Below are 62,030 nucleotides of genomic sequence, written 5' to 3'. Positions count from 1 at the left end.
CCTACGAGGGCTAAGCCTGTGAGTTCTTTTACAGAACACAGACTGCTGGACACTCAAACTGCTGGCAAGGCTAGGGCCCCAGCTTTGGTGGGTCAAGAGCCTCTGACCAAACCTCACTGGTCTCTCTGGCCTCCTGAGAACTGCGGAGGCTCTGTCCTTACTTCTTTCCGAAGAAGGGGCAAACTGTTTCACAGCTTGTGGGATCCTATTTGCAAATCTGGACTGCCTACTGGTCACACCACTCCCTTTTCCTTCAATGTAGCACCCAGAAAGGAGCTGCAGTCACGTGCCCTGCAGGAAACAACTCCCCACCTCCAGCCCCAAGAACATCCCATTACCTACTGCCAAAGGCTCTTCTCCCTGCCTGTGGGCCCAGAGGAGTGGCCACTTTACCTTTCTTGCTATCTTGGCTCAGCCTCCTTTCACTAGGACCAAACAGTAGCCACCTTCTGCTCAGATGCCTGGCTTTTGCTTCCAGGAAGTGGTCTTGGCCTAGAGGTTAATAATTGTTGCTTAAGAGTGTGTGCTTGCCTCAGCTGGGAGCATCTTCAGGTCAGGAGTGTGTGTGTAAGACAACTTCATTCTCCAGAATCTTCTGCTGGAGAACAAAGCTATTGTAGCTCCTGAGGCCAAGCCAAAGTCACATTAGAGAGAAGCCAAGAGAAGGGAGGGGGGACGGGCAGGTCCAGGTCTTGGTGGGAAGGAGCTTCAAAGCAGATCTAAGAATGAAATGAATCCCAAGCTCCTCCCTTTTCCCCCTTTCTCATTTTGTGCAGGGCATTTTGTGTATCCTTGGGCCCTCTCTGAGCCCCTGCCCACACGAAGTTGGGGTGTGGTGTATTAACAAAAGTCTTTCTGTGGCCCAAGGCTAGAGACCATCATAGAAAAGCCCACATATGCTGCAGAGAGAGGCCGCTCTCTGGCCAGATGGCATGAGGCAAAGCCAGCATCCAGGCCCTGGGCCTGGCTGCGGGCAGATTTCAACCACCCAGCCAGAGTCCGTGCTTGCCGCCTGCATCCCCTGCACACCACACGGTGCTTAAGTGGCTGAATCAAGATAAAGGATGGATTGAGGGCCTGGAGAGAGCCCTGCTGCCACTGACTGATCCTCAGCCCTGGAACTTTAGGTGGCCTGAGAGGCAGAGGCACTGCAGGATAGCACTCGGGAACCTCATCTTAGGCCTGGAGTACTCTGTACCATTCTGGCTGACTGACTCCCCAACTCTGGCCAAGCTCTGGAGCTGCCACTAGTCTGCTCTGGTTGCTCCTAGGGGTCTCCTGCTTCCTCCATCTCTACCCATCCCTCTCCTCCCTGCCAACTCTGAGGAGGGGTGAGAAGCTCGGCCTTACTGACCCCTGGTTCCCAGACCTCCCACAAGATTGATGACAACACAGCTTTGCTCAGACAGGATCAGATGTTTATGAAACAAGTGAATATTCACAAACTGTGGGAGAAACACACCTTCCCAGTAATAAGAAAATCTCTGTATAAAGTGCATTTGCCTGCGACCATCTCTTCCCCATGCTGGCCCTTGGATCAGGATTTGGGTCAATGCTCTATGGCAGCCCCGAGGACACCTGGGCCAGAAGAGGGGAGGCATGAAGCAATCGTGGAGCTCTGGGCCACGGGATGCACTGTCCTCTTGCCCTGCCCCATCCCAGAGTAGACCCCTCTATTCCACTTGGAATGGGCCAGCTTGCCAGGGATGGTGAAGTAGGGGGAGGTGGTCCTGCCAACTTGTACCTCAGGGAAGAGGGCCATCATCTAATAGGCAGGAAAAGGGAATCATCCTTGTATTTGAAGGTGCTGCTAAACAAATACTGACTCTGGCCCCAAGCCTTCTGGCATTCGCAATTCCTCAAAATAGCCCTTCCAGACTCATTCTACTCCCCTTCTGGCAACAGCCCCCAATTCTCTTTCCTCCTGGCTGGAGCTAAGGGAACAGAGAAGACCCCAACCATCCCACTGCTCTGAGTATATACCATCACCTGTGTCCTGCTTCCCCCACAATATTGTGGGACATTTTTAGTGAGGGTGACATACATACAACAGTTGGACTCTAAAGGCAGCTCTCTGGCTGAGAAAACCTGAGGACATCTCAGGAAGAAGCCTGTCAATGTGCTGGACAGCTGTAGGAGACAGAGGCCTGACCCCAGGGTTCTGGTCTGAGGACAGAGGAGGACAATGAAGGACAGGGCAGGGGCCAAGGGAGTTAATAGCTATGAGGCTGGGAAAGGTCACAGGGGAGGTAGAGAGGAAAAGGCCCAGAGGCCAGCTTAGTGTTACATGTGAGGACAAAAATTCAAAGAGGAATTAGCCTCTCAGTTACGCACACATCTGCGTACACACACACACACACACACACACACACACACACACTCTTTGTGGCTCAAGTGCAGGCCACAGGGTGGAAGGAAGACTTGCTCTAGCTGACCATACAGTCCTTTTCATTATGTCTTTCTCAACACAGGCGTTCAACAGTGGGAGGACTGAGGTGGGAGGCCAGGCCACTCCTGGAATGCAAGGCCTTGGCTTCTCTGGGTCAAACCTCCCACCTGCTGCTTCTGGAAGGGTTGGCGGGCTGGGTGAGATCTCTACTTAGACATTTCCCTACTGTCCCTGGCAGTTCCCACCCAAGTCTGTCTGCCAGGGTCCTGGTATCCAGCTATTGGGAGAGCTGACACAGCAGCTTGGATGCTGACCAGTCCCAGGCAGGCCCCAGAAGCCTACAGACCACAGGACAGAATGGCTTTCCTGGCTGAGTGTCAGCTGACCTCAATGGCAGCACTATGGTGTGGCCAGGGGAGCCAGGGGGCTTTCTACCACCAGGAACCTGGCTTCTTCCTAGTGGAGGCACTGAGTCTCCACAGTTTGCACTGAGGCTGGCTCTCAGCTTCTGAGGAAGGAACAGTAAAAGCTGGGATTCAGTTCCTAACTTTAGGTTTTCAGTCCCAGAAAGGTAGATGCACTTTTTAGGCTAGCGTCTACAGTACTGTGTATATGGCACACTAGTCAGGTATTGGGGTGTACCTCCCTATGATGGTAGTAAGTTTTCAGATCTGTTTATAGCCTCATGTTCAGTCCCAGATGCCTGAGGAGGGGTCTGGAGGACCCAGTGGCAGGAGATTTTAAAATCAGAAAGAAGCCAGACCTGGTGACTGTGTCTGGACAGCATGTGTCTCCTCCAGCCTGCCCAGCCTCCAGGGTCTAAAGCAGGACCTCAGCAGGGCTCCAGCCGCTAGAATCCCACGCTCTGGACAAGAGCCAGCAATGTTGCCCTCCTGCTCCTCAGTCTGATGCGATGAGAGAGGGAAGGAGGGGGGCTCAGGGTCAGAGTAGGGTGGAGCAGATGCCAGAAACCCAGCGAGGGTCCTACTACTCTTCGATTCAGACAAGGCAGCTAGTCACAGGGACAGGTTTGGCTGAAAGTCACTGCCATGACCTCTAGCCTGGTGTCTGGAGGCTGAGGTGAGCTGCTACATGTGTCCCTCCAGCCCAAACAGTGTTCAGAATCACAAGAGTGTAAACAGATGCATGCACACGCAAACAGGCACACCACTTCTTCCTCCGCACACGCGTACACACATGCACACATGTTCGCTCAGTCTCTGTCGATGACCAGCTTTCCTGCAGGCTGCACTCTGCTGCCATGGTGGCTGTTCGGGCTCCCAGGCTTTGCTCACGGAGCTACAGTGCTGCAGCTGAAAGAGAAAAACAAGTGCAAACAGAAGCATTCAGAAGGCTGCTTGGTTGCCGAGGGACACAAACTCCTCTGGCTGCTTCCCTGGGGACACTCAGGCTGAAAACTAGGAAGAGCCTCATGTGAACTGCACCAGCCACAGCACCTGGGGAGCCAGCGGGGGCCTGAACACAGTCCCTCTGAGGCAGTGACACAGGACAGGCTGTTCCCTGCACACCTTCTGAGCCTCCTGGCGCCAGGCCTCAGGGCAGGAGAGGAGGGAGAGGAGGCCATACATCAGACTCACCTGGGGCCCTGGGTGATACTCCCTGATAGGACAAGGGCAGTTTTCAAATCAAGACATAGTGGCCAGAGACACTCAGAAAACAAATGAAAGAAGCCAGCTGGGACGTGAAGATGAAGGCAATGACTGAGTTTAGAATCAGCAGGTGAGCAAATGTCCACATACAGAAAAAAGAACCCTGGCACTGTGTGAGAAGATGTGCGGGGGGCGGGGGGGGGAGCAGTCACGGAGACACAAGGAGAAGTCATTTTAAATATTTATAACATCCTGAATTTGGGGCAGAGGGAAGAAATGGCTCGTGTCTGATAACAAAGGACAGGGTAAGCCAGTCATAATGCTGGGTTGCCTGTTTAAAAAGGTCTAGTGTCTCTGAGAGTGTACAGACATGTGGAGTTTCATTTAAGGTTTGTGCAGTTTAAATTATGGTGAGGCAGATAATAATAAGGCTCAGTATACTTTGTGGGTCAGGCACTATACACTTGTGTTATGGCTGACTTGTGTCCCTCCCTCACCAAATTTGTATGTTGAAGGCCACATAACGTGACTGGATTTGGAGAAAGGGTTTTTAATGAGGTAATTAAGTTAAAATGAGGTGATTAGGGTAGGCCCCAATCCCATATGACTGGTAGCCTTATAAGAAGAGATTATGACACAGGCACACACAGAAGACCATGTGGGAATATAGGAAGAAGGCAGCCATCTATAAGCCAAGAAGGCCTCAGAGGAGACCAACCTGCCAGCACCTTGATCTCAGATGTTGAACTCCCAGAATTGTGAGAGCATAAATTCCTGTTGCTGAAATTCCCCCAGTCTGTGACACCTTGTTATGGCTGCCCTAGCAAACTAATACAGCTTGTGATTCTGTTAATCTTGAAGATAAGGCCTCTATTTTTACAGATGAGAAAACAGGAGGTAGAGAGGATAAGTTGCCCAGGATGACAGCATCAAAAGTGGCAAAGCCAAGTCAGGAAACCCAGGTCTGACACCAACACCCAGATTTTTACCATTAAGTAATCTATCATAGCATTGCTCATCAAGACTTACAGAATAGAAAAGGAAACTCAACGTGGTGGCACGAAGACCAAAACACATCTGAGCAACATAAATGGAGGGTAAATGCTCTGAAGAGTCAAAGACACTGGAGTTACAGATTCAGACAGTGTTCTGACACATGCATCCCTTTAAAGACAAATGTGAAATCTGAAGATTTTATCCAGATTATACTAAGTTATCTAGAAGCTAGGTAAAATAAGGAGCAAATGTAAGAGCGGGTACCGGAATAGGTCAGTACAGTCTCGTTCTTTAAAATACCTATTATTTTCAGTAATTGTTTCCTTTAGGCTTGTACCATAATAACTTAGCCATGTTTTTCCTATAAATAAATATTTTAGTTTCTTTTCTTTTCTTTCTTTTTTTTTTTTTTTTTTAAGATTTATTTGAGAGAGAGAGAGCACAAGCTGAGGGGTTGGGGCAGAGGGAGAGGGAGAAGTAGACTCCCCGCTAAGCAGGGAGTCTGATGTGGGGCTTGTTCCCAGGACCCTAAGATTACAACCTAAGCTGAAGGCAGATGCTAATCTACTGAGTCACCTGGGCGCCCCAATGTATTAGTTTTTAATACATTCTATACACACACACACACATACACACGTTATTTGAAACATGCTGTGATATATATTTTACCCACAGGTCTCTCTCTCTGGCCCCTTTTAAGCCAGAGCTGACTTTTCTTCTGAAACTGAAAATTTCAGTATTGGAGAGCATCCCATAACAGGTCCCCTTACCGAATACCTGTATTTATCATGTTTTCTTTTTTTAAGATTTATTTATTTATTCATAGAGATGCAGAGGGAGAGAGAGAGAGGCAGAGACACAGGCAGAGGGAGACGCAGGCTCCATGCAGAGAGCCCGACATGGGACTCGATCCCGGGACTCCAGGATCATGCCCTGGGCTGCAGGCGGCGCTAAACCGCTGCGCCACCGGGGCTGCCCTATCATGTTTTCTCCACCTTTAGGGATGAGGGAAGATAAAGAACACATAAAAATTCTTTAGAACACAGAGTATTACTCTGGGGTTCTTGAACTCTTTCGTGGTCCAAGGATAGGTTGAGGGGGCAATCCATGAGGACCTTGAAGTTCTGTGTACATTTTTCTGTATGTGTGAATAGCTACAACTTCCTGGGGAGGGCTCCACCCTTTATCAGACTCTCCAAAGCATGGGCAACCCCAACAAAGTTTGAGAACCAATACCTAGATATGGCTGGAAAAAATGTATTATGAAATGAATTTCACTTGTTGCAGAAAGGGTTTTTAATGAGGTAATTAAGTTAAAATGAGGTGATTAGGGTAGGCCCCAATCCCATATGACTGGTAGCCTTATAAGAAGAGGTTACTAGGTTACTAGGAATTTAAAATTTTACTTGTGGCATGCATTGTACATCTGACAGGACTGAGGTAGAATTCAAAGCAATGAAACCTTTATACCTGGGGAAAGAGAAAGCTGCCTCTTTTCTAGATTCTCTGATCAAATTCCTGGCAGCCTAATTGTATAAGCAAATTGTTTATTTGTAACCAGTGCTCTTCATAGCTTCTGGCAAACTTGCCTCTAAGTGCTTCTGATTGTTGCTTATAGAGCTAGGGCTTAGCAACAGAAAGTGAGTGGCTCAGAGGATACTGGGTATGCGTTAATGGACAAAGGATTTTCAGGTTCCCTCTCCATCTTAACCCTACAAGGGAAGAGACACACGCTTACTTCATTGGGCCATGGCACCCCACAGTGGCTGTCCAGGGGCTTAGGGGGCCTTTATGGAAGAGTGGACGAGTGCTCTGCCTTCACTCCTGAGATCATGGGAATAATGGATCCATGTACTTGCTAACAACATTGGCTTGCTTTGGGTTCAAAATGCCCTTTTCAAGGGACAAGCTTATTTCAGATACTTAGACTGTCTTTTGCTACAAAGATTCAAAATCCTTTTTTTCTCTCTCTTTTCCTTTTTTTTGTTTTTTGTTTTTTTTTTAGCTGCTCATCTTATGTTTTCTCAGAGGATGGCCTAAGACTTTCCAGGTCACCATATGTAAAGAAAACACTATTTTTCAATCAGGTGACTTTGTGAGCATCTTTAATCGAATTTCAAAGATGATTTTCTAAAATGCTTTGCCTGTCAACTTTCTTTAGTGATTCTTTTACACCCCACAGTGAAAATGACCCATCATACAATCTGTCAATGGCATTCACTGAATTCAAATTAGGCTATAATAAATCTCATGTACTTTAAAGTATGATAATCAAGAGGCTATGTTCTTTAACGTGTAACAGTTTCTTTTTCCATCTGGCACACACTGGTAATGAGTGGGTATCCCAGTCTACTACAAGAACCTAAGATGTACCCTGTTGCCTCCACCTCTAAAATCCCAGCAATGTATTTGTCAGCTCCTCAATTATTCTACATTACAATTAAACGTTTTCCAAAGGAAAACGACAACAAAAAGAACCAATGCCTAAACTTAGAGTAGTGTAAGCAGTCAGGTGGCTCTAGGGCTAACACTTCAGACCCATGTTGACTTGGGCATGATTGTGCTATGGGACAGGTTCAGGAAGGGAGCTGGCAGTGTGTGGGCCACAGATTTGCCCCAGTGACCCAAGTCCATCTATGGCAGGTTCAAAGACACAAACACAGAGAACCATGGTTTGGAAGAACCATCTTGTTCTTGTCCACAAAGTTAGTCAGAGGCCCGGTCAACTAGTATCTCAAGCTGCTTGATCAGCAGATGACTAGATAGTTCCTGTGCTCTTGTTCTCAAGCCAGAGCATAAGTCTTCAGATAAAAAGGGGCTGGGGAAATCAAATGATACCTCACAGAAGTGATGACAGCAGCACTAAAAGAAATAGGAGGAATGGCTTGCAGGAGGCACCAAGGAAAAAATCAACTCCTAAAACATGCACTGCAAAATCAGTCTCTCAGTTGTCTGACTCTTCCAACCTGTCGCTGAACACAAGAACCACAGAGGCAGCTGCTGGAGCACAGAGTGAGTTGACGATTACCTCCTTCAGCGCACCTAGTGTTAGGGTCACCCCTGGGGGTACCTGTGGATGCTAACAAGAAATCCCCATCTGTGAGTCCACCATTCCCCTGATCCTACCCAGGAGGGTGTGTGGATGAAGTATATGCGTGAGCTCGGTCAGCAGAGGATATCTCAATGGCTCAAAGTTGCTAGAAACTTCGTTTGGAGCCCATAACCAAGTCTTAGTGCCCAGGAGCTTGAAAGAGGTGGAGGGCTTGCTACCAGCTCCCAGGTTAGGAATGGGGAAGTACAGAGGTACGGCTGGGCCAGGCTGGGGTACAAAGCTGGACTCTCAGCTCCGTCTCATTCCTCGTGTCAATGGAACCCTTTCCCTTCCTGCACTACACAAATCCTGCAGCAACAGTAAGAGGATGTCAGTCAGCCAAATGCATCCAAATTCTCATTTCCAGGGTGAGAAGTACAGAGAGGCGACAACTCAGCAGGCAAAGGCTCCCAGGCAGAGTGCAGAAGGACCACAGCATGCTCACTGGTCTGAGCAGAAAGCCGGAACACCACACTGCATCCACTTCCACTATGAGGTGTTTGAGATTGCCCAGTGCCTATCACACACGTTTCATGCAAGGAGAGATATACAACTGAAGAAGTGCCAAAATGATGATGAGGAGATTCCAGGCATCTGGTTTTCTGCAGTGAAGCCCCAGGGCTAACCCAGCTCTGGTGAACTGTGGGCAGGGGAGGGGAGGAGAGGGGTGATACATGGCCAGAAGCCTTTTGTATTCAATGGGGCTTCTCAACAGATCCCTATGTACCAGCCCAGCGACAGGCAAGTGGATCACGTGAGCTGGTTCCCCATGGTAAAATGATTGGACCAATAAGAAAAATCTGTACACAATTGGAGGCTAATAGAATCCTGAGCAGTCAGCAGCTTTGGGGATTATGGGGAAGCCTCTGAAATGATAGCTATTTGGGGGCTGGCTTATTTTTCAGTTTAGTGAACATTGTACAATAAAACCAGATGCAGAATAGACATGGGTGTGGGTTTTAGGTGAGCATGAAACCTACTGGTATCAGGGCGTGTTTTACACTGTAAGTCACTGCCCTACAAACTGCCACAAGTCTGAGACATTGGAATAACAGAATCACAAAACTATAGAGCTCAGGGCGTAAGGGGGCCTCCAAAAGTACAGGATGGAGCCTTTGGGCTGGTAAAGAATGATTAGTCACACCTTACACATAAAAATCTCAGAAAGGCTAAGTATCCTGTTCCAAGGCACACATCTAAAACTGACCAAGGGAAGAGGGGAAAAGGGACAAGTCTGCTTCTCAGTAGAATACTGTGTCAACTTAGGCCACATGATCACAGCGCTGTGGTCCATTTAGCCCAGAGTGCTGCTTCTAACGTAACAACAACATAATCCAAGATGCCCAGAGAAGTGTATGCAAGATGATAACGTGACTTCATCTCTGTGGTGCATTTAGCTTGTTCAAAACCTTTGTGTATACGGTTTTACATTTTCTTCCCTAATGTGTATGCTCAATGGGCAGGGCAGGTGACAAGATGCTAATATCGCTATTTTACTGAAGGAGATGCTGAATGTTGTGAGGGCCAGGCACTACCACCAGACTACAGTGAAAGATAAGTATACTCTCTTCTCTCAGGGTTTCCAAATAATGCCTTCTTCCCCAGTCTGTCTGGCCTCCTGGCCTTCACCTCTGAGCAAGTAGCCATGATGAAGGGCATAGTAAACCCAGAGCCCTTAAGATCCCAAGAGGGCAAGACCAGAGACAGGCTGACTTCTTCACCCTTGTAAGGTTTTCACTTGGGGTCATGGCTATCACCTCTCAGCTGACTCCCCCACACCACCATTTCCTCTGCAGGGCCCCAGCCCAATGCTTCCAAAAATGCCAGTTTGTTTATTTCACTCTCCTGTTCCAAAATGCTCCTTGGCGTCCAGAGTACACCAAGGATTCACCTGCCTGACATTTAAGACTCTTCATGATCCAACTCAACAGCAGCCTTCTGTTCTTCTAAAATTATTATGATAACAATATCTGTAATAATAATACTGGATATTCATGAACTTATGAGCCAGGCATTGGGCTAATTGCCTTGCATATTACCTAGACACTGTTAATGGTCTACCAGTATCCAACACTTCCTAGCTACCAAGACCTATAATTTGTTCAGGGGCTCAATGGCCTGACACAATGAATCATGACTAGTCTAAGTCAGTGATTCTCAAAGTACAGTCCCAGAAAGGCAGAATCATCAGCTGCTGGGAACTTCTTAGAAATGCAAATTCTCGGGCCCCACCCCAGGACTGAATCAGAAGCTCTGGGGGTAGGGCCCAGCAAGCTGTGGTTTAACAAATCCTCTAGGGGATTCTATTGCTCACTGAAGTTGGAAAACCAATGGTCTCAACCAATCCTAAGCCAGGATTGGATCCTGGATCCCCACTTCCCATGGCTGGGGGTGGTTTTGTGATTTGGTGTGGGCTCATGAGACCAATGTGAAAAGCTGGGAGAGGGGTATTCTGGGAAAGCTTCTATTTTCTTGATAAAAAGGAAGAGATGCATCCCCTGACAATTTTTTTTTCAATTTTCTTAATATAAAATTGCAACCTCCTCTATGCCCCAACCTTTACTTTCTATCTTCTTACCAACTTAATTTTTTCTTCATACCACTCAGAGCCTCTTGACTCTATTTGTTTATTGTCTGTCTCCCCCAAAGATGCACTCAAGAGGGAAGGGCCTTTGTCAATCTTGTTCAGCACCTCCCAATATTCCAGTGAGCACAACAGTATCCAGCAAACTGTGGCCCAAAACTTGGCGTGTGTTTACTGACAAAGGAGTAATGATGGCTGAGGCTGTGGCAGCCACTTTGACACCATGAAGCAAGAGAGTCTCAGAAAAACTGGCTCTGACATTGCTGAGTCACCAGGCAATGCCCACCTCAGCGCCTCTTGGTAGGTAAGAAAAATAAATCCCTATTTGCTTGAGCCACAGAAGTCAGCTCTCCTACTTCTAACAGCCGCACATATTCCTACCTGACAGATGGATTTAATAATTTAGTCTTTGCAACAACCAAATTTAGGGGTGAGGAAATGAAGTCTTAGAGCCATTAAATAATTTGTACAAGACCATGTAAACCTGAAGCTATTTTTCTTGTCCAAGATGCCCTCCTTGTGGCCTAAATCCAACTCACCTTTCAGTCCCCAGTATAAACGTCTGTGTCACATTCCCTGATCACCCCAGCCCACCAACAGCTGGCTTATGATAAGCATGGGCAGCCTAAATCATCAGTGTAGGATTTACAAATTATTTCTTTTTCTAAGAAGACTGTTAAATGCTTGTGGATGGGCACCACAACACATCTTATATGCTTATGCTCCCCTCCCTCACACACCTGGTGACAACACTTTCATGATGAATTGGATGCCGTTAGCTTACTGAGCAACCTTGACCCAGACGTTTAACCTCTCTATTCTTTGATCTTCTCAACTGAAGAGTCAGATTATCAGCCTGGCAAGCTCCAGATTTGTAAGACAGAATGAACTTTGCTTAGTATCAAAGAACTAAGAGATAACTAAGAGCATAGTATCTAAGGCTGCCAGTGCTTCTAGAATAAGCTAGCCCAAATCTATCAGCAACATTTATGACAATGAGCCTAGTAGGGTAAAGGGCACAAGTATCAAACACTTGCTGTCTCACCCAGTACTGGGCACAGACACTCAAACCAGACGGCCCCGCCTGGCCCTGAAATGGAAGGATTGGGATAAAATCAACTGGCTCCACAGAGGAAAAGAAAATCACTCTCCAGTCTAATGACACAGACATGACACATAAAGAACACCTGAGATAATGACTTAAAGAGAAGAGTAATTTATATTTCCCTAAGAAAGCCATGAAAATCCCTTCCTGCTCTGTGGAAGGAACCACTTTTTATTTTGTTTCTTTAATGATATTCAAGGGACTTCCAAGAAAGCTGAGTGCTGACAGGGAAGTGCAGAGCCAAGGCCACAAGGAAGGTGAGAATGGAGGAGCAGCTTTAAGAGGCACGACGGGCAGCCAGATTCTACTGGTCCTCAGCGGGGGCTGGGGCTAGCGGCCAGCGCACATCCCTGCGCTTTCTTTTGAAGGACAGTGCTGCCCTCCGCTGGCCTGCCTATGGGACAAGGCCTGTCCGCAGTGGCAGAGGGTCCTGGAGCCTCCTCATACCTGGCCATGGGGTCATTTCTCCCACAGCTTCACCTCTGGGGCTCTGCTTTATTTTTATTGGATTTGACTCATTTTGACAAGTAGAAAGAGCCAAAAAAATTTTTTTTCCCTAGTTGGTAAAGAAAGAAAAAGGCTTGACTTTTAAATTTCCTTTTAAAATTCAAAAGGTATGGAGATCAGAATAGAAGAAATTTAGAGTTGAAATCCTAAAAAGAATCATGCGATACCCACCAGGTTTTTATCTAGTTTGTGGAGTTTTAACCTTTGGCTCCAAACCCACTCCCACCTCTCCCAACTTTCTCCCTAAAGATGAATCTAAGCTGCTGTCACTCACTCTCAGACATCCCTGCACGGCAGCTCTGGGGTGGGCAACTCTGCCACCCTGGCCCGTTTGCTGAGTTCTTCACCCGGTGGCTCCTCGGCTGCTTCCAACTTGCGTTTGGGGGATGCTGGGCCACTGGGTAGTGGTCTTGGGCCTGTAGGGAACAGGTCAAAGCATCACACAGACTGTGCAGAAAGCCAAGATGACCCAAAACTGGGCAGTGGCAGCTCTTTAAGGGGTCAGGGAGCCTGCATCAGCTCCTTAGGCTTGCCCCTCAGCTTTCCTTGCAGCAGTGACTTTGTCTGGAAATGTCTAAGGAGAGCACGCCCAGGCCTGCTAGCAGCCCCAAACTCTGGGGGCTCCAGGCCAGAGACTAATTTGGCGTGTCTGCTGCTCTTGCTCTGAAGGTCAGGCATTCCCTCTGTGATGCTGGATCAGCCTCCTGAAGCAGGAATAAGCAGCACCCTCATCTGTGGAGCCAGTCTGGCTGGGCAAGCTAGAAAAACTCCTGGGGTTCTTGCCGGTCTCATCTTACTGCTATTCATCCCATTGCTGAGGGGAGGAGGTCAAGAATTTGGCACCACCACCAGGCTGTGCTGCCTCCTTGCCCTTGCTCCTGTTCACACTGTCCCCTCCACATAGCAGGCAGAGTGAGCTTTTAAAAACACAGACCAGCTCCCACACCTCCCGCCGGTGCCTTCTCAGTGCACTGGGGACAAAATCCCACTCCCCACCGAGGGTGCGGAGCCTCAGAGGCTACTCCTGCCACAGCTCATCCCCATCTCATTCTAGCTCCTCCCTTGGGATATGCCAGCCACACTGGCTTCCCCTTCTCTGCTCCTTGCATGAGCTGCGCTCACTCATTCTATCTCTGGGTCTTTTCTTGCTATTCCCTTTGCCAGGAAGGCTCTTCGGCCAGTTCACAGAAAGCTGGGTTGTGCTTGTGACTTGGGTCACTGCCGAGAGGGGCATTCCCTGACTGCTCCAATCTAAAGTATGGGAAGGAATCCCTCTTCCCCAGCCCCTCTCAAATGAGGTCATTCACCTTTATTTTCCCCAAAAGCACTTGTTAACTGAAATAATCTTGCACAGTTCCTATCTGAGTCTCCCAAGTGGAACATAAGCTCTATGTAAGGGGCACAAACTCATTTTGGCCTTTGTCCTCAGCCCTCAATGACTCAAGTGGCAGTAGTTCTGCAGTATCCTCTGGATGGACACAGGCCATAGGAGGCCAGCTGCTACTCACCTGCACTGCTCATGCTCCCAGTCTGGCTTGAGCTGGGCTCTGCCACGGGGTTACTGAGGTCTTCCACGCAGGAAGGGACAGATGCCAGCAGACCTGGGAGAGAGGCAAGGGAGCAATCAGGATGTAATCTCACAGGACTGCAGAGGGCCATAGGGCAGTTAAAGACAAGCCAAAATGACAGGGGCCATAGGGTGCTGGGCCATGACACTGAAGCTTTATCTCTTCCCACTAGCCACAATTAAGAGAGGCGTAATCCAGCCTAGCGTGTAGTGCCGTGCCCTGGGAAATCAAGTCAACTTAACAGCTTAGAAGAGAACACTTGGCCTCTCTTTACAAATATCTGAAAATTCCCTCTGAGCCTACAGATGCTGTCCTTCCTGCTAGAGGATGGCGGTGGGAGTAGTGGCTCCTTACAGAGTCCCCGGTAACGGGAGAGCTGCTGGTAAATCTGCTTCATTCGCTCAATGTTGAGCCGGCTCGTCTCAGCATGGTTGACAATGGGCCGGGGGTAGTCCACACCAATGATGCACTTGGCTGCCTTCTGAATGGACTCTGGAGCATTCCAGGGCTCATAGATGTATCGAGAAGGGAATCCTTTCAATATAGGCAGGTATCGCCTGAAACACACACATCGGACAGCCAGTCAGCACACTGTGACTCTCCTTTAAAGGGCCAAGGGTACCTTATCTTAGAAGCAGGCTACAGCAGCCAGGAGCCAGAGAGCCTGGACTGCATCCTTACCTGATATAGTCTCCACTGGGGTCTGTGCGGCGGCCAAAGCCCACAGGGCAGTAGCAGTGGAAGAACTGCTGGAAGAAAGCACTGCAGGACAGCCACATCCAGCTGCCCGCATTCACGCTGAAATCCGCATCCAGGAGCAGCTCATCAAATACCTAGATGGGGAGGGGGTGGGACAGTCAGCCTTGATGGGGACCTACTGCCATGGTTCTCCCCAGGTTACCACAGGGCCCATGGAGAAGAGAGAGCCAAAGCCCTTCTGCTGAGGGCAAGCCAAGAAGGATTTGGAGGGGATCCCCTGGACCTAGGGACCCTATCCCATCCCCCAACCCAGAAGGCTGCCCTTGCTGGGCCTGATGAGGGTACAGGCCAGCTTCCCCTGTGTGAGCACTCACCCTGACCCCGCTCTCCCAGCTGACCCAGAGGTCCCCGCGGGTGAGGAAGCAGGCCACGGCATGCCGGGCCAGATGGTGGATCCAGCCCTCCTGCCTCAGCTGGGTCATGATGGCGTCAATCCAAGGGAAGCCTGTCTTGCCCTCGGCCCACTTGGCCAGGGCCTCAGGGTTGCGGTCCCAGGGGATCTGGATGCAGATGGGGTTCCCTTCCATGCGGTCAAACCTGGGGTTGTTGGTGGCTGCCGTGTAGAAGAACTCTCGCCACAGGAGTTGCCCAAACAGGGAGAGTGGGGGTGTGCTGTTCCGCTTCACCTGGGGGTGGGGGAACAGCACATGGATACATCACCTGCCCAGCTCTCAACACTGTATCACTCAGATCTTTCCCACAAAGGAATCTGGAGCTGCTACCAATGTGGTAGCTCCAAACCCCTAGATACATAGAAGGACTATGCCCTAGCAGTGGCCCAGTGTACCCGCAGACTGAAACCCCAGGCCAGCCTGGCTCATGATCCTTGTCCTCAAGGGTCCTTGCTTGGCTCCACTTTCTAGAGTCGATGGGAGTCTTCTCATCAGCACACATAGAAAATGCTCAGTCTCGATTCTGGTTAAATAAGTTTTATACAACAGCCTGGATCTGGGACTTTGAGGGAATTAAAAGATCAGACCAGACCTCCAGGCAATTAATGACTTTCCTAAAATCACAAGATTCCCACTGGCAAAGCCACCCTATGCCACAAAAGCCTGCTATTGGCAAGGACAGGGAAACATGAAACAACAGAGACATAAGGATGACCTGTGGAATGTGGATAGTTGGATGTGTCGCCCTCTTTCCTTCTGGGGGCGGGTGCACTACAGTAGGGTTATTTGCTCTAGTTCATACGGCACAGCCCTGCATTCAGCCCAAGTCATCTTCTGACTGGTAGGCAACAGCTGTTCCTGGACTCCCCCGTTACATGCTCTGGACCAGCCCTCAGAGGGCTGCTGAGCTCTTCCCCTTAGGACTGGTTCCACCCTTGCCCTCTTGAGTACTTGCCTCCATCCACTTGCTGCCAGTGGATCTGCCTCCTCAAGAGTCATACACCGAGTCAGCCTTTCTGCCCATCCTGCTCTGATAACCTGGATTTTCTTTAGAACAGCAGTTTGGGTTGTGCTGGGCTTTGCCGCCTCCTGGATGTGGACTTCCCCCCTTCTTTCTCTGGATTGTACACAAACTTAAGGACCACGCTCCACAACCCAGTCCCCGCCCCCAGGGTCGGAGGGAGGGGCCCCTTTTCAGGGTGTCTGACTAGCCCAGAGGCCTGGTCTGCTCAGCTGTGACTGGGGGTAAGGTGTGCCACCCCCGATCACCCCTCACCTTTTTATACAGGTCCCACAGACGGTAGTAGAAGAGGCGGCATGAGAGGCAACCAAAGCGCAGGTAGGGGCTAAGGCCTGTGGGGCTGGCCAGCAGGGAGTTGGCGTTCATTCGGGGTCTCTCATAGTTGGCAACCCAAGCCTGCAGTGGGAAAAGAAGGCAAAGAAAGGAAAGGCCTGGATGTTGCAGAGGAAAAACCCTGAGGCACTGGTGTAGGGCTTTCCTTCATGGCTCATTGTCACGTGCATTCTCCCGTGTGGTCTGAGCAATCCTCTGGGGCAGCATCTATCAGTACCTCTTTTTGAAAATGAACAATGAAGCTCAAAGGGTTATGTGGCTCTTCTGGGATTACTGAGGTGGTAAAAGACAGGGCTAGGGGGAGGACTTAGCTTCTGCCTCCAGATTCCATCTATATCTGATAAAGACTTTCTCTTCCTCAACTCCTTGCACCCTCTTTCTCTTTCTGATGTCTCTTTCACAAACTTTACACCCTCTGCAGACCTCCTCCTCCACACCTCCCCACCACCCCTCAGCAAGTGACTGTCCTTCCTTCCTGTAAGGAAATGGGAGCCCTTGGCTGAAAAATTCTCAACTCTTAGCTACCAAATCTACAAACTCACCTGTGTCTACACCTTCCCCTTACCTCCCCCTGCCCCTCCAGTGACCCTATCCAAAGCCAAGGCCTCCCCTGGCTCTGGAGCCCTCCCCTCTTCCTTCTCTTGCACCTTCCATCTTTGCCTCTCCAGTTTCCACTGCAAGAATATTGGGGACATCATCTCATTTCTCTGCAAACAAAAGGAAAAAAAAAAATAAAGGACCTCTGGTAAGCCTGTGGACCTTTACCCTCAGGTCCTCTTTCCTCTCTGCATAGCCCATGTCCCCACAGCCTGCACCTCTTGGCCCACCCCAGCATGGCTTCTGCCTACACTGCTTCACTGTTTTCACTGCTCCCCCCAAGCTGGCTCCCACCAGAGTCCCTGTGATCTCCATGCCACTGAGTCCCACAGGCATAGCCTGTTATATTTTTGGACCTCTCAGCACACCTCACCCTGCTCCCGTCTCCATACTCTCTGTTCCCTTGGCCTCTGGACTCCACACACTCCTGGCTGCCTCCCATGTGGCTGGCTGTGTCCCCTCCCAACCCCCTCAACGTTGGCATCTCAGGACTCTGTGCTGGGCCCCTACTCAACTGTGTTCCTGGGGAAGCACATTCAGTCCCAAGGCTCCCAACACTACCTCTCTGCAGATGATCAATCCGTGGCTCCAGCTCAGACTGCTCAGCTACCATTTAGCTAGACTCCCAGATTACTCTATCCAAGTCCCAGCCAGGATCTCCACCTGATTGCCATCCAGGCCCCTCAAAGTGTAACAGCTCTTTTCTTCAGACCACCCTTCCATCGGCATTCCTAGCTCAGAAAGTGCCCAGTCATCCACCTGGTTCCCCATGCCAAAGGCCTGGCCATCACCTTTGACTACCTTGTCACCAAGTTCTGTCAATTCTACTGTTCAAATAATCCTCAAATTTATTCTTTTCTTCCCATCCCTCTTACTACCAACCTGGTTCAGGCTAAGATGTAGACTAGACAACTGTGACCCACAGGTCAGATGTAGACTCCAAACTGACCTCCCTGCATCTTTTCTCATTCCCTTCTAATCCCATCTCTACACTGGGAGCAGAGTGATTGCTTAAGCACGCCATCCTGCAGAAAAACAAAGGTGCACTGGGCTTCCTGTTGCTCTTAGGATAAAGTCCCAATCTTAAACATGACTTACAAGTACCCCATTGTCTGGGTGAGCCTGTCTTTCTAGCTTCATCTCTAGCCACTCGGCTATAAGTGCTATACTCTCGTGGGACTTCGTACACACAGCTTCCTTGGCCTGGAGTGTTGTCCCCCTTTTTACTCACCTTCCTTTGGTTAACTTTGACTCTTCCTTCAAATCTCAACCTAACACTCACCTCCTCTGCAGTAAGCCCTCAAGCATTAAGTTAAGTGCTTCTGACAAACGCTAAGTATATTTGCCTGCCCATACCCTTACTTATCTCCCTCTGAAAGCCTTTGTATTCTTTTTTTAAAAGATTTTCTTTTTTTATGTATTTGACAGAGAGCGCTCCAGAGAGCACAAGCAGAGGAACTGTAGAGGAGAGGGAGAAGTAGGCCCCCTGCTGAGCAGGGAGCCTGACACAAGGCTCAATCCCAGGACCCCAGGACCCAAGGAGCATGACCCAAACTGAGGGCAGATGCCTAACCAACTGAGCCACCCAGGTGCCCCAAGCCTTTAAATACAGATATAGAAGTAAAAGGAATGTGTGGCTTAATGAATTACTCTAAGGCAAACATTTGTGCAACCATCACTGAAGTTCAAGAACTGAAACTTTGCCAGCCACCCCAGAAACCCATCCCAGTCATAGTTCCCTTCCAGCTCCACAAGTAAGCACTCACCCAGCTTTTATAATAATCACCTCTTTGCATTTAAAAATGCTGACATTTTTCTATTTTTGCAAAGCAAATTTGGAGGGGGGGCTTTATCTTTTCAGTCATTTCTTACATTTTTTAGTGGGGGAGGAACAGAGGGAGAGAAAGAATACAAGGCATGGAGCCAGACTTGGGGCTTGATCTCAAGACCCCAAGATCATGATCTGAGTTGAAATCAAGAGTCTGACATTTAACTGACTGAGCCACCCAGGCAACCCTATTCCTTACATTTTTAAGGTTGTTTTTTTTTTTTTCAACCACACGTGCATCCCAAGGCACTATATAGTTTAGCCCTGGCCATTTACAGGTCTTTGAGATGCTAATTTAAGTTTCCTTTTTTTTTTTTTTTTTTTTTTTTTTTTAAGATTTTATTTATGTATATCAGAGAGAGGAGAGGCAGAGACACACAGGCAGAGGGAGAAGCAAGCTCCATGCTGGGAGCCTGATGTGGGACTCAATCCTGGGACTCCAGGATCGCCCTGGGCCAAAGGCAGGTGCCAAACCGCTGAGCCACCCAAGGATCCCCTCCTTTTTTTTTTTTTTTTAAAAGATTTATTTATTTATGAGAAAAAGAAAGAAAGCAGGGGGAGGGGCGAGAGAGAGAGGGAGAGAATCCTGAAGCAGACTCCACGCTGAGCAGGGAGCCTGATGCGGGGCTCGATTTCAGGACTCAGATCATGACCTGAGCCAAAGGCAGACACTTAACTGACTGAGCCACTTAGGCGCCCCTCAGTTTCTTTTAGTCTACACATTTTCAGTCATTTCTTTCCTTTTCAGTTTTTCTATGGAAGAATCCAGGCCATTTGACTTGTACTGATTCTCACAGCCTGCATTTTGCTTATTGCAGACTCATGGTATACTTACTGACTGCAAATTAGCAGCTGGTACCAGAGACTGGATTGGACTCAGGTTTGATTTCTTTGGCAAGACTGTGGGGGGACATAATGCCTGCCTATCTCTCTTCATGGGGTTAGCAGTCAGTAATGTACAATGCGTCATCACTGAAGGCCACAAAATGGTGGCATTCTAATTCTATCATTCCGTTTTCATTTAAAAATAGGGATACTTTTATTTTTATTTAGTTTTTTAATTTTTTTAAAGATTTTTTATTTATTTATTCATAGAGATGCAGAGAGAGAGAGAGGCAGAGACACAGGCAGAGGGAGGAGCAGGCTCCATGCAGAGAGCCTGACGTGGGACTCGATCCAGGGTCTCCAGATCACGCCCTGGGCTGCAGGCGGCGCCAAACCGCCATGCCACCGGGGCTGCCCAGGGATACTTTTAAAAAGAGATGGTTGTCCTCATCTACTATTTTGGGTAACTCAGTGGCAAAGATCATACAAGCGTGTCTCCCCTTTTTGGTGACAGCATCTAATTTTCTTGTGGTGATCCAGCCTTTCCTAATCTCAGTCCCTGTGGGTGAAGAGGAGCTAAGTTCACTTTTGACTCAGGGAGTAGGCTTAAGATGCAAGTTGGGCCAGGGAGAGCGCCCTTTCTTCAAACATGGTGATTAAGTCAAGGACTGTCACGTGACCCAAAACAGGCCAATGAAAACACTCCTTGGGATTTTTGGAAATGAAAACTCCTGGAATTTTTGGAAATGAGGCATGCCACTTCCTCTGGTGTGCTAAGCAACTGAAAATGAGCTGCTGGTGACCACTCCGCCACTGTTCAAGGAAAGCCCACCTGAGAATGAACTAGTAGGGAGGAAAGCAGAGCTCAGAGACAGAGAATGTATTCCTGGTAGCATTGTTTGGACACCTGATTCCAGCTATGCCTAAAGGCTACGCCTTAGACTCTTAGTTACTTGAGTTCAAAAATTCCTTCTCAAAAGCCAGCTTGCAAATACAAGCTAATTAATAAAATTCTCTCTTCTTTGTTCTAGTAACCTTCTGAACCACTTTTTCCTGATCCTCAGTACAAACAAAATTCCTTGTTTCATGCCTATCTATAATCAACTACTCTTCTGGAAACAGACTCCATACTTGCTACATTGGGCAGTCTTTCTAGCGCTAAGCCATCTTGACGTGAGTAGATAGATGTTTATTCCAGAGTTAGAAAACTGAAGATTGAAATAAACCTCCTCAGAGCCGGCCCCTTTTCTTCTCCCAGTCATGCAGGACACAGCGTTCCCACTGATCACCATGGAGTCTGAAGGATCCTGACACAAGATCCCATGACAGACCAGACCCTCCAGGGGTATGTGGAAAAGGATCCCCTGACTTGGTGACCTAAGGGATAGCCCTGCACAGCATGATTTTAAGGTAATGCTAATCCACAGGCTATAAGTTAGCTCTTTACACTTGTCAGTCTTCTTCTACTCCTGCCATCCCATCTATCATCTCTACCACTCTGCCCCTTGGCCTGGCCTATGTTCCCAAACTGACCCCAAGAATTTTTGGGTAAAGCTCTTGATGCAGACAGGGACAGCTAGTCCTCCCCATAGCCCTTGGACATCAGTCTCATCCTTTTCAGGCAGTGAGTGGCTTCAAGTTAACACTCAGATACAGACATCAAGGCCTCTCTGAGGGAGGTCGGGCCTCTGGCCCATTTTCTCTGCAGCTGAGGCATCTTCAGGGCTGGGAAGCATTTTTCCTATGTAGGTCTGCTTGTTCCATAGTTATCACCTGGCTGCTGGGCCCAATGCCTATCCATCTGAGAATACAAAAAGTTCTGAACTGGTCTACAAACCAGCAACAGCGGGCAGAAAACCAGAGGGTGACTCAGTCCTAAGAACTTTCTCTGCTCTTCTAGCCCCAGAGTCATGGAAGCCATGTGACATTGTTAAGGAGTGCCTTTAGGGCCTCAGGGTTTTTCCTTCCCCTGTCTAATTCCTACTTCACTGGGAGATGGGTCATTTGTTCTCTGTGTCCAAACAAATGGAAATTGAAGCCTTGGAGAGGACCCAGCAAAAGGTGAGGAGGAGACACATAAACACAAAGAAATTAATCTTAGGGACTTCATCAACCAGATACCTTCTCAGTAAAGGGAACCTGCATAGATAGAGATGAAAGAAAAGCAATCGAATATAAGTTTTGAAATCACATAGAACAAAATCTCAGTCTACTACTTCCTAACCGTGTGACCTCAGGCAAGTTACTTATCCTCTCTAAACCTTAATTTCATAATCTGTCAAATGGAGAGCTTAACACCTACTTTGCAGGGATGTTGAAAAGACAATAGGAAATCATGCAAGTAGGTATTTCATCCAGAAATGCTTAGTCCAGTGAGCAGCATGTGGTAAGCATGCTCACTAAATAGCAGCAACTATTACCACTCTTATTGTCATCAGGAAGACTTTTCATCTTTTTTTTTAAATTTTTATTTATTTATGATAGTCACAGAGAGAGAGAGAGAGGCAGAGACACAGGCAGAGGGAGAAGCAGGCTCCATGCACCGGGAGCCTGATGTGGGATTCGATCCCGGGTCTCCAGGATTGCGCCCTGGGCCAAAGGCAGGCACCAAACCGCTGCGCCACCCAGGGATCCCAAGACTTTTCATTTTCAACCACTCTGAGCTAAGAGGCACTAAAGGACATGAAGGCTGACCCTCATATCCCCTGCTGCTTGCGCTTTGTGACCCAGAAACAGGGACCATACCTTCCGTTCCAAATGCTTATCCAGCCGGGCCAGAGCTTCCGTCTCTCCTCCTTGCCAAACAGCTGGGCCAAGTCCTTCAGTGGGGAACCCTATAAGAGGAGGAGGTCACAGGACCAGAGGTCAGGCCATTTCAGTGATAGCTCAGCAAGTCTTGACACATCGGTGTGTTCTCTGAGCTTCATGGGAACTAAACCATGTTTTTGGTGCTGCTGGGGCTGAGATCATCCAAACATTTCAGCATTTCCCAGGTTGTCCCAGTTCTCTTTCCACTGTGACTTTTTTCTCTCCTTTCCCTTGCCTTCCCTATCCCAGCCACTCTTCATTCCAGGCACATGAGAACAATCCTGCACTGCTCACCCTATCGGGTTGGCTGGCAGTAATAGCAGTTTTCAGGTGAGGAAGGCTAACTTTATTCAGGTCAAGAAATGGGGGCTGAGAGAGGAAGGGGAGAAAGGGTATAAGTCAGTAACCTGAGGGGCTGACCAACCCCCTTTTAATGGGAGCAATACTTGTTATCTTGGTATTGAGGAGTCCACGGAGACTGGGAGGCCTATATTGAGGCCTATATCTTCTGAGACAGAGAAGTAGAAAAACGGGAGCAGGAATTAGAAACATAACATTATGTATGTGAGTAAGCACAGAAAAAAGATTGGAAAGACATGCTCCAAAATCAGGAGTGCTTGGGGTCACTGTGATTGTTATTTTCATTCCTGTTTCACTGTGTCTTCTACACTGTCTATAATAACATGTATCACTTTGACAAAGAAGATAAAGCCTACTTATCTTACAAAACATGGGCCCTGGCAGGAAGTACGCACCCAGCTCCTCAAGGGAGGGCACGCCATAGGTGTCGTCATGGTTGTCCTGGATGTCGGCCCTGCAGCTCTCCATCTGCTGGCTCGTCAGAGAGCCCACGGGCTTCTTGGGCAGTTCCATGCGGCTGATGATGGCTTGAAAGCGTTTATAGGTAAGGGGTGGCTTCTGCCCATTCAGCTCAATAATCCTGGGAATCCCAAAGCACACCTAACGTCATGCACAAGGCGCTTCATTTTAGGTCCCTGCCCACCCAGAAAAGAACCCAGACTTTGAAGGCTTAGAGGGTGGCTTTCCTCATCCACTCATGGGTCCCACCCCTAAGTGGAAAGGAAGGGGCAAGGGAGGCTACATCTCCATTTTACCGAGAGGGAAAATGAAGCCCAGAGAGCTGGAGCAGGTGCCTCAGGTAATGGAGCAAGGCAGGGCCAAAGCTGGGACTCAATTCCAGGTTCCCTGGTGTCGACGTGGAGCCTCCTAAAGACAGAGACTGACCATATCTCTCTAATCATAGAAAAATCCCCACTAGTCTTCTTGGTACTCTGCCTGTGTCCAAGCTATGGGAATCCTCACAGCGCCTTCCTTTCTCTCCCAACATAAACCTTCATGAGGTTCTTTGATAAGAACGGCAAGCATGTTCTTTTGTCAAAAAATCATTCCCTTCTTGGCCCCAATTTATCAGAACAGAGAGGTGGAGAACAGTTTATTCTTCCTATATCAGAGACTGGGGCTGGGGTTAACAGCAACAACTATTTAAAGGGTGTTTGGCAGTTTACATTTTTTTTTTTTTTATGACCAAAGGAAACAGACCTGCATTCAGGTAAGAAAAGAATATACAGGACTGAAAGGAGAACTGAGGCTGTTTCTATAAAATGCACTGGGGTGGTCAGGAGCCAGATTCCCAGGGTTCTTCCTGTTGGCCAAGAGACAGTTTACGCAAGACCTGGCTGGCTGGGTGAGTTCATTGTGGGGATATAAGGTTGGCTACAGCCCCTTGCAGTACCTCGCCCTGTCCTCTGGCACGTGGCAGGAGGAGGAGCTCCACACCCAGAGGCTCCTCCTGAGAGCTAGCTCACGTGCAGAGATGTGTGACCTGGCCTCCTGGCAGCCATCACCATGTTGGGAAAGGGGGGCAGGGAGCAGGGAAGGCTGCTGGCTTGGCAGCAACAGCAGCAGCAGCAAGAGGTTGACAGCTCTGCCAGGGAAGGGGAAGAAAGGGTTTCCTCCTAGATGCTCTGAAAGCAGAGGCTTGTCCCTAGGGAAGGAGGCTGCTCTGTAGTTATCAGCCCCCTGCAGGGAACTCTAGAGACTCCCACACAACATCTAAATGCATGGCCTGGAAACCCAGATAGCCAGGGGAGCCCAAGGAACTCATATAATTACAGAAATTGGACCTATGAGAACAGAGCTCTGTCAGGAGGGGTAACAGGCAGGGTCCACTGAGGTCAGAGGACAGCCTTTCAGTAGCAGGACAAGTGGGAGTGTGAAGAGCAGTTGGGACAGTAGATTAGGAGCAGGTCTATAGAGATCTTGTGTGGGGATCCTCATTGCTTTTATCCCTCAGTCCTAGTAAGCTTCTTTGCACCCAAACTGGTTAAAGCTCTTTGTGATTTGTTCCACAGACCCCAACTCTGGCTCATTCCCCTCCAGCTCCTAGAAAATGCCATACTTCATGTGCTAGGTGGCTCCATTGGTAAACCTCCCAGAGTTCTGCTCAGCAGGGGACCAAAACACTGACTCCCACAATTGGCATCCTGACCCCTGGGACCCATGTCTTACTTGTCCAGGTCATAGAGAGTATGAGAGTTCTCAGTCACCACCTCCACACCGGCCTCCTTAGCCATCTTCATGATGGCTGCATCCCGTTCTTTCCCAAAGGGTTCGGAGTCATATTCAAAGGTCAAGCGGGTCACCCCCCATTCCTGTGGGGAGAGAATCTGTTAAGCTAAACACTAGGGGAGGAGAATGAAGCTGAGGACTCAGCTCCTTCCTGGGAAGAAATTAGCCTAGAGATCTGTGGCTCATGGGCCAAAATGGGCTGCAGAACAAACTAGGGACAAAGATTTAACTGGAAAGCAAATAATCTGAGGTTCCTAAAGTTTGAGAAGAGCCGCAGGCCTCTGAGGTGAGGCCATTAGCATGCCAACAGTGGAGCCTGAGGCTATCGGAATCAAGAGAGAGGTGGGTAGTCCTGTACATTTGCTGTGTCCTTGGTAGGAGAATGAAGTAGGAGGCTATAAATACAATGCTCTCAGGGGAGCCCCTAGTTCCAGAAAGAAGCACTGACTCACTGATGGAGACAGTGGAGACAGGATCACTGCCTCCTTCCTGCCCAGCATGCCTTTCCCAGAGCTCCTCAGGGCCCTGAAAACTTCTGGCTTAGTTTTCTTGGCAGACTTGTGCTATGTGAATTGTCTTAATGGTTTCCACGGCAACACTCCTGGGGCTAGGAGCAAACAGAGCTAACAGGCTCTAGCTCTCAGAAGGCTGGGGAAGGAGGAGCAATCCTTAGTCCAGAGGTCAGAGAAATCAGACCAGAGGGGCCACATGTTAAAAAAGAAGGGAATTCTTTTTCAAGCCTTTAGTCTTTTCTAGTAGAATTTTCTAGATTTCCTTGCAATGCTGGAAGAAAGCTGGCCCAGTGAAAGGTTGTACAGATAACCCACAGAAAGCCCTAAAACAGAACTAGCAAGAAGAAAACCACATTCCAACCAAAGTCTCTGGTCTTGGTCCCTTAATACTCTAAGCCCCTAGGGCAAATGTCCTGGCTATGCAGGACCTAACTGAGTCCTGCCTGTGGTGAGGATCTTGAGCAGGGCTGGCTATCCCTCATCCAGGATAATGGGACTAAACATTTATTGAGCCCTTACTATGAGCTGGGTACCGTGCTTAGCAACTCATATAGATGACATTGGTAAAAAAGCATAACTGTGAATAATATTAAAAATATTGTTAAAAAATAAAGAAATAAAAATATTGTTAGATGCCACTTTCTTCAAAAAGCTTTCCTTCTTGAGAAGAAGGATCTCCTCTTTCAATAGGATTTTCCTGTACCTTGCCCTTTACCCATCATCACAGCATTTATCATATGGCAGTGAAATTGTCCAGTACTTGCCTCTTTCCTCCATTAAGAGTGTGAACTCTCTGAGCAGAAACCATGCTATCTCATCATTACCCTAGTACCTCGTCGGGAGCCTGGGACATAGTAGAAGCTCAATAAATACACAGTAGTAAACTCCTATCTGCAGGGAATGTGTTCCAAGACAACCAGTGGATGCCTGCAACTGCAGATAGTACTGAATCCTATGTATAGTATTTTGTTTTTTCCTATACATACTTATGATGAACTTTAATTTATAAATTAGGCACAATAGATTAACAAGAGTAACTAATAATAAAATAGAACAATTATAAAATATAGTGTTATTTTAGTGTATATAGAACAATTATAAAATAAAAGTTACATGAATGTGGTCTCTCTCTTAAAATACCTATTACTATACTTACCTTTCTTCTTGTGATGATGTGAGATGAGTACTTTTGCCTGTTTGGGCCATAAAATGTGCTTTATAAAGAAAGGGGTTGGGTGGGAGGGTGGGGGAAGTGGGCTGGCTACTTGATAGAAGGGACAGAGGTCTACATGGTACCCAAGTGAAGATTTTATCAACCATTTGCCCCAAGAGAAGCAGGGAGCTCCCTCAAAAAGGCTGATTTTTTTCCCCCAATAAGCAGCACACAACAAGACAGGAAACGCCCTGTGCTAAAAAAGGAAAACTTGTCTTCAAACCCCTGGCATAGAGAAGAGCCCTAATAAATCTTGTTGGCATGAGCTAAGAAAACATCTGAGGAAGCCAGTGGCATCCGGGGTGGAATAACTTGCTACATCCCTTGTCTGGACTGAGCTGGGAACCTTCCAACAAGACACTGGTTTCACAGAATTTTTTTCCTTAACACAGTTTCCATTCTGTTGGCAAGTTGATAGGGTTAGCTCCCCACTTCTCTACAGGCTAGCGCTGACTGGTTCCATTTTCTTAGTCAGAATATCACTTCATTTAGTCTGCAGGGAAAGTCCAGACAAGAGAATCTCACCGTCTTCTCTAGGACTCAGCACACTCACCTTGAATAGCCTTGGGAATACGTCAGCGGGTTGTCCCCGGACAACGAATAGGCGGGAGTTCAGTTTCCTTAAACTTGTATCCAAATCTTCCAGAGACTGAAGTAGGAACCTGCAATGCAAGAGCCCACACAGGCCTTTTAGTGGTAACATTCAAAAGAGGCACTCTTTTGCCTGACAAAGCAGGGAGAACCTGGTACACTGTTTACGCTAAACAAATAGCATCACTAGTCCTCTGCTCCAGCTATGAAACGGGAGGTGGGGGGGGTGGGGGGGTGGGTAGCATGGCCTCCACTGAAATCCTGACTTAGCCACTCACTAGCTCTGTGACTTTAAGCAGTTACTTAATTTGTTTAGCTTTTCTTTTTTTCCCCCCTGATCGGTAACACGGAGTTGATGTTCGTACCCATCTTCTAGAATTGCTACGGAAAGAAAATGAAATAATGCATGAAAAACTTGAGTACAGTGCCCGGCATAGAGAAAACCTAGGACAAATGTGAGCTGCTCCTACTCTGTGGCTTTTCTGTGAGCTGAGGCAAGGCACTTGCTCCTTCTCAGTCACAAGGCTGTTGTGAAAATCAAAAGGGAAAACAGGGGAGAAAGCCATCTGACAAACAAGAACAAAACTGTAGTCCTACTAGAGAGGAACAAGGCTGCAACTGCCCTGGCAAATCCTACCTACCTGGTCCAACAGACCCCCTGCCTTTCTGTCGGCATGCTTCAGGCTGTACACATGTCTACTGCCACAGCTCCACAGCCTGGGCTGGGGCCCAAGTTCCCAGGGTTTCATCAGGCAGGTGGCTCATTCTCCGGGGCTCTGGCCACCAGATTCTCATCCCGAGAGAGGTCTTAGGAGGTACTTCTCCATAGGATACCCTTACATGCTTTTGGGGCTAGGGGGCTGGGGTAGGGACCCTCAGATACTCAAGAGACCTACCCTTGAGAGCCAGATTACTATGCAGAAGAGCATTTGCTGAGCGCCTTTGGTGATTCACTTATTTTTATTTGACTACAAACATTTATTTACTGTTCAGTTAGGCATAACCACCTTTCTGAGAAATCTATCAATACGTTTTTGTGACATGTGTTTTATTTAAAAAAATTTTTTTAAGTTTATTCATTTATTTTTTTTTTTAGTAATCTCTACACCCAACGTGGGGCTCAGACTTACAACCCTGAGATCGAGAATCACATGTTCTACCGTGATGGCTAACCAGGTGCCCATGACATGTGTTTGCTTATTTCTTTATTTTTAAAGATTTTATTTTTAAATAATCTCTATAACCAATGTGGGCTCGAACTTACAGTCCTGAAATTAAGAGTTGTATGCTCAGGGTGCCTAGGTGGCTCAGTCAAGTGTCTGACTCTTGATTTTGGCTCAGGTCATGATCTCAGGGTGCCCCAAGTCAGGCTCTGCATGCAGCCTGCTTAAGATTCTCTCTCCTTTCTCCCTTCCTCTGCCCCTTCCCCAGCTCCTTCCCTCTTAAAAAAGAAAAAGAAAGAAAGAAAGAAAGAAAGAAAGAAAGAAAGAAAGAAAGAAAGGAAGGAAGGAAGGAAGGAAGGAAGGAAGGAAGGAAGGGGGGAGGGAGGGAGGGAGGGAGGGGAAAAAAAGAAAGAAAAGAAAGAAAAGAAAAGAAAAAAGAAAAGAAAAGAAATTGCATGCTCTATCCACTGAACCAGCCAAGCGCACTAACATGTGTTATATGTTTAAGTTAAATGAAATTAACATTTTTTTTTAAACATAAATGGCTTTATTATTATTTTTTTTTTTATTTATGATAGTCACAGAGAGAGAGAGAGAGGCAGAGACACAGGCAGAGGGAGAAGCAGGCTCCATGCACCGGGAGCCCGACGTGGGATTCGATCCCGGGTCTCCAGGATCGTGCCCCGGGCCAAAGGCAGGCGCCAAACCGCTGCGCCACCCAGGGATCCCGAAATTAACATTTTTAAAAAAGATTTTATTTATTTATTTGAGAGAGAGAGAGAGACAGAGATAGCAACAGAGAAAGCAGGAGCAGGGAGGATAGGAGAAGCAGGCTCCCCACTGAGCAGGGAGTCAGGAGGTGGGGCTCTATCCCAGGACCCTGGGATCATGACCCGAGCCTGAAGGCAGATGCTTAATCAACTGAGCCACCCAAGTCCCCCCAAAATTAACATTTTAAACAGATAACTATATATTGTAAAATTCATGTTATAAAAAGGTACATGGTAAAAAGCCTCCCCTTGGGATGTCTGGGTGGTTCATCAGTTGAACATCTGCCTTCCTCTCAGGGAGTGATCCTGGGCCAGGGATCAAGTCCCACATCTGGCTCCCTGCAAGAAGCCTACTTTTCCCTCTGTCTATGTCTCTGCCTCTCTCTGTGTCTCTCATGAATAAACAAATAAAATCTTAAAAAAAAAAAAAAGCCTCTCCTTTATCCATCAGGAATTTAATTCCCTTCCCCAGAGGCAAACAATGTCAATGATGTTACATATCTGTTTATGCTTTTAAAGCATATTTTCTTTTTAATTCTTTCAATACATTTTAAATGGAAATACTGTCTTCATTTTATACATGAGGAAAATGAAATACAGAGAGGATAATTAATTTGCTTAAGATCATAATTATTAAGCGACAAAGCTGGGATAGGAACTTGTGCCCCATTTCTAAAGCCTTTTAGTGGCACCCCGGGGCTGAGATTCTGCTGGACCTCAAGTGTTTGGAATCAGCCACCTCTCTGACAAACACAAACCTGACTATATAGGTAATCCATTGACATTCTGAACTTCTTGAGGAGCTAAGCCCCAACAGGTCAGCCTGGTTCTACCATCTACATGTTATCATCTCCCACCCATCTCTGTCAATGATGGAAATCACTCAATTTTATTTTGAACACAATGGAGCCCTGTGCCATCTCTGCAGCACATCACATCCCCCGACTGCTGCAGGCTTATAGGAGCAGCCTCTGTTCCCAGGCTGCCAGCTAGAACCAGTCCCCGTTGCTGCCTCTGACGTCTGCATCATGACACTCCCATGGCAGTGGCAGCAAATGCCACAGACCCACATTCCAGCATGAGCTGAGTGAGTCCCAGGCTCAGCCCAGAGCGTTATGCAGGCCTGCAGAGACTCTCCCAGAAGTGGGGATGGGAAACTGCTGCTTTCTGCAAATCCTAAGCTCCGCCTCTGTGAATTTCTGTTTTTGAGAAACTGACACCCTCAGAAAAGGAAAGCTAAACCCAGAGTGACGCACTTGCACTTGTGTCCTCCTCCTCCCAGGCCACGCTGTTCCTCTCAAGAGATGAAGAAGAGAGACCCATGTGAACAGTCTCGGACCACGGAAACCTGGGTCCGGCCGGGGAGAATGCCGGGTGTAACTGGCAACTTAGATTCTATCACCTCTGGGCACAGGGTCCTCCATCTGTGGCTCTCAGGAATGTCCCTGCCATGCACGTTGGTGGCCTCCTCCCTCGCAGTCCACCAGGCTGCACAGGCTTTCAGTTTGAAGCTATAAATAAGGCTGACGTGCACATGAAAGCTAGGCTCCGGCTGCCTCCCCAGAGCTTCATTTCTAGACCTCATTTACTAAAAGGAGAAATTCTGGAGTAAGCATCTCTGAAGTAAGATAAGTAAGATAACCCCACGACAGCCCTTTTCTTTGACAAGAGAAATCTCTACAGTTGAAGCAGGAAGTAGAAGGCCCGACTCTGAACTCTACAACCAAATGATAATAATGATAACTGCAACAACTTACATTTAATGAGCATCTGCAGTGAACCCAGAACCAGTCTATTTAGTTTACATACATTATCTCATTTCATTTTCATACAGATCTGTGAAGCAGGTACCATGATTATTCTCATTTTACAGATCTGGAAACAGAGCCTAATAAGTGGCCAGAATTCAAACCAGGCAGTGTGGCTCAGCGTCTGCATTCTTAACCACTAGGCTCCACTGCCTCTTGACCAGGACTTACTGCCTGAGCACTGAGGCTGCGCTGCCCAGGATGCAACTGTCAAGAACTGCAGCCAACTCCTCTGAGGCTCAACAGCTGTAAACCACCCAGAAGCTTGTTGAAATGCAGAATCTCAGACCTCTAGGATTAGAATCTGCATTTTAGCAAGAGCCCCTGGTGATTCCTCTGCAGGATAAAGGTTCGCAAGCACTGTTCTAGAAAACTGAACCTCACTTTAGCTTCTGTTTACAAGTTGCCTTTCTTTGCTTCTAACTTGTTCCTACTAAACTCTCTCTCTTTGATTTCCTGGTTTCTGCTTCCTTTTTGGTGCTCTAGAGATGCTGTTACTTCCAACTTCCCTCCTGAATCTAGCCCTAAAGGGCTTCTCCTGGAAGGAGGCTTAAGGATGGCCCCCATAAAAGGCAACAGGCCCCCAGGAGCCCAAGCCTCCAGGCAGCCAGAGAAAGAGAAGCCACTGCTATGGTACTTTACCTGCTAGGTGACAGTTTTGCATAACACCAAAGAAAAGAGGAACAGGAACAGCGCTGCTACTGAGCAAATGTTCACTGGGGCAGGTGTGTGCATTCTTTCACTGGAGAGAATTTGGGGCCTTTTGCCATTCTTTAGAGCCCTCCTCTCTACATGGCCAGTTTCTCTTCACTCCAATGGGGTGAACTCTAAAGAAAACTGGCTTGGGCATTGGAGATGGTGGTGCTTGAGGCTGGCAGCTCACCCTTGGCAGCTCCAAGCTGAGCTCACGTGGCCAAAATTCAGAGCACACGGTCCTGTGCAAGCAGTTGAAGCTCACCCTTAGGATTAGACAACATGTGCAATTGAATTACATTATGTAAGTGCTCTGGAGCTAGAGGCAGATGGTACTGGAGAAGACCAAACAGGGATTTCCAAAAATACAGAAAGGATTCTGTAATTCAGGCACTCCATGGCGCTAGCCCTTTAGAATAAGATAGGCAGATCTTTAGAGAAGACCTTCCCTAGAGATGGCAAATTCTGCGTTGAGGAATATTTTATTTGTTGTTCATAGGAGGAGGGAGAATGATAGTGAACTCTTTTTTGGGGTCCAGATTGCCCTTGACCAAGTTTTTCTGCTTCAAGCCAAAGTTATCTAACTATATGATGATATCATAGGCTGGCCCAGACTGGTACATACAATATTGATAGAAATTAATTTATCCTAAGTAAGAGAGCATAAGCCCCATGGAAAAGGGTAACTCAAATCTACAATCCATAGCAGGAATTGATTTCTAAGTACTGCTCAGTTAAAAATATATTTATTTTTCCCTAATTTTAAAGACAAAGATGAAGGTTTTCATCCCTTTTTGGCACATGGAAACGTTTCCTCAGTAGTAGAACAGTAAAGTGACTCTCTTGGGTACCAGTGTGAACAGCTCAGAGAAATTCGGGTTTCTCCCCCAACAGACTACAGCTGTCAATGCCCTGCTTGTGGACCAAGTCCTAGGGAAGAACCAACCAAACTGACAGTCTCATAGTGATTAGCTTCCAGCACTGGGATGAGAGACACACTTGGTCTTTACCAGATATCCTGGAGGTCCCAGTTCATGTCATTTATTAATTCTGAGCTATATGGGCTGATATTTTCTTTTTACCAATTCCCCCTGTCCAGCAGCTCCTGGATACAGGTGCAGCACAGGGTCAGGAAGAAAATGAATTAAATAAAGGGTGCAGTGAATTGTTGCCAGTAGCGATCTAGGTTGCAGGAGCAAGAGGAAGGCAATAAAAACCTATTTTGAGTCCCCTTTTTTAAATCTAGAAGCTGATCACCCCCTTTCTGGGGTGGTTCTCATTGCAGTACCTCCTTCCACATGTAGCAATTTTGGGGAAGGTGGGGCTGGGAAAAAAATGGCAAAGGGCTTGGCCAAGTAGTGCTTGACCAAAAAAAAAAAAAAAAAAAAAGTCCTGAGGCTCACTGAGCTACAATTAGCCCATTAGCTTCCCACTACCACCAAGGCAAGGAGTAGGCTAGCCCTTCTGCTATGCTAATATACATATTTCTTGGTTGCTTTTCTTTGTCCTCTTTTACTCATAGAAAGTGCCATTCATAGTTATTTTAATCTGATTCATCTGCTGAAAAATTCTGTGCAGGAGTTAGTGTAAGAAATGCAAGAGAACAGACATCTCAGATCTTGATTTTCCCCCCACCTCTTGCAGATGGCCCATGGCCCACCCTTTTTAGGGAGGCTTCTCAGAGGCAGCAACTGAAGTAGCTGCAGAACTAGGACATTATGCTGCAGCAGAGTTGTCTCAGATCACTCCCAGATCCAGAAACAGCCACCGGAAGATTACACAGACTGTAGTTATGCCAAAGTACAGCTGGCTCCATCACTCCTCCAACCCCCCCACCTGAGTGTGTAAAACAATCTGCTGCTCTGCCTTGGATCTGATCATGGAAGCAAAGAGTATGGTGAGAGTTCCCTAGGTCTGATTATGGGAGCAAAGAGTATGGTGAGGGTGTCCTGGATCTGATCGTGGGAGCAGAGTGTGGTGACGGTTGTCCTGGATCTGATCATGGGAACAAAGAGTGTGGTGAGGGTGTTCTGGATCTGATCATGGGAGCAAAGAGTATGGTGAGGGTGCCCTGGATCTGATCGTGGGAGCAGAGTGTGGTGACGGTTGTCCTAGATCTGATCATGGGAACAAAGAGTGTGGTGAGGGTGCCCTGGATCTGACCATGGTAACAAGAGTATGGTGGGAATGGCACCTGCCTATCAGTTTCCAGGCCTGACAGCAGTTATCATATTCGATCCATTTTGTGTTTTTTCATCTCTTTCTTCTGAATGCCAAAGCTAATTAGCCTCCCTGACAATGCACTGCAACACATTCCTCAAGCTGTGAGGCTCAAGTCTGTGGTTCTCCAGTCCGGTGCTTCTTAGGCCTCATTGCACACGAAAGCTTTAAAAATCCTAATTCCCAGGCCAGAACCTAGAATCATTAAATTGGAATTGGGGGAGGATGGAGTCCAAGCATCTGTTAAAGGCCCTTTAGTGATTCCCATATGCAGCAAGATTGATACTGCTCTAGTCTGTCCCCCTATTTTATTTATTTCATGGCACTTAGTTCTACTAAAGTATGGTTGTTTACTTGTCTCCCTCCACTAAAATGTAGGCTCCAGGAGCTCTGGACACCACAACTGCTTGTTCACTTCTGTGTCCCTACCAACATCCAGGTCAGTGCCTGGAAGATATTAGGAACTCATCAATCATTGTTCAATTAATTTCTACATTCCTACATGGCCTCTGACTTCAGGATTTCACTCAGGCATCCGAGCCACCACATTTCCTTTTCTCCTTCACTTGCTCAAAAGCACAATCACACAAGAGTGACCATAAACACCTAGTTCCTGGCAAATCTGAGTTTAATCAGCAACAGGGGTTTTCTTGTTGATTTTTAATCTCTCCTACCACAAAGGAGTAGGCAGCTCTATGCAATGTCCCCCCAAACCTGGTAAAAACAAAACAAAACCTCTTTCATGACAACGTAACAAGCAAGTGCTCAGATTCTATTTACTCTGCTCTAATTGGCACACTGCCACAGACAGAGGGCAAAGTCTGAGGCTTGGTTAAATGTCTAGGCTAGGGATGGTCATTTGAGTATGTTTGTCAAACCCAACCTCCTATCTATAGAAACTAGAGCAGAGGCAGAGCAATAGAGCAGCCTGAAAACTGTGTGGGCAGGCTCTCCACAGGACTATCTTTAGTTGTTCTCTCTATATAAATGGGGCAGGAGGGGGCATTTAATAGACCCACTGCTAGGGGCACTCACTCTCCTAGCAGGACACACACCTTGGAGAGGAAAAGAATGGTGTACTGACAGCCACTGTATCCTGGGAATAACGCTGCCCATCAGTGGCACATGGCCACAAGCAAACATACCTCAGAACACTGCAAACAAACCAAAGGACAGCTGTGGGGTGTTTGAAAGAGAGATGGGTACAGGATGTTTCAAAACTCCTTGGTTTTAAACACTGATTACAGAGAAAAGACATCAGCTACCTATCTGTTAATCCTTTCCCATGATTCTGTCAACTGCATCTCTGGGAATCATCATAGAGGGATCTCCTTGATATCATAGCTATCCTGCTCCCTAACCTCAGCACATCAGTCGATAAAAGTCTAATCCACAGTGTCTCAAGTGTCCTTTAAAATCAGTCTCATGAGATGCCCGGGTGGCTCAGCGGTTGAGCGTCTGCCTTCGGCTCAGGGCCTGATCCTGGATTCCTGGGATCGAGTCCCATGTCGGGCTCCCTGCGGGGAGCCCGCTTCTCCCTCTGCCTGTGTCTCTGTCTCTCTGTCTCTCTGTGTGTGTGTCTCATGAGTAAATGAATAAAATCTTTAAAAAAATAAAAAACAAAAATCAGTCTCATGAGAAGAGGAGGAAGAAAGTGATACTTTGGTTCCTCTTTCCTTTTTCTTTCTTTGTTGGGTTCCTCTTTCTTTCTCTCTTTTCCTAGCAGGTTCACAGATAGTGGCTGAGGGAATTCTTCAAAATAGGTCTAAGTACTCCTCTGTAGCTCAGGACACACAGTGCCTTTAACTGGACAAGCCCTTGGGGTCTTCATGATAAAGGGCGACGGCACCTGCCTTATCTAATGCTAAGCCAGGGTCTCTAGACACCTCCAGAGGCAGGAAGGCCTTGACAGAGGGAAACCAGGATGGGTGAAAGAATGGACTCAACAAGCCAGAAGCTGAGATAGAGATGGCCTTCAGGAGCCCAGTACTAGGCTCTTTACTGGAAGAACGCCAGGAGCACCTGCTGTGCTCACATCACGTACCTCCTTTCTTCCTCTCCCTGAGCACGCCTCTAAAAGCCCTAGGCCAGGAGTCCCTGCTCTGCCACCCTGGCTGCAAGTCCCCTCGGCAGCCCAACTCTGCGTCTCTAGGCCTCAGGAGTCCCACCTGTAAAACCGGGAGCAGGATCCCAGTTCGGCAGGAACGCTGTGAGGCCCCCAGGGGCTAAGATGCGAACGCGCTCCGTGGAGGTCGAGCCGCCCGCCCCGGGCCGTACTAAGATGACTAACCGCTTCCCCTGTCCCGGCCTCTCCCGCTGGAGGCCCGGCTCCGTCGGCCTGTCCCACCTCCCTGAGGCCGGGGGTCTTCCGGCCGCGGGCGCAGGGGGGCAGAACCTCCCGCCCTGTAGGGCGGCGGGACCCGGGCTCTTCGCCGGCGCCCTGGAGGCCGGCCGCTTGCCCCCGGCCCGCGACCCCGCTCTGGCCTCCTTACCGCCATCGGTTGATCCCCACCGAGGAGGAGGCCGCGAACCAGGGGTCCAGGATGTAAACGCAGCGTACGCAGCGCGCCCCGCGCACGGCCGCCAGCAGCGCGGGGTTGTCGTGGAGCCGCAACCCTTTGCGGAACCAGTGCACCGAGGAGGCGCCATCCACTCCGGCTGTCGGCACCGGGGCCGCCGCTGCCGCCGCCACCACAGCCGCCGCCATCACCGCTCCGACTGCTCAGGCCTCCGCCGCTCCGCCGCTCCGCCCCCGCCGGCGCCGCGGGCCCCGCCCCCGGCCCGCCCAGTGACCTATGACGACGCCGCTCCTCCCCGTGGCCCCGCCCCCCGAGGCCCCGGAGCGCCCCTGCCATTGGCTGGGCGCCTCCCGCCGGGCGATTGGCCCAGCGACGCGGAGCCCGGCTCCGCCCCCTCACGTTCCCACCATGTGTGTGTCTGGGGGAGAGGAGGCGGCGGGCTGGGCTGGTGACGCAAGCCGCGGGTCGGGGCGGAGGCCTGGGCGTGGAGCGAGTCTCCAGGGACGGCGGATCTCTTACAGGCGTCCTGTTCTCAGCCTGTGGCTGGAAGCTGTCTGGGCTTGTGGGGGTTGCTGTGCCTCCAGCCGGTGACTTAACCTGGCATCATCCACTTCTGCCTCTACTTTATGACCTCATCTGCAACATTCTGCTACAGCTCCTGTTTATTCAGTGCATTTTATATACCAAGCAACGTGATAATATCCTCACGTAGACTGTCTTATTCACTGTTCTTAACCCGGTTACGTTCACTCAACAGATCCCAGTGAAAGAGCTGTTATTATTCTCATCCTAGAGACAGAGAAATCTGAGGCTGCCACAGCTTGAGTGACTTGCTCTGTATCATAAAGCTAATAAAAGGATCCCACCCAGATTATTCTGAGTCTGAAGCTTCTACTTTTATCCACAAAGCTACCCTTTTATCTGCGTAGAGCTCCTTGGCATTTGCAAGTGGCAAAGTCTAAGGAGGGAGGAGGAGTGCCCTGATGTGCAGCAGTGAAGGGGTTGGGAGTAGGCTCCGGCAATGCAGAGGATGTGGGTCGAGATAGTAATTATGCCATCAGATCAACTTTTCTTTTTGTTCTGTGTTTAGTAGAATATAGAACAGTGGTACCTCTGTGTTCCCAAAGCACTGAACTGGATTCTGTGTGGGATTCAAAGATACGGAAGACACTGTCCCGACTACTGCCCTGGGGAGCCAAGTGGAGCCCTCTTCTTCTTCTGGAGTCTAGCACTGGCCTTGCTGATAGACTGAATGGCAAGAGAAGCATATGAACACCTGCAATGAAGTGTTGATGGTGGGCTAAGGTAGCCTAATTAGATTGGAGCGCTGTGGTTATCAACCAAAGAGCTTGTTTGAATTTGGCCCTAGCTTGTGCCCATACTCACAACCCTTCCTGAATTCGGGAATGAGCAATGAAGGAATTTAGCAATTTAGTGGCATTAATTGGCATTACTCTATAAACCACAGAATCTTTTTCAATCCTAGGTTCTCTCTCATTTGCATAACTTATTCCTTCAAACCTGAATCACACTCCTCACCCTGTCGCCTCTTTAACTCCAGTTTGTTCTGTGTCACTGCTCTGTATGGATGTCACTTTCTTGCTGTCTGGTCCCAGCCTGCATAATGCCCATCTCATTCTGTGCTGCTTCTTATCACTGGCTTTGGTACATGGCACTGGAATTTCTTGCTTGTCTCTCTGTGCCACTAGACTATAAACTCCTGGAGGGCAGGGGCCATGGCTTATTTATAGTTGAATTTTCAGGGTTTAGCACAGTGCTTGGCACTTACTGACTGAGGATTACTTGAGTACAAGTTGAACAGAGGGGGGCATCTGGGTGGCTCAGTCGATTAAGCTTCATCTGCCTTCTGTTCAGGTCATGATCCTGGGGTCCTGGGATCCATCCCCAAATCAGGCTCCCTGCTCAGCAAGGGAGTCTGTTTCTCCCTCTCCCTCTCCTTCTCCCTCTTCCCCTGCTCGTGCTCTCTCTCAAATAAATAAAGAAAATATAGTTTTAAAAGCTGAACAGTAACTAGTCTCAGGTTGGCAGGAACCTTAGAAGTCTATCCAGTTCTGACTCTGTCCTTGTTTTTGAATCCCAAATGCTTACTAAATGCATAGATTCCACCTTTCATTTCCCTTCTGAAACTTTGTATTTCCTCTCTCCTATCCCCTTGTCTCTCCACAAGGTGGAGGAGGAATGAAACAGAGTGTAAGGAGATAGTTATTTGCCCTTGCCTCAAAGATGGGTGCTCTTTCTCCTGAATTCCTGTAATGCTTTCTGTGTAGACTATGGGTCCATGAGGGCGGGGACTGTGCTGATCTTGCTCATCACTTATATTCCCAGCACTAGTTTGGTACTTGACGCATAGTAGTTGTTCAATAAATATTTGATGAATGATTGAATGTCTTTTATCTCTATCTTATTAAGGTATCATGAGAGGCAGTGTCATATAATGGTTAAAAAGCCTAACATGCACAACTGGAGTGGCTGAATTCAGATTCTGGTTCTGCTTTTACTCTGTGTGACCTTGGTGAACTAGTTGACCTCCTTGCTCCCCATGTCCTTAAGCTATACAATAGGGATGACAATAGTAGCAAGGATATAGTAAGCATTTAATAAGAGTCAGCTACTGTTATTCTGAACAGCAGGATCTGTGTCTGCCTTTGTCTCCCTTGCAACAACTCGTTCTTGGTCTTACACATAACGAGCACTCCATGAGTGGCTGAGTGAATAAAAGATTTTTGTCAGTTTTTAAAAGACCTCAAAATTATACCAATAATGAAAAACAACAGCAATCCCCCAAACCAACGCAGTGTTGCATGCATTTCTATACAAAATATTAAGTATATTCTATATTGCTGTGTCATTGTGTCTGTTATTTTAATGACTATATAATCTGTCATCATATTGATAAGGATGAATTATTTTATTGAATGATTGCATATAGTTTGAGTATAATAACAGGGTTAACACTCAAGAATGAACCAGGAAGTAAATCTGACACTGGATGGAATACTGGAGTGCAAAGTTCACTTTTGAACTTTACATTTTACAAGGGACCTAGAGAGGGGTGCCTGGGTGGCTCAGTTGGATAAGCAGCCAACTCTTGGGCTTGGTTCAGATTATGATCTCAGGGTCATGAGATCCAGCCTGGCTTGGGATCCAGTTTGCTTCTCTCCCTATGCCCCAACTCTCTCTCTTAATAAATAAATAAATCTTAAAAAAAATGAAATAAAAAGGACATAGAGAAATTGAAGAGAGACCAAAGAAACCTATAAATTGCTAGGGAGGTGAAATGTAATCAGTACTATTGTATCTTCGAGAGAAATAAAAAGGTTTGACCTCGTAGCCATATATCTCGTAATTTACAAGCATCTCTGAAGGGTGGTTGCCATGAGGATGCTAAACAGTTGCTCTTTGTTTCCATTGGGAGTAGAATGAAAGAATCTGGGTTTAAAAAAAAAAATCCAGTTTACGCTAGAAAGAGTAAGAGATTTAAGGACAGACTTAGTATATAGTGGTTTAGGAATGCGACAAATTAGGTAGTGGGAGGTTTCTTTCTTCGCTGAAGATATTAAGAAGACCTCAGTCCTGCGTTTTTTGTTGTTGTAATCTTGCATGGAGACTGGATTGGGCAACTTCTTGCGTTCCCTTCGAGTTGCGCTTTCGGTAAATATTTGATGATTGGTTGAAAGGTAACTAGGGGCGCGAGGAGGGACGTCCCTGGCGAATTTAAGTGACCCGCGCCCTCTAGTGGTGGGACTGGGAAAGAAGCGGCCGGTACGAGTGGGACTGAGCACCCAGCTCTGCTCCATTTATTTATTTATTTATTTATTTATTTATTTATTTATTTATTTATTTATTTATTTATTTATTTTTAATATTTAATTTATTTATTCATGAGGGACACACAGAGAGGCAGAGACACAGGCAGAGAGAGGAGAAGCAGGCTCCGTGCAGGAAGCCCAATGTGGGACTCGATCCCAGGACTCTGGGATCACACCCTGAGCCAAAGGCAGACAGACACTCAAACGCTGGGCCACCCAGGCGTCCCTGCTCTGCTCCCTTTAGCTATGCAGGCCCGTGGTGTGCAGCGGCGGCGTTCCTATCCCCGAGATTTCCCACAAAGCCTACTTAGATGTTCTTTGAACTCTTCAGTCTGGGAACCTGTAAAACTTAGAGGGACTTAGAGACCGAGAAGCCAGACTCCTTGTTCCATCTCCAGCTCCGCCACAAACTAGCAAATTACTGCTTAGCTTCTCTGTGTTTCAGTTTCCCCATCTGGAAAATGGGGATGATGATGATGATAATACACGTACAGCAAGGACTTGGAACAAGATAAATAGACTCTCAGAATTGAGGGCCCAGGAACCGACTCTCACATATCTAGGTATTTATTCAGGGCAAAGATGTCTTTGTACGGAAGTGGGGTAAGGTGGTTTTTCTTGTAATGACAATGAGTCAAACAGATATCTCAATATAAACAAAAAAATAAATAAGATAAATTTGACCCCTGTCTCAGAACATACACATAAATCAATTCTAGGTAGATTATATGCTTAAATGTGAAAGGTAAAACAGTAAAGAAAGTTTTGGGAAGATTATATGGGAGAAAATATGTTTTTTTTAAGATTTTATTTATTTATTCATGAGAGACAGAGAGAGAGAGAGAGAGAGGCAGAGACACAGGCAGAGGAGAAGCTGGCTCCATGCAGGGAGCCTGATGTGGGACTTGATCCTGGGACTCCAGGATCACGCCCTGGGCCCAAGGCAGGCGCTAAACCGCTGAGCCACCCAGGGATTCCCCTGGAGAAAATCTTTATGACTTTGAGGGGAGACAAAGAATTCTTAAATAAAACATGGGACGTGTTAACCACAAATGAAAAGACTGATAAATTGAACTACATTAAAATTATGAAATTTAAAAATTTTTTTTGGTTGAAGTATAGTTGACATACAATATTGTATTAGTTTCAGGTGCATGGCATAGTGTTCCAACAATTTTCTACATCATGCGGTGCTCACCCTAGTGTCATCACCATCTGCCACCATACAAAGTTATTATAGTATTATTGACTATATCCCCCCACGCTGTACTTTTCATTTTCATGACTGATTTATTTTATAACTGAAAATGTGTATGTCTTAATTCCCTTCACCTGTTTTGTCCACACACACCCCTCCGCACTCTGGTAACCAGAGTTTGTTCTCTGTATTTAGGAGTCTGTTTCCAGTTTTGCTTGTTTGCTTTATTATGAACTTTTGTTTATCAAAAAACATTATTTAGAAAGTGAAAAAGCAAACCACAGAATGACACAAGATCACTGTAACACTTCCAATTCTAAGAGAGCTCAAATCCATGGGGTGCCTGGGTGGCTCAGTCAGTTAAACAGCTGCCTTTGGCTGGGGTCATGATCTCAGGGTCCTGGGATGGAGCCTCACATTGGGCTCCCTGCTCAGTGGGGAGCCTACTTCTCCCTCTGCCCTTTCCCCTGCTCATGGTCTCTCTCTCTGTCTCAAATATATAGATAAAATCTTAAAAAAAAGATGGGGATCCCTGGGTGGCTCAGTGGTTTAGCGCCTGCCTTCAGCCCAGGGTATGATCCTGGAGACCAGGGATCAAGTCCCACATCCGGCTCCTTGCATGGAGCCTGCTTCTGCCTCTGCCTGTGTCTCTGCCTCTCTCTCTCTCTCTCTCTCTCTCTCTCTGTGTCTATTATGAATAAATAAAATCTAAAAAAAAAAAAAAAGAGCTCAGATCCAGAATAAAAAAGAAAAAAAAGACAGGCTACCCAATATGAAACTAAGTCAGGCTTGAACAGGCACCTTCTCCCCCATGAGGGACAGTATGCAAGATGCCAATGAGCACAGAAAAAGGTGCCCACCTACATTAGTTCATGGGAGAAATAAAAACCATAAGCTACCACTATAAACCCACTAATATGGATAAAGTTAAAAGAATGGACAAAACTGAGCTTTGGGGAAAATGTGGGCAATTGAGTCTGGTGTTGTATACTAGATTTGAAAAATCCTACAGATGGCAAACAATATACCCTCTCATCTAGGAACTTAATGCCTAGCATATACGTAGCAGAAATTTGTGCACACGTACACCAAAAGACATTGTCAAAGGTTCAAAATAGCCAAAGTAAAATGAATTAATCACTGAAATAGTAATTAGTAAACATTTATTGTGCACCACAAAGGCAGCTTGCAAACCAGAGCAATGAAAACAGAACAGGGAAGGAGGCTTAGGGGTATATTGTTATAAAGCAGTTTATAAAGCCAGAAAGCAGTGACTGTTTATTCTTGGTGTTTGGTTATAATATTACAATTTTCAGTGGTTACCCCATATTAACCTTGGAAACAGTCCAAGTTTTGCTTATCATTTCCAGAGGCAGAAGCAAGAAACGATCCAGGTCAAGATAGTGCAAAAAAGGTAAATTAAGCTTTGTCTGCATAACTAAAACTGGTGCTGTCTGCTCAGGGAGACTTCAAGCCTGTCCTTGACTTTATGTATGGAAATATTCATGGTAGTGATGTTCTTAGTAATAATCATAAGCCAGAAACACCTCAAATGTCTCTAAGCAGTAGAATGGATACATAAATTATGGTGGGTTCAAACAAAGGAATACTATACAACAATTAAAATGAGGAAAAAAACCCAAAAATTTTTAAAGATTTTATTTTTTTATTCACAGGCAGAGGGAGAAGCAGGCTCCATGCAGGGAGCCCGATGCGGAACTCGATCCCAGGATTCCAGGATCAGGCCCTGGGCTGAAGGCAGGTGCCAAACGGCTGAGCCACCCGGCATCCCCCCAATTTTTTTGAAAGATTTTATTTTTAAGTCATCTCTATACCCAGTGTAAGGCTGGAGTTTATAATTCTGGGATCCAGAGTTGCATGCTCCACTGACTGAGCCAACCAGGGGCCCTCAATCTCACAAATTTAATATTGAACAAAGAAGTTGGACACAAAAGGAAACATTTATATATGTATGTATCCACCATATGAGGTTCACAACCAGGCAGAACTAACATTTGGTATTAATAGCCAAAGAAGTAGAAACAACCCATGTGTCCATCATCTGATGGATGGATAAACAAAAGTGGTATATCCACACAATGGAATATCATTTGGCGATAAATGAGAAGGGAGTACCAATAGACGCTTCACCATCCACGAACCTTGAAAACCTCTTGCTAAGTGAAAGATGCCAGTTGTGAGGCACCTGAGTGAGTGGCTCAGTTGGTTGGATATTTGCCTTCAGCTCAGGTCATGATCCCAGGGTCCTGGGATCAAGCCCCTCATGGAGTTCTCTTCTTAGCAGGGAGCCTGCTTCTCCCTCTCCCTCTGCATGCCGTTTTGCCTATTTGCTCTCTCTCTCTCTCTCAAATAAATAAATAAATAAATAAAATCTTATAAAAAAGAAAAAGAAAAAGAAAGATGCCAGTTGCAAAGTACCACATATGGTAGGATTCCATTTATATGAAATGCCCAGAATAGGCAAATCCATATAGACAGAAAATGGCTTTCTAGGACAGGGAGGGCTGGGGAGAAAGGGAGAGTAACAGGCAATGGATACTGAATTTGGGGGGGTTGGGTATGAAAATGTCCTAAAACTGATTATGATGATGGTCGCACCACTCTGAATTCAACATTGGGTGAAATGTATGGCATGTGAAATGTATCTCCATAAAGCTTTTATTTATAAAAAGAAGTATAGGGGCAGCCCGGGTGGCTCAGAGGTTTAGCGCCGCCTTCGGCCCAGGGTGTGATCCTGGAACAGGGGATTGAATCCCATGTCAGGCTTCCTGCATGGAGCCTGCTTCTCCCTCTGCCTCTGTCTGTGCCTCTCTCTGTGTTTCTCATGAATAAATAAATAAAAATCTTTAAAAAATAAAAAGAAGTATAGCGCATTGTAAATAAAAAGTAAAATAAGCCTCAGCACCAGAGTGGGACTTTATTTTTTTAATTTTTATATATATTTAAAGATTTTATTCACTTGCCAAGGGACAAGTTGGGCCTAGCTTCCTGCTAGCAGCCCCAGAAGCTTATAGCCTTGAGCAAAGGACCAAGGAAATGGGCAGGTGAGTGCTTTTCTGATCTTTGCCACAACAGACTGAGAGCACACAGGCTGTTCCTTTCCAGACGAGCTGTGGCCATCAGACCTTGGGCCAGGGGCCCATGGCCCGTGGAGGATGGGCAGGTGGCTCTGCTCAGATCTCCCAGGACTGAGACCTCAGTCACCCCTCAACCCTCAGGACAGCTGCCCTCCATTCTCTCCACCCTGAAAGGCAAGGTCTCAACCTAGATGTCAGACCACCCAGTAAGAAGGAGCAAACTCGAGAAAGAAAAACCAGAAGGAAGGGCTTCCCTAAGAGAAGAGGGTATGTAACTTGGTTTAATTTCAAAGCTAAAATTTCAAGGTTCTTGTTTAAAAGAACAGCAGCTACTCACTGGGCTCGAGGGAGGGAAGTGTGGGGTATGTGTCTGCAGATCTGTGTGTGGCAGGGATGAGAGTGACAAAGGGCATGCATGACATGTGCCTCTCGAACCACCAGGGAAAGGCCCTCACTGCTGAGCCTTTTCCTGCTCATCTGTCTCCAAGGCCCAGGGAAAGGTTATGTGTTTGAGGTCAGGTTGGTGATAGAGATGCCTCAGTCTGCCCTTGATTATAGGCCTCTGCTGGAGGAGTGGAGCCTCCAAGCACAGCCACCCCCAAGAGTGGGCTTTGGCCACTAATATACAATCATGGTCTTCTCTGAGATATTAGCACTTGCTTACCCTCCCTTCCATTCTGGTTAGTCCTTTTTTTTTAATTTAGAAGAACAAAGTGCTAGAAATGGAATCTTCCTTCTCAAGGACATAAGAGATTGACACCTTCTGTGAAGGAAGCTTCTGGTGACTGCTTGCCTTATGTGTGGTGGGATTTACCTTCCAAAGAGGTGGTGGGGGGCCGCAGGGTGTGGAAGGATCCACATAGCTGCCACCTTGTGCCCCAGACTCCTTGGGTCTGTGAGTCAAGGTGGAAACTATGTATATATGACCTTGGTCCAAATCCTTCTGGTGCCAGGTAGCCAAAACCTTCAAGCTAGCTGAAGCAAAAAGCAAGCATACATTAGGAGGACACAGGAAAATCTCAGGGGACCCCAGGGCCTAACACACATCTTGCTTTACCAGAACTGAAGGCAGGAATCACTAAAGCCACTGGATACAGGGCGGCCATCCTCCCTCCATTTCTCTCTTTCTCTGGTATCCCATGGTCTCCTGTTTGCTTCTTTTTGCAACTTTCTCCATTTTCTATCTCTGAGGACCTGTTCCCTCTGCGGCTCTGTGTACAAGGCCAAACATAGCTGCCCGGTGACTTCTGGCTACTGCTAGGAGAGTACCAGCATCTTTCAGATCCGGATTCAGGAATGATGAGCAGCCTAGGACATTGGTCCGGTCAGCAGGTGTAGGGGACAGAAGCCTGTGGTCCTAAACATGGAGTGAGGGCACACCCCCACGATCGAGGGAGGCGTTGGAGGTGGAGGTTTGTGTGCTGAGCAGACATTAGTTCTCATTGCTCTTGCTTATGAGGGTATTAATCATTCACTGGGCAAACTTGACCAAGCGCCTGCTGGGCCAGGCTACAAGAAGGTTCTCGAAGGTACAGGGTTGAGTTCGACCTAATTCTTGCCCTTTGAGAAACTTACAGTGAAGGAAATAAGCGTATTAACATTTTTTCTTGTTATATGTTTCATGAGAAGTAGAATAATAGAGTTTTGTGCAAATGAAAATCATAAGATCACAGAAGAATATTAATAGTGAACATTTGTTGAGCTTTGCTCTAAGCCAGCCACTCTTCACTTAACCCTTGACATAATCCTATAAAGCAAGGTCTGTTACTGTCAACCTTTACTTAGCAATGACCTCCATTTGCTGATGAGGACACAGGCTTGGAGTGGCTGAGCATCCTCTAAGTGACAGCTAGGAAGCAGGGAGCAGGGATTCCAGTGCAGGTCTGTAAATCCCAAGGTCTCCCACTCCAGCAGCAGAGATTTTAGAAAATACCAAGGAATTGTATGTCAATTATATTTCAATAAAAAAATAAAGAGGATGGGGCACCTGGGCAGCTCAGTCAGTTAAGTGGCCTACTCTTGGTTTCAGTTCAGGTCATGATCTCAGGGTCCTGGGATTGAGTCCCATGTGGGACTCTGTGCTCAGTTGGGGAATCTGCTTCAAATTCTCTCTCCTTCTCCCTTTGCCCCTCGCCCTGCTTGTGCGCACTCTATCTCTAAAATAAATAATCCTAAAAAAAGAGGATGAAATTTAATTTAAATTGTATAAAAAAGGGACACATGGGTGGTTCAGTGGTTGAGCATCTGCCTTTGGCTCAGGGTATGATCCCGGGGTCTTGGGATTGAGTCCCACATCAGGTTCCTCACAGGGAGCTTCTCCTTTTGCCAGTTATGAAATAGTATGTATAGGATGATCCTATCTCACTTACATGTTTCTTTTGAAAAAAGGTTACATTTGTCTCTAAATTTGTTATAAAAACAGAGAGATAATGATTCAGAAACACATATTAAAATGTAATAGGAGACTGGGGCACCTGGGTGACACAGTTGGTTAAGTGTCCAATTCTGGGTTTCGGCTCAGGTCATGATCTCAGGGTCCTGAGATTAAGCCCCCTGTGGGTCTCTGCTCAGCACAGAGTCTACTTGGGCTTCTTTTTCCCTTGCCCCTACCCCCCACCTCTCTCTCTCTTTCAAATAGATAAATAATTCTTTACTTATTTATTTTAATTTTATTTAAATTCAATTAAGTAACATATAATGTATTATTGGTTTTAGAGGTAGTGGTCAATGATTCATTAATCTTATATAACACTAAGTGCTCATCACATCACATGCCTTCCTAATGTCCATCGCCTAGTTACCCCATCCCTCTACCCGCCCTCCCCTCCAGAAGCCCTCAGTTTGTTTCCTTTGATGAAGAGTCTCTTGTGGTTTACCTCCCTCTCTGATTTTGTCTTATTTTATTTAATAGATCTTTGAAAAAAAAAAAAGGCAAATCGAGTCAACAATGGGGAGGGTAACATAACTGTTTTCAGGGTCGTGTTATTGAGGTGGGGGAGGGATGAGGTAAAGGGAATATTGACCCTATAGGTTTCTGTACCATTTGAATTTTTAAAATAAGCATTGTTCGATTTGTGGTTAATTAAAACTTTTTTTCAAAAGATATCAGGCTAACAATTAGCTCAAAAAAAGGAAGAAAGAAAATACCAAAGACAATGATCTTGCTTAGTCCTCATGCAAAGTTAACATGTCCCCATCCAGGTGAGTGACTTTTTATCGAAGGACAAGGAATTTGCCTTCCTCTGCTTCCCACTACCTCACTCCCAGGAGCCCTGTGGCCCTGCATCCTTTTCAGAGGGAGAAGAAAGAGGGAGCTGATAAGGCTCTTCCCCTGCCTGCCAGCAACTGAGTGGGGTTGAGGAACAAGATTCCAGCCTCTCTAGTGGAGCTTCTCAAATGCAGGTGTTCCTAGGTGTTCAAAATGCAGGTTCCCTGCAAAGTCTGACTCAGGAAGTCTGGGGCAAGGCCTGGGAATTTGTGCCTACCAGGATGCAGGTGGTTCTGCACGGACACACTCTGGAAAATACTGCTTTAAGCCACAGGTGGGGCACTCTGGGTCTCCAAGCTCTGAGGCCCCTCAGTCAGGTCAAGGGGGACAAGCAAATCACACTGAGCTGGGACTAGACCTGCCACTATTGTGTTTCTCAGAGTCTCTCTTTATTTTATTTTATTTTTCAGTGTGTCTTTTTTAAAAAAAATTTATTTATTTATTTATTTGAGAGAGAGAAAGAATGAATATGAGCAGGGCAGAGGAAGAAACAGACTCCCTGCTGAGCAGGAAACCCAATGTGAGGCCTGATCCCAGGACCCTGGGATTATGACCTTAGCCAAAGGCAGACTGAGCCACCCAGGCACCCCTCCTAGAGCCTCTTTAAATCCCACTGCCACCCTTGGCCCCACCACTACCCTGAGACTCAGGCGGAGACACACTGGGACTTTGGAAACACTAACTAGGGGAGGGAGAGGAAGCCAGCACCCAGGGGAGCCCTCTCACTCTGGCTTGGTGCATGGCTGGGGGAGATGACTGTAGTAATGAGAACTCATAATAACATATGGAGCTTGTTCTATGCCAGTTCCTCTACTAAGAAACATATGTGAATATATTTAAGATCTTATTTATTCTTAGAAAACAACAACAAAGTTGGTGTTATTGTCTTTTCCTTACAGAAGAGGAGATTGGGGCTCAGAACAGTTGAATAATTTGCCCAGGGTCACCTCGTAGCAGAGCCAGGATTTGAACCTGAATCTGGCTGACCCAGAGAAATGAACCACAGGTGCTGAGCTGGTCCACACAGGGGTAGCTCAATGGGTCAATGTGGTTTTCAGAGAGGCTCGCCAAGCATGAACGTAAGGGAGCATTGAAGAAGCTTGGTTACAAGGCAGAGAGTACTGCAGAAGCCCAGGCTGTAGGGGCTCCCATGGTCTCCCAACAGCTGGGGTTCCAGGCTTTGATCTATCCATGATAGTAGGATTCTAAACCCTGAGGAAGATGTTATACACATGTTGGTGATCCTTATTATAAACTGTCTTCTCCCGATGCCAGAGAGATCCTAGCCCAACCAGAGTGTGATGTGATCATTTTCTGGCAGGGAAGTCTCACGGGATGGGTCTGCATCCCTCAGGGCCTTTAATGGGATTTGGAGTCAGGTAGACCTGGATTCAAATTTTGGCTCTGATACTTGCTGTGTAACCTGGGGCAAATTACCTAACTTCTCTGGGCTGCAGCTTCCTTATCTAGAAAACATAATAATCTTCCCTCCCTCTCAGGGTGCTTGCAAGGATTATGTCTGCTAAATCTTGTAATGTATCCTGCACAGTGCCTTGCACTGAGACGACTCTCACCAAATGATGGTTTGGACTGCTGATTTTATCATTATTGGCTCAGGCACAGGCTTGTCTCAAGCTTGGCATTTGGATCAGATAATTTTTTTGATATGGGAGCCTTCCTAAACACTGTAGGATGTTTAGCACCATCTCTGGCTGCTGCCCTCTAGTTGCTATAACAATCCCTCAGTTGTGACAGCCAAATGCCCATGAGAGGCAATATCCACCCCACCAGCTGAGGACCAGTGAACAAGGGGTAAAGGCATGAGAATGTCTTCAAAGGGAGCTATCATGGAAGTTGATACAAAACATCTGGCCCAAATGAGGGGCCTGACGTGGTGGGGGGTGGAAATAGAGGGAAATGATATGTGCTCAAGGTTAAGGAGCAGAGCCAAGCTGGGAGACCCCCAGCTGAACAGAGAAGGGGTGCACTCCAAGCAGAAGGGGCCAGAAACCCCTGGAGATGGTACAGCCAACAGCTGCATCTGGGCTTTTATTTCTTTGTTTAATTGAATTTTGTTCGTCCAGTTGCAAAAGTAGTACAAGTTCATTTTAAACAATTCAGAAAGTCTGCTTTTCCAGAACATGAAGATCTTGTGTCAATTCCAGCATTTCACAACAGTCTGAAGTACTCATTCATTTTCTTCATTCAGAAACATTTATTGAGCGCTCACAGTATGCAGGCCCTGAGCAAGTGCTGGAGGTTCTGGGATGTCTGTGTGCGCTGATGGGGCCTGCTGGCCTCTTCCAGCGGTATCTGTTTGAGGACCTGTGCAGCATTCTGACCCTTGCTCCTTCACCTGGATCTTTCTGGAATCTGCCCACTTCTTTCCATCTTAGAGGCCTGACTTGCATCGCCCCCACCCCTTGCCCTCCTTTTACTATGCTCTTGCTTGCCACCAGCCACTCTAGTGTTCTTTTTTCTGTTCCTGTTTCTTTCTTTTGTTTCAAAAAAAAAATCAGGGTAAAATATACTTAACATAAATATACCATTTTTTAATCTTTAAATATACAATTCAGAGAGCCAAGTGTACAATTCAGGTACATTCACAATGCCGTGTGACCATCACCATTATCCCTTTCCAGAACTTTTAAAATCATCCCAAACAGAAACCCTGTATCCATAAGCAATAACTCCCATGCCCTGTTACCAGTCCCTGGTTACCCGTATTACATTCTCTGTCTATAAATTTGCCGTTTCTTTCTTCCTTCCTTCCTCCCTTCCTTTCTCTCTCTTTCTTTTCTTTCTTTCTCTTTCTTTCTTTCTTTCTTTCTTTCTTTCTTTCTTTCTTTCTTTCTTTCTTTCTCTCTTTCTCTCTTTCTCTCTTTCTCTCTTTCTTTTCTTTCTTCCAGACTTTCATTTATTTATTCATGAGAGACACAGAGACATAGGCAGAGGGAGAAGCAGGCTTCCCGCAGGGAGTCTGATGTGGGACTCAATCCCAGGACCCCAGGATCATGACCTGACTTGAAGGCAGATGCTCAACCACTGAGTCACTCAGGTGCCCCTAAATTTGTCTTTTCTAACAACCTCATTCCCTGCCCCCCAAGAGTCTCACTTAAGTGGAATCATGCGATATTCGTGCTTTTGTGTCTGGTTTATTTCACTTAGCATAAGGTTTTCAAGGCTCATCCATGTTGAAGCATATATCAGAGTTTTATTCCTGTTTAAGGGTGAATAATATTCTGTTGCATGCATATACACCACATTTGTCTAGCCATTCACTTGTTCATGGACACTTGGGTTGTTTCTTCTACCTTTCGGCTGTTGTGAATGATGCTGCTCTGAACATTGGTATCCTCTTCTTTTCAAACAATTTTATTGAGATATAATTTACATACCAGAAAATGCGCCCATTTAAGGGTGCGATTCAATGCTTTTTAATACATTCACAGAGCTGAGCAACTACTACCACAGACTGACCATAGAATATTTTATCTGATTGATTCCAAAAAGAAACCCCAAAACCCATTAGCAGTCACTCCCCATGACCTTACCCTGGACCCAAACCCCAAGCAGCCACTAATCTCTTTTCTATCTCTAGAGATTTGCCTATTCTGGACATTTCATATAAATGGAATCACATATTATGTGGCCTCTTGTGCCTGACTTCCTTCATTTAGCAAAATTATTTTAAAGATTTATTTATTTGAGAGAGAGAGAGAAAGAAAAAATATGGGGGAGGGGCAGAGGGAAAGAGAGAGAGAGGATCTTAAGCAGACGCAGAGCCTGACTTGGGGCTCAATCTTATGACCCTGAGATCATGACCCAAGCCGAAATCAAGAGTTGGATGCCCAACCGAGTCACCCAGGTGCCCCCCATTCAGCATAATGTGTTTAAGCTTCCTCCATGGCTACCTGTTTTGTAAGTAAAACTTTATTAGAACACAGCCCTCCTCACCTATTTACACATGGTCAATGACTGCTTTGAGCCACAAAGGCAGAGTTGCCAAAGACACAATCACCAGAAAAGCCCCAGTTATTATCCAGCCCTTCATAAAAAAAAGTTTGCGGACTCCTGACTTACACCCTTTGAGTTGTGATTTGGCTTTTTGTTGTTGTTGTTTGTTATTTTTTGGCATCTAAACTGATAAAGGCACTAAAAGAGGAACAAGGAGAAATTGATGCCAAGAACCCAGGTCAACAAAAGCTACCACTCTTGGGCCCCACTTAGAGCAGGTTCCCAACCAGCCAGGCAGAGAAACACAACACAGGCAAACCCTTATGGGTTTGGGAGAAGTCATTTTTCTACCAGGTGAGGATCACTTGGGGCCCTGAACAATATGGCAAAAGCTACAAGGGAGAGACTTTTTATGGGAACTGCATTGACCTTTCCCATAGGATAAGAAATGGAAAAGTGAAGGTTCTGTTAGAGGCAAAATCTTCTTCAGGCCCCAGATGTTGGAACCGGAGAAGCAGTTCTCTGGAGAACCAGCTCAACATCTAGGCAAAACTTGCAACATCCTGAGGCAGCAAACAATTCCCCAAGACTCTGCCTCATACTCTCTTAGCTTCTTCCTCGATGCTATCAGCTGCTTGCAGGATGGGGGTCATTTACACAATACTTACTAAGGGCCTTCTATGCTGTTGTCGCTTTGCCAGGACTGGGGATTCAGACATGAATAAGAGATGCTCCCTTACTGCTATGGAGGACCTTACAGTCCCATGGGGGAGACGCTTTCCTCCCTATGGAGGAAGGGCATAGGGGTTCAGAGATCAGGTCACAATAGCTAACTGTATCCCAGGGATCTGCTCAATTCACTTGATCCTCAAGACAATTTGTGAGATTGATCATTTTATTATCGCTACTCTATAGATGAGGAAAACAATGCACAGAAAGGTTAAGGAACTCACGTAAGGTCACACAGCTGGGCAGAGCTGGGCATATCCAGGTAGTCTGGTTCCAGCATCCAAGTTGGGTGGATAAAGGAGGGGTTCTCTGAGGAACTCATGTCGACCAAATGGTCATAGTTGCCCATTTCTCAACCTCTGCTTCGTCTTTTTTTTTTTTTAAGATAGATTTTTTAAAAGACTTTATGTATTTATTCATGAGAGATACAGAGATAGGTAGAAACATAGGCAGAGGGAGAAGCAGGCTCCCTTCAGGGACCGGGATCACGACCTGAGCTGAAGGCAGATGCTCAACCACTGCATCACCCAGGCATCCGCTCTGCTTTGTCTTAACCAAACTTTAGTCAGGCTTCTTTCTTGCCTACAGGCGCGTGAACTCTGCTTTTCCCAAGCCTGAGCAAGCACAAAAAAGTAGAATGTGTCTCCCCTTAACAGGCTTCTGGAAATTTGCTGACCACAGCCAAGACCCTGTTCCTATCAGACTCCGCTGGTCATTTCCCATGGCCTGTCTGGTTTCCCTTCCAGAGATTCTGCTTGCCTCCTCCTTTATCCTATGAAAGAAAAACATTTTCTGCAGGATATTGAGATGCTCACAGATTTCTGAGACAGAATCATTCTCTCTTTTGCAATAGTGTCTTTCTAATAAAAGTGTCTCCCTATTGATGTCCAGGTTTGTGTTTTTTTTTTTTTCTTTTTTTAAATAATTTTTTTTTAAATTTATGATAGTCACAGAGAGAGAGAGAGAGAGAGAGGCAGAGACATAGGCAGAGGGAGAAGCAGGCTCCATGCACCGGGAGCCCGACGTGGGATTCGACCCCGGGTCTCCAGGATCGCGCCCTGGGCCAAAGGCAGGCACTAAACCGCTGCACCACCCAGGGATCCCTCCAGGTTTGTTTTTATTGAACAATGTTTGAGCTGAGATCAGAGGGGGTAGCAGGTACAACTCTGAAGAAAGGAACCCTTCCTCTTATTCCTTTGTAACAGAGAGAAAAGTCTTTAGGGAAGCGCCCCGTTGGACGTGCCCCCAGATCTCACTGGTCAAAATTGCATACATGCTCTTGCCCAGACCAGTCTATCACTAGTGTGATTTAGATCAATCACAATTAGTCCTTGGGGCAAGGACTCAGGGAGGCCAAAGGTCACTGGACACTTGAACGAAATGAGGGCTCTTTTGGCCAGAAAGAGCAGGTTATTGGCTGCCATTTGCACCTACTGTGAACATGACTATAAACCCTGAAGAGTTTTTGGAGGAAGCCCATGGAAAGAATTGACTTTTGCAATCTCTCAAAATAAACTATGAAGCCTCATGCAAATATTCCAATATTTGGAATAATATTTCAAATATTTTCTAATATTCCAATAGTAGAAGGCTTTGTTAGTAATATGACTGGTATGTAACCATTCTTATTTGTAGCAGCAAAAGCAACCACAGAGCTCACTAGGTGCACTCCTGCTTCCTTGTCCCTTGGCAAAGACACCGTGGTGTGGGGTGGGCGGTGAAACCTTTCATAGACTCTAAGGCCCCTAAATGTTTCTGGTACTCATTGCTGCTGGAAAGTGGTAGAAACAGCCAGAGAGACTCCTTTCGGGAATCGTCTCTTGGGGGAGGTGAAGAAAGGAGGATGCTTTAACCAGGACAGGTTAAGGGGCAATGCCATTAGCTCTGGTTCACAGGGATACCAACCACCGTCTAGGCCCGTGCATTCCGTGTCCTATCAACCTGTCACGGTTGTGACAGGCTGCTTAGAGTTATACTCTAAGAAAGAGGTGAGAGACGTGGCCTGAGGCCGAATTCAATCCATGGAACCACAATGCCACCGTGGTAGTTTATAAATCTGAGCCATTGTTTAAAAATCAGGAGATTGCATACAAAGGTTCAGATTTCCAGCTTCTTTGGTACAATCAGACATTCTAGCAAGACAAGCCTACATTCCCAAAGGGCAAAAAGTGTTGGGAACTTGAGTTGTGAATCCCTGTTTACGATTGTCCAGTTCACCAGAGTACCCCCCCACACACACACACACCAGCTCACCTTCCCCATTTATGTTCTTGATTGTCCCTATTGGTGTTTGCACGAGAAGTTTGCTCCTGTGATTTTAAAAGAAAAAAAAAAGTTTTCATCTTCCCTGCAAAATGCGGCTGGAGGGAAGGAGCAGAGATCCACTTAGCAGATGAGGGCCACAAGGATGCAGGCAGCACAGATGTCTGGCCTCTCAGGGATGAATCCACAGGCCCATGTGGCAGAGGGGACAATGTCACACCCTTCTTTCTTCTGGTAGCTTCCTTCTAGCGATCACACCTGCTGCATGTGTACTAGAGAGTGTGCTCAGCATGCACAATGCACTACTCATCCAATTACCGTAGTGCCCTTTGGAGTTGCAAGTATTGCTGCCCTCACTCCACAATTTAGGCCAGCAAGACTCAGAGACTTCAAGTCATTTGCCTAGAGTCACACAGCAAGGAAGTGGATTGGAAACTGAGACAAGGCAAGTTACTCAGCTGAAGACACCCAGCCAACAGATGGCAGAGCTGGGGTTCTGGCTCAGGTCCAGTTGACTCCAAACCCTAGAAGTTGAAAGCTGATGGCCAGAGGGGCATGCTGGTTTGGCCAGCAATATTTTTGGAAATTGGGTATTTTTTGCCCTTTGCTGAGTTTCCAGTTTGCCACAGGTCCCACCAATACCTGGTGATCCACATCCTGGCCTCTTCCCTCATCCCTTGTTTCTAGCCTGGCCTCTGGAGAAGGTGACAACCTTCATGTCCCTTCTATGTCCTCTCACCTCCCTGCAGAGGCCACCTCAGATGACTCTGAGCTCTTAGTTCGAGGACAGAGCTGGAAGTTCATGTTGCCTTTGCTGACTCCACCCCACCAGGCATGGGCAGTCAAGGGCAGAGATCAATGACATACGGTTAGGATTCAGGTTCAGAACCACGACTATGATGCTCCATGCCTCGGTTTTCCCATCTGTGAAATGGGGATGCTAATAGGACCTGTCTCAGATGTTAATACACAGGAAGTGTTTAGAAGAGGACCTGGCACGTGGTGCGTATCCAACAAATGTCAGTAATAATAGTATAATAATAGTAATTATTTTTTTAAGATTTCATTTATTCATTCGTGAGAGACACAGACTGAGAGAGAGAGGCAGAGACACAGGCAGAGGGAGAAGCAGGCTTCTCGCAGGGAGCCGGATGCGGTACTCGATCCCAGATCCCAGGATCACGCCCTGAGCTGAAGGGAGGCGCCCAACCACTGAGCCACCCAGGCGTCCCAATTATAGTAATTCTTATTGAAAATTATTATGGTGGTGCTCTGTGGAAGGGCTTCTCCCCCCTCCATACCTCCCCTCCACCCCCCACCCTGTGCCCAGGGCCTCCCCTCCCCCACACCCACGCAGCCTTCCTCCTAGCACACCTGGGCCAGGTGCTCCAGCACAGGGGATTCCGCTGGCCCCAGTGCAGCAGGTTTCAGACCCTAATTTTGGCCCTTTCACGGAAGCCACTGTTTGTGGTGGGGGCAGGGCTGGAGTGAGGGCTGTGTCTGGGGAGGCAGCTTCCCCACCTGACTGGTGCTGTGGGAAACAAGCAGGGTCAGGAGGGCTGAGAGCCCCGCTTCACCTTCTCATTGGTGTGCGCAAGTCATTTAAACCTCAGTTTTCTTTTCTTTTTTTTTTTTTTAAGATTTTATTTATTTATTTATTCATGAGAGACACACAGAGAGTGACAGAGACACAGGGGGAGGGAGAAGCAGGCTCCCTGTGGGGAGCCCAATGGGGGCCTCAATCCCTGGACCCCAGGATCACCACTTGAGCCAAAGGCAGATGCTCAACCACTGAGCTATCCAGGCATCCCGGGGCCTCAGTTTTCTTATCTAGCAACTACGTTTGCGTATATTGACTCCTTAAATCATCACGTTATCTCTTAAATTAAAACAGCTTTCTTTTCTATCATATGAGGAGAAAAGCTCAGAGAGGTTAAGTGATTTAGCTGAGTCCACACAACTAGTGTGTGATTTGAGTCGTCTTTTAACCCCAAGATCTAGTCTCTTTTTATCTTTATTTTTTTCCCCCTTCTATCTTTAGATGGAAGGCAAAAGCCATGGTTTTATGGTTGAGGGACAGACTGCCTGGGTTTGAACCCTAGTGCTGCTGCTTATTAGCTTTGTGACCTCAGACAAATTGCTTAATCTCTCTGTACCTCAGCTTTTCTCATCTGTGAGATGGGAGATGGTATTTGGATCCACATAGAGTTGTTCTGAGTTTTAAATAAATTAATATGTGTAAAGCACGGTGCCTGACAGATTTATTTGAGTATTGCTGAATTAATAAAATTAGCTCCCTTGCCAATCAGGTGCAAAATCTCAAGCATGTAAAAAAACAAAACAAAAACAAAACAAAACAAAACAAAAACAACCACTCTGGATCAGGACCAGGAGACTCGTGTTCCACTTTGGGCTCAGCCACTAAATTTACTCTGTGGCCTCAGAGACCTCCTGTAAGCCTTTTTTTTTTTTAAATTATCCTTTAATTTAATTATCCTTTTTTTTAAAATTTTTTATTGGTATTCAATTTACTAACATACAGAATAACCCCCAGTGCCTGTCACCCATTCACTCCCACCCCCCGCCCTCCTCCCCTTCCACCACCCCTAGTTCGTTTCCCAGAGTTAGCAGTCTTTACGTTCTGTCTCCCTTTCTGATATTTCCCACACATTTCTTCTCCCTTCCCTTATATTCCCTTTCACTATTATTATATGTTCTCATTCATTTGGGGAATATAAATAATAAATAAATAAATAAATAAATAAATAAATAAATAAATAAATTTAATTATCCTTTAGGGGATCCCTGGATGGCTCAGTGGTTTAGCGCCTGTCTTCAGCCCAGGGCATGGTCCTGGAGTCTCGGGATCGAGTCCCACATCAGGCTCCCTGCATGGAGCCTGCTTCTCTCTCTGCCTGTGTCTCTGCCTCTCTCTCTCTCTCTCTGTGTGTGTCTCTCATGAATAAATAAATAAAATCTTTAAAGTAAATAAATAAATAAATAAATAATCCTTTAAACTTTCTGTGCCTTGGTTTCCTTAGCTATAAAATCAGGGGCTTGGACAAGTTCGTTGATGAGCAGCCTTTTCTGAACAAAGCCCAAGTCAGGAAAAACATCAAAACTTTTTTTGATCACATTTTCTTATCTATTTCAGTCTATCGGGGAGACTATTCCAATGTTGTAGGTGGTGCCTGGGTTGCTGTCTCAGCACCTTGGGGCCCACCTGTGGGTCCCATAGCAATGGTCTGGGTGATGTATGTGATTTTACTAACCCAATCATACCTTCCTCCCAGAAATTGGGAAGTGGACCACTAAGGGAAACTGAGCCATATTACAGGGAGCGCTCAGGCAGGAAGGGCATGAACTCCTGCTCACATAGCCATAGGTTCTGGTTCCTGCGCTTTCTGAGGCTTGGCTTCTCTCAAATTCCTGAAAATCCTTTAGAAGCTCTAGTTTCCAGGGCAACTGGAAACTAGAGCTCAGTGGTTGAGTGTCTGCCTTTGGCTCAGGGCATGATTCCGGGGTCCTGGGATCAAATCCCACATCAGGCTCCCCACAGGGATCCTGCTTCTCCCTCTGCTTGTGTCTCTCCCTCTCTCTCTGTATGTCTCATCAATAAATAAGGAAAATCTTTTAAAAAGAAGAAAAGAGACTCTAATTTCCCCTCCCTCATTTACTTACGTTAATGTATCAGTTATCTATTGCCACGTAGTCAATCACCCCATAATGTAGAGGCTTAAAACATAAATTTCCTGTTTCTCTTGATTCTGTGGGTTGACTGGGTGGCCCTTTGGCTGGCCTTCTTTAGAGTGGCTTGTGTGACGCACTCATCTGGTTAGTAGGCAGAGACTGTTGGCTGGAGTGTCTTAGTTCTCCTCCCTGTGGCCTTCCTATGTGGCTAGCTTAGGCTTCCTGAGGGTGATCTCAGTATTGCCAGGGGGGGAAACAGAAGTCCAGCTAAGGCCTGGCCTCAGAAGCCCCAGAATATTGCCTTTTCTGTATTCTCTTAGTCAGAGCAAGTCACAAGGTTGACCCTGATTCAGGATTCAATAGACTCCCCCTCTGTTGGGAGATGCAGTGTGTGCATTGGGGGTGGGAGGAATGGAAGGTGCTGGGTGTTCAGACAAATACAACAACTAGCCTCAGTGGATTTCTTAGTCACAGACAAAAGAAATGCAAGTAATATATCTTATGACTTGCTTATTCCCAACTAGCACACTCTGATTTCATTTCTCACCACCTCTCAGCCACCTGGGCCTTGCCTTTCCTCATTCACACCAACTATACTCCTACCCCAGGGCCTTTGCACTTGCTGATCCCTCTGGCTGTTACATTCTGACCCCAGATCTTCTTCTCACTGCTCCTTTGTTACTTTTAGATCTTTACTCAGAGAGGTCTTTTCTGATCGCTGAACTAGTGACACCCCCAACATTATCGGTGCCCTAATTAGGCCTTATCTTCTTGGTGACCCTTACTATGTATTATTTATTTTTTGTCTTCTTGTTTACTGCTGTTCATTCCTCAGTGGGCTCCAAGAATGCCAGGACTGTGGTCTGTCTGGAGCTCTGATGTATGCCTGGCTCATGGTAAATACTCAAACATTTACCGAAAGAAAGAAGGAATTTCATGCCTTTTAGATATTATATTATTAATATTCAAAAAGTTGTGATTAGATGCAGCTTAAATGACATCACAGAAGATTCCAGGAGGTGATGCTCATACCAAGGCTGGATAATCTCAATGCCTCTCACCCTTTCTAGTTCTGCTAGTCCATGACTAGAAGCACTATTCAAAGTGCTTTGAAGATCTAAAGGCACGATATCAACACCGAGTTATTACTACTGAGAGGGCACCTGGGAGTTCTGTGAAGGATGGGGCTTGGGTGTTTGTTATACCTGTGACCGAATGGGGTTCCTCACTGAGCTGCAGGAATAAACCCAGATGTGTGTCATCTGTATTCCCTACACCTCATGGGTTACCAAGGGACTGTTCTCAATGGACAGCCATAAGAAGGGCTGCATAGTGGTAATGAATATCCCCAGTGGCCTTGGCCTCTGTCCTCCCATGGGAAGTGTGGACTCAGTCTCCTACCCTCCTTTCTGGTGGGCTTGTAATTACTTCAATCAATAGAGAAAGGCAGAAGTGACTTTGTGACTTTCAAGGCTTGGTCAGAAAAGGCCAGCTAACATCTACTCTCTCTTCTTGGGACATGAACTCTGGTGGAAGCCAATGACAGGAAAGGGATCCGACCGCTCTGAGACCACCATGCTGGAGAGGCCATGTGCAGATCAATAGTAAGTGGAAAAGGCTGTTTCTTTAGTGCTTTCTCCTTCACAGAGACTTCTAGAGTCCTAATGTCCCACACTCTACTTGACATCCCCACTGGATGATGTCTTGTTCCAACCAACCATCTGATATATCAGACTTGACATGCCCCCTAATAAACTTTTGGTCCCGAGCCCACCTCTGACCTCTTAGTCTTCTATGTCCCGATAAATGGCACCTCCTTCCCCAGTTCTGTAAGCCAGGGTCTGGGCAGGGCTCTTGAATTCTCCCTTCCTCTCAACCCCACATCCAACTCCTCTGAGACGTCTATGGCTTTACCTCCGAAATGTAGCTCAGATCTGTCTCCTCCCACCCTCGAGGGCCACCACCCTGGTCTAAGTCAGCATCGTTTCTTGCCTGGCCACCACTGCAGGCTCCCGACTGGTCACCCTGACTGTGAGGCCCTTGCCTTCTGTGCCCATCCATTCTCCTCATAACAGCCAGAGGGAATTTTTTAAAGTTTTATTTATTTGTTTGTTGAGTATGTTATTACGTTTTTAATTTTAATTGCAGTGTAGTTAGCAACAGTGTTATATTAGTTTCAGGTGTATGATATAGTGATTCAACAATTCTTTTTTTTTTTAATTTTATTTATTTATTTATGATAGTCACACACAGAGAGAGAGAGAGAGAGGCAGAGACACAGGCAGAGGGAGAAGCAGGCTCCACGCACCGGGAGCCCGACGTGGGATTCGATCCTGGGTCTCCAGGATCGCGCCCTGGGCCAAAGGCAGGCGCCAAACCGCTGCGCCACCCAGGGATCCCTGATTCAACAATTCTATAGATTGCTCGGTGCTCATCATGATATGTATACTCTTTAATCCCTTCCACTTATTTCTCCCACCCCCACCCCACCTGGGATTGTTTTAAGATATAAGTCAAGTCATGGCACCCCTAGTGGCTGCCCATGGCCTTGAGAGTAATTCTAACCTCCTGGCTGTCACCAGTATAGATGCTCCTTGGCTGGAACTTGGCCTCTGACTCCTCTATTTCTACTCCTCCCCGTGGTGAGGGGAACCAAAAGGAGCCAGCATTTCCAAGTAATGTCAGGAAGTTGCTAAATCTACCTCTACCCCCTTTTCTATTTCTGGGATTTTGTCTTCCTCTGTGAGTCCAGTGGGAAAGAATGACCAGCTGGGCTCCCCGGCTCTACTGCCACCCTGGCCTTCACTGTCATTCTCGACCATGCCAGCTCTTTGCCCTCCTCAGGGCCTTTGCATGGGCTGTAAGCTCTGCCTGAACAGCATTTCTCTAGCCCTTCCTATGGCTGGCTCCTTCTTATCATTTCAGTCTGAGGTGAAAAGTTGTACTCACAGGGGGTGCTGGGTGGCGGGGTTGGCTGAAGCAGCCAACACTTGATTACTGCTCTGGTCATGATCTCAGGGACTCATGAGATGCAGCCCAGCATCGGGCTCCTTGCTTAGCACAGAGTCTGCTTAAGTGTCTCCCTTTACCCCTCTCCACTGCTCTCTCTCTCTCTGTCTCTCTCAAATAAAAAAATCTTTTAAAAAATAATGTGTTCACAGAGAGGCCTTCTTTGACTATTCTATCTAGAAGTTTCCCCTGTGATATTCTCCATGTTGGTTCTTTGTTTGCATTCTTCATTATTTTTACCACACTGCATGTGTCTGATTGTTCACGGTGTCTTGTCCTCTAGTGAGTGGGGGGGCATGGTTAGTACTCAATGAAGAGATGGTCATTTGTCAATGTTGATAATAGTGTTAAAAAAAACAAAACGGTGGCCCCAAATGGTGTCCCAAACTAACTGCAGTTTCACCCCCCAAGAGATGTAGCCTTGGGACGCCTGGGTGGCTCAGTGGTTGAGCATCTGCCTCAGCTCAGGGCATGATCCTGGAGTGCTGGAATCGAGTC

General features: G+C 46.8%; 1 protein-coding gene across 2 annotated transcripts; it reads right to left on the bottom strand.

Moving 5' to 3' along the window:
* Nucleotides 1-1,396: 1,396 nt before the first annotated feature.
* Nucleotides 1,397-36,717, bottom strand: CRY2 (cryptochrome circadian regulator 2). 2 transcript variants are annotated; one of them, XM_077863003.1, is made up of 12 exons: nt 36,465-36,717; nt 27,281-27,389; nt 24,943-25,085; nt 23,169-23,353; nt 22,351-22,439; nt 16,278-16,418; nt 14,924-15,235; nt 14,532-14,683; nt 14,205-14,407; nt 13,791-13,883; nt 12,557-12,698; nt 1,397-3,702 (listed from the first exon to the last, which is right to left on the bottom strand). In XM_077863003.1, exons 1-11 carry the CDS (start codon nt 36,677-36,679, stop codon nt 12,559-12,561), a joined length of 1,782 nt encoding a protein of 593 aa, XP_077719129.1. In that variant the 5' UTR covers nt 36,680-36,717; the 3' UTR covers nt 1,397-3,702; nt 12,557-12,558. The 2 variants fall into 2 exon arrangements, with proteins under 2 accessions (XP_077719129.1, XP_077719131.1); XM_077863005.1 differs by lacking the exons at nt 27,281-27,389; nt 36,465-36,717 and adding an exon at nt 23,529-23,640 and having other exon boundaries at nt 24,943-25,082.
* Nucleotides 36,718-62,030: the final 25,313 nt, after the last annotated feature.

This window comes from Canis aureus, chromosome 21 (assembly GCF_053574225.1).
Source record: "Canis aureus isolate CA01 chromosome 21, VMU_Caureus_v.1.0, whole genome shotgun sequence".
Taxonomy (NCBI): Eukaryota; Metazoa; Chordata; class Mammalia; order Carnivora; family Canidae; genus Canis; species Canis aureus.
Note: the sequence above shows the minus strand (reverse complement) of the source record. Positions and strands in the feature narration are given on the sequence as shown.

Excerpts from the sequence above, each read along its gene's own strand:
- CRY2 (XM_077863003.1), bottom strand. The coding sequence starts at position 36,679 with ATGGCGGCGGCTGTGGTGGCGGCGGCAGCGGCGGCCCCGGTGCCGACA. Across the intron at positions 27,390-36,464 it reads GTGGGGATCAACCGATGGCG|GTTCCTACTTCAGTCTCTGG; the intron begins GTAAGGAGGCCA and ends CTTGCATTGCAG. Across the intron at positions 25,086-27,280 it reads TATTCCCAAGGCTATTCAAG|GAATGGGGGGTGACCCGCTT; the intron begins GTGAGTGTGCTG and ends CTCTCCCCACAG.